Source organism: Sminthopsis crassicaudata, chromosome 2, assembly GCF_048593235.1.
Source record: "Sminthopsis crassicaudata isolate SCR6 chromosome 2, ASM4859323v1, whole genome shotgun sequence".
NCBI classification, from domain to species: Eukaryota; Metazoa; Chordata; class Mammalia; order Dasyuromorphia; family Dasyuridae; genus Sminthopsis; species Sminthopsis crassicaudata.
Genome location: NC_133618.1, coordinates 259,206,789 through 259,278,877, shown reverse-complemented (window position 1 = coordinate 259,278,877; position 72,089 = coordinate 259,206,789). Strand labels below are relative to the sequence as shown.

Below are 72,089 nucleotides of genomic sequence, written 5' to 3'. Positions count from 1 at the left end.
GAATCAAAGAATATAAATCTATAATAGACCAAAATGGAAGATAAATAATGAAGCAAGTGAAGGAAAGAAATAATTTTTAGCAAAAAGGTGCAGAAAATTAAATTTAAAGACCAACAAAGAAGAAAATTGAAAGGGAGGAAAGGAAGAAGGAGTCTACTTGAATAATTAACTGAGAAGGGGAAAAAGAGGGAAAGAATTAATTAACTAAATAAAAGCAAGAAAGAAAATGAAAATAATAAAACTAAAACTTAGGGAAAGGATAACATGAGAATGGGAGACTTAAGGGTGATGGGAAGAGAATCATTCAAAGATTGTCTTCAAATAGAATGTTTAAAAAGTGAAGAGACGTAGTCCAGTTTTACAACATTAGAGAAAAACATTGTAATTTGAGGAAAAAAAATCTAAATTAGAGATGATAAAAGAAAATATAAATCTAACTCTCATAATCTTAAATGTGACTAGAATAAGTAATCTAATAAAACAAAAAAAGTGATGGGTTGGATAAGAAAATACAATTACATAATCTACTACTTACAAAAAATGCATTTGAAAGACAAAGACATACCAAGAATAAAACTGAATAAAAATCATTTACTCTGCATTGAGTAAATTTTAAAAAAGCAGGAATTGCCAGCATGCTATCAGACAAAGCAAAAAGAAGGATCAAAAACATAAAAGCAATAAACAAAAACCCCCAACATTATACAGAAAAGAATAATGCATAACAAGCCAGTATCTATATTGAACTTAAATATTCATAAAGGAAACATTAACTGAGCTGCAAGAATATATGGGTAACACAATAGTGACAGGAAATTTCAATGTCATCTCAGTTTTGGATAAATCTAATGGAAAGATAAAAGAAAGGGAAATAGAGAACTGAACAAATTATTGGAGAAACTAGAGCTAAAATACTTTTGGTGTCTTTTAAATGGGACCACAAAATAATACACATATTTTTTAGCACCAAAACCTGATCATGTGTTAAGGTATTGTGTTACTGCAAGTATGCATAAAAGGATAGAAAGAGAAACCATATCTTTACATGCATTTTGAACTGAGGAATAGAACCATAGAAACTACACAGAATCATAAGAAAGGAATGGGAAACATTCACTAAGCAGGTATTATGGAAGGGATCTGCAGCAGTCAGTTTTGACTCAGCTCAAGGTGAATTCAACATACAATATCCCTCCCACCCCCAAAGCAATCTCTTGTAAAAATCAAGATGGACTATAAGAATACAAAGGCAGACAGCACTAGCCACTTCCTGGTTAGGAAAAATCAGCAGACAAGATTAAGTGAAAGAAATATGGAGGTCTTTATTTTGGAGAAAAGAAAACACTGGGGGAACCTGATAATTTTCTTCAGATATGTGAAAGGATATCAACTTACAGCATGGTTTTCCTTTATGGTCTGCCTTCAGACAAAGGCTAAAGGACAACTCCTCATATGTGTTGTAGTGATATGGGTGTCTGAGTGGGATTGCAGGTTGTTTTTGTTCAGTTTTAGTCCTGTCTAACTCTCCACAAACTCATTTGGGGTTTGTCAAAGATACTGGACTTTGGCCATTTCCTTCTCCAGTTTATTTTACTGATGAGAAACTGAGGCAAATAGGATTAAGTGATGTGTCCAGAATTACATAATTACTAAGGTGTGAGTCTTCCTGACTTTTAGGCCTAGCATTCTGTTCACTGAACCATCTACCTGCCTCCATTGTAGGTTAGTTATGGTTATGTTCTAACTCTGAAATTCTGTGATTCTGTATGTGTGGGAAAAGGGTGAAGAACTTACAGCACGTATTGATCAGAGACTGTTTCCTAAAGTAGATCAAGCCTATTAGTTTCAGTTTCAGCTTCTCCAGAATCATGTGATTTTAGATAAGGCCTAAACAACATTTCATTGTCCCACATGGCTGAAGAAGCTATATATCACCTTGTCTACTACATTCCACTGACCAATAGGGGTACAGTAGACTTATGTGACTAATCACAACATATAGAGGGAGGGATGTTGGAGGTTCTTTCTTTGAAATGTACAAAAGCTGTAAGCATTTTCAAGGCTCTGGCCCTATCCTGCTGTGAAATTTGGCTCACAGACTAGGATGGGGTCCGCTTCTCGAGATTCTAATAAATAATTCTTCTTTCTATGAGTGATCTCTGAGTAGTTAATTTGGGTAGGTCTTCTTGTCCCAAACATGTAATTTTGTGCATATTTTGTGCAGGGCCTAATCAATCCAAGTCAAATAGTAGGTGCTTAAGAAATGCTTGCTGATTGATTATGGTGGACAATTCATACACAAAGATAAAAACCAAATTGTCCCTATGCTCAAGAAACTTAACATTTAATTAAAAAGATGGAGGACTTAAGCAAGTACACAGATAGGAAAATATAAAGTATATTCATAATTATCCATAAGAAAATATAAAGTATATTAATAATTATTATCCCTTATAATTAATAAACAGGTTGGGGAATCAGGAAAAGTTCTGCTATAGAAAGTGGCCTTTGAGCATTACTTAGCAGTAAGCTTAGGAAATATAAATTAAGACAGTTTGAGCAAAGGCACATAAACAGAACAGAGAAATCTTACATATAGATAACATCCACTGAGAAATTTCAATTGAAATAGTGAGCAGGTAAATGAGAATGATATGAAGTAAGACTGAAAAAGAAGAGAGAGGATTCAGATTGCAAATGACTTTACATGACAGGCTTAGTAAAGTTTTTATTTTATCCTAAGGAACTATTGAGGGTTTTTGAGTTGGGGAGTGACATGATCAGACTTGTGTCTTAAGATCAGTTTGGTAGGTTCGTGGGGGTTGGGTTGTGGAGGGGAAAGATTGGAGTCCATTAATATATTAATCCAAAAAATAAGTAATGATGATATTATGGTAATTATATCAATAATAATAATAACAGCTAGCATTTATATAGCACTTTAATGATTGCATATATATATATAAACATATACAGAAATTATACAGATGTGTTAGTATATATATGTGTGATCTACAGTGATGGCTACATGAGTAGAGAAGAGGGGATAGATGGGAGAAGTTGTGTAGGTAAAATGAATAAAATTTGGAAAGTGTATGGCTATGAGGAGGTGTGGGACTGGAATGATAGAGAAGGAAGAGTCAAAGAAGACTTTGAGGTTTTGAACCTTTTTGTTCAATGGTTGTGCTATCAATAGAGATAAGGAAGTCTGGAAAACAGGTTTTAGTAAAAAGATGGTCAGACAGGCTGAAAACCAAGAGAGTCTGGTGTAATATTCTTCTCTAAAATATATTATTCTCTTGTTGGGGTTTCCTTGGGGCCTCTGTGAGCCGCCTTTCTTTCAGTTCAGTAATCCCCACAAGTGCAGCCAGGTTTGTTAAAGTCCAAATCCTTTATTGTCTCTTTCCAAATCTTGTCTCCTTTCCTGGGATCCAGTTAGCTTTCTTATAGGATTATCTCTCTCCTTGGTTCCGAGAGTTTAAGCTCCTGCTGCCAGTCCTTTGTCTTCTCTGCTTCTGCCAGCTTCTTGAGGTCCTCCTGAATGTGTCTTGGTTTCTGTGGGGGAGGCAGGAGGACTGCCACCACTACTCTGGTCTTCCCTACTTCTCATTCTGGGTGAGCTTGTCCGAGCTTATATCCTCTCTTATCATAGGTGTGAATCCTATGGAACTATAGTAAGTACTAAGTATATGTACTGAACTAGAGAACTGTTAAGCACTATGCTAAACAACCATTTTCTCTATCAATTCCACTGACTTAGCACCTTGTTTCAAGTTCTGGCCCATAGCAATCTGGAGAAAACCAAGGATCAGAAAATATCCCAGAGAAAGGAGTGGTTGATGGTGTCAAAAAGGGCATAATAAGTAAGTAGAATAGAACAGAAGCATATGATGGTGGGAGATGTGCTGAGAAGTGAAGTCAAGGACAATTCCTAAATTTCAACCCCTTGGAGAAAGGCTTTGATTTTCCTAAGTAGAGTGATTTCAGAGTCTACCCTTGTAGCAGAATGTAGAGGGCCAGGAGGTAAAAATCCATGCCAGGTCTTAAATCTTACCATCGCTTATCTCACCAACATCGCTTCTCTTTTATTAATCGCAGAGACATGCTTGGTAATACTATAAATTGGAATTCTAGTGACTAAAACAAAATACAAATACTATACAACAAATTAAAGCTAAATCTTTAAACTTAGGACAGGAAAGAATGACCACAAGGAGACTAAAAGTATTTGGGATAAAGATACTTGAGACAATGGTATGACAAACTTTACTCTGATCTGTATATCAACTATTTATATCTCTGTATAAGTAACCATGATCCCAGGCTTAAGGGATTTAATAATTTATATAATAGTAGATTTTGTTAGGCTATAAGAATTTTAAAAGAGTGTACTTTGAATCAAATCTATGAGCATTTGAGGTATATGTATATATATATATATATATATATATATATATATATATATATATATATATATATATATATATATATATATATATATATATATATAAGCCTCTTTGATCAATAAACTTTGAAGAGTCTGTAATCAGGACTTCTCCTCCTGGCCCCAGTATATAATCACATCCCTCATCTTGCTACAGGAGCTGGACTCCAACTGTGGTAGCTGAATTAGGGACGGAACATGGACAGAGTTGCTGTGGAAGGATGCCCACTTAGACATGTGTACAATTCAGGTAAGTGGGGAATTAAATAATGAAAAATGAGGATAAAGTGGGAAAAAAGGTGATCACCAACAGGCACTTTATCCCTGGAAATAACTTAGCATTAGAAATAGTTTATCAACAGACTGACATAAGGGAAAGATCTCAAATATCAAATAAACATAGAATATAAGATATCAGATATAATATGGGAATATATATAATAAGAAAATTTATAAGATTGGTTATTGTCCAGCTGATATTAATGTAGTACACTATACTGAATTTGGAATAAGACAAAATCAGTCAGATAGCAGGGACTGAGAATTGTATCTAAAACTATTAATTAAAAGGAAAAGGACTGGAAGATCTTCCAATTTCTGTATTCTCTATTTTGGTGTATTTCTCCAACCCTCAGAGACAGTTCCCTTAAATCCTTAAAGTAAATTGTTTTATGAGTACCTTGGAGGAAGACAGGAGGGCAGAGACTGTGAAGTATAAATGCTGGAACAGGGGAAGAAGTAGCACCGTTTCCTCTCCTCACCGTTTCCTATTCAGATCACTTTTATGGACACAGAAATAAAAAAAAGTCAAATTCTTATACCTAGGGAACTAGTTCAAGAAATACTTTAAAAGAGCTAAAAGAAAGAGAAAGGACTATTCCTTTTGAAAAACAAATAGTTTATAGCTCCTGATATAAATAATCTAATTTAAATTAAAATATGCTAGCCAGCTTTTTATCAGTAAAGGGAGGCAATTTAAAACTCCATTGAAACAACCTGCCTTTAAAAAAATGCTAATGCTAATTTAAAGGGAGCATTAGCTGGGAGAAAATCAAAATACCTTAATTCCATCTTTCAAGGGAATGCTTAAGAATCAGAAAAACTTACTATTAATTTTTTTTCAAATTCTCATAAGATACTTTAATTATGAACATGAAATATATTTTCTTCCCACTAGAGACCTACTCTAGTCCACTTCCTTCTGATATGCTAGGTCTTATTTTAGGATGCAGTTTGCAAACATTGCCAAGCTTTAAGGTTACTTTGAATTTTAAAGAAAATATGTCTTCTTTGCTATACTACTTCTCACCATGGTAATTTTTTAAAAAATACATAGAGAGAGAAAAATAGAACAATATTAATAATATCTCACAAAAAATAGGAAAACCACAAAAATAGAATTTTTAAAAATATGTCTATAAAAATAAAAAATTTGGGGTGGTGAAGGTTTTTGGAGCACAGAAAGGAGGTATTCTGGATGCAATATATCACTGATTTTAGACCAATTCTAAAATGGAAATTGGAGGGGATAATTTGGTTACTCTAAATGATCATCAGGAATTGGTGAGGGATATTAATTGGATAAAACTGTATTTGAAATTGGGAACACATGAATTGACAAAATTATTTCAAATTTTACAAAGATATCCTAATCTAAATTCTAAAAGAAATCTTAACAAATAACCTAGGATCAGTTGCAAGCAATGAGAGGAGAAATAAATTCTTGTTACTTGAACATCATGGGTGTATTTGGCTAACTAGTAGTCTCAGAAGGGCTTTTCTGTTTGCCATCAAAAGGTGGTGATATTGATTCAAAGAGCTTTAATGATTGGCAAGTTCTATTGAATAGCTACTAAGGTCCAATTGATAATATTTTTTAGCAACAACTTTTACAATTTGTGACTCAGCATCAGTGGATATTTCCATAACTGACTAACAAAAGTTAGCCTCTTTGTATGTGTATTCCATCTATCTGGATTGTAGAATGTGCCTTAAATCTCCTGGAAAGATGGGCTTGAGAAGTGAGGCTTGAAAAAAACCCTAAATTTAAGATGGCTCAGCAATACCAAACCTTTTTTGCTTACCTAAAAAGATCCTTGTCTCTTTTTCTGTAAAAACTCTCCTAAGCATAAAATTAGCAATGAAAATTTCATTCAAGATCTCTGTCTCCCTTCTCTTGTCTTTGAACACTATTACTAAATATGTTTTTTAATACTTTGCTTGAAAATACACCGTAAGTTACATGCAATTATTGCTACACTGTATACCACTCAAGATCTTCTTAATATTTTTCAGATAGCAAATTATCTGTTTTTTGAAACAGCTCAAGTCATGAATATTCTGCTGGGTAAAAGAAGATTTCTTAAAAGTAATTTGTGTGTGAGTGTGTAAAAAAATAGTTGATGCTTGCCCAGTTGATAATAACTGGATAAGATGTTTTTTATTTTTTAAGTTTATGGCATTATCAAAGTTGGGACAATTCTTTTCCATGTCATTTTTGTTTGTGTCTATGTTTTCTTCTGCGCATAATGTCCATATCATATGTGTGCATAATCTAAATTTTGGAAAGAATCATAGGCAACTAGCATAGTCTCTATGCTGTAGTTTGTATGCTGAAAAATTTCCTGAAAAAGGATCTAATTTTTTTTCTATGAATTTAAAACCTCTGGCCAAAGGTTGAAAAAATGCACAGAAAAAGTAAAATAAAATTAAAATAATGTCTTGCAGATTCTCAAAAGTTTTGTGAGCAAAACGCCCTAGTAAAGTCTCAAAATTTTGAGAAAATTGATTATGGAATTTGAAATTAGTCAAAAACAATAGTTAGGAAAGTAACAGTTTTTACTAACTTTTCTTTGAATCTTATCTTGTCTGGAGAAATCTCCCACTCCAGGTGGGAGTGAGATTCTAGAGGGATTGCTGATGGGATTGTTGTCATCCTTATCATTATTTCCTAATTTCTCTCATATGTTAAAGTAGTGTAGAAAAAGCCTTAATAGCAGTAGACTCAAAAATCTTGCAAAAAATTCCTGCCCAACCAAGCTTGGAAGAATGCAGATGGGGTGGGGGGGTCAAACTTCACCATTTTCAGAATCCTGTCTCAAGCTACCCCAGCTTCATCAGCTTCTGTCCAACAATTGCTCGAGAAGAATCTGGGTGCCCCTGGCAGCACATGGAGTATATAAGACACTCAACTTTTTTTTCCTTTGGTAAATTCACATTTCTTTATTTCAATTATAGAAATGGACTAGCTATGTAATCTATGGCAAATTAATTTATATCTGCCCAATTTTCTAATTTATAAAGATAACTAATTATTGTTTCTTAACAAAAAGCATGATATATGAATGTTAAATTGCTTCATATTTTGATAACTCTATGAGTTTTTAGATGTGACCAACATGCAATGGTAATGTTGAGAGATATAATTTTTTGGGATGTGTAAAGTATATTAAGCAAATTCAACTAGGCCTCGAAATATAGTGTATAGAATCTCTTTCTTTTTCCTTTGTCCTTCCCTGATGTGAAGAAGGGATAAGAGGGAGAGAAAGAAAATGTAATTTGTTATTTGAGATATGATGATAAAAGTGGTTTAAAGGAACTTTAATCAAAGCCCATTATAAGAATATATAAATTGTAATATATTTACACTAAATTTAGGAAAACAGAAAAGCAGTTCACAGCTAACTTAAAAACTGTCAAAAAATCAGCCTGCTTTTGAGTTATCTAGACTCAGACTTCTCAGGGCCCAGACACACAAAAAAAATTATATCTTAACTCTTTCCGGGCTCATGAAGGAAAAATGATTTGTGTAAAATTGGAAAATATTCAAAAAGGAAATTCAATTTGTCGCAGAACATTTGATTTGATATTTAGGAAATTTCATGAAGTAAAGTCATATATATCTCAAAAATCTGTTTTAGCTCACAAAAAATATATATGTAAACATATATATGTGTATGTGTGTGTACAACTGTGTATCTACTATCTATCTATCTATCTATCTATCTATTATCTATACATAAATTGCCTTGCCTTCTCTATAAACAACAAAGTAAAATTATTTAAGGCAGTGAAAATCATCTCTGAGAGCTTCTTATCTCAGCAGTTTAGAGACACAATAGACAACTATTAAGAAAGTGAAAAGTTTATTTAGCCTTGTTCATCCTATCTCAAATTATTTTGTAAATATAAATTAAGGAATTATATATGTTTCACTGTTGCTAGAAAATTAATAGAAACATTACACAACAAAAACTATTTGGTTATTCTCAGGGAAAAAATGTTAACTAAATTATTTAGAGCTATTATCATCATGTTAAATCTAAATCTGATAATTACTGTAAACAGCATAGCCCATCAAAACAAGATGAAGGGTGGAGGTTGGGCAACAAACAGCTCAGCTTCTTCCCTGGGACCCCTGCCCAACCTTTTAATTCTAAACTTGTCAGTTTTCTTAAACTTTCAGGGTAGATAAGGGCATCAGCCCTGAGAGAAGAGCCTGTTTAAGAGATAGAGTAACATATATAATAAGGAAATTATATACATAAATTCTGTATCCTTTCATCAATCCTTTACACTAGGATGAGTTTAACATATAAAACAAATTACTCTTTTATGTGTTTAAGTTTGGTAAACTTTTGGTGAACTTTGGTAAAAAAGATAGTTTATCTAGCCTTAAGTTGCAGTTAGTAGAATTTAATATGAGAGATGAAATCTCTTGGAACAGCAACTGATAAATTGCCAGATCATTAAGATAGTAAATTACCACTTGAGAGAAATTTCATAAGCTACTCAGAGAAATGTGACCCTGAACAAATAGGATAAGAGTTGGGAGCTTTTACTCAAAGTGAGATCCTTCTGATTCAGTCCCAATTCTGTTTCTGTGTTTCATACTTGATCATTCCTGAGTCTGATAAAATAAAACTATCAGAATTGGATATCAATCTAAACTAAGGAAGTTTTATTTTGTCATGTGTGTGCTTTCAGGCTGAGGCCTGAAGAATCAGTTTTGATGGTATTATCATACCTCCATGTTTTCCTTTTATGACAAATTCCTATGATTAGAGTAAATGGTCAACACAAATTCAAGTATATAATATTTTGTTAGTTTCAATATGAAAATATGTAATCAATATATCCTAAATAATTTGATGAATGAGCATTTGGCCTAGTCATCCATTTGTTATAGATATATAGATATTTGGTGAAATAAATTCTTTATAGGTTTCCAAAATAATGTAAGAACAATTAACATGATTGTCCATAAGAATGAACTGTTGTTTTTTTCTTCATTTGAAACTAAAACTGAAACATCTTTAAGACTGGCATATACTGTATGTCCTGTGATACCACTATACATCATTACTTGAAAATTGTTGCTCAATATACATTGGTCTTTGTACATTTTATAAAAGTCCTTATGGACTTGTCTTTTTATCTCAGATCATCCTAACCTCTATTTCTTAGAATTGTCTTATATTCTAGATTTCGTCCAGTTACAGCTACATTGACCAGCTTCAAGGAATTAAATCAACCTTTGGACACTTCAGTCAGCCTCAACTTGCCATTCCTTCCATAAAAAGATGGGACCCTGAAAGTGACTCAAATCTATGCCCATTCTCAGCAGAAAGCAATTTCAGAAAATGAGATCCCCTTGGCACCCAGAGGACTTTGAACCCCTTGTTTAAAGGAGGGAATTGGAACTGATTGGTGAATGGACCCCAAATTATCCAGTCTCTAGATGAGTCTCCTGATACAATGTATTTGGGACATTGAATGGCACAAATTTTCGCATTTCAGATATGGAATTCCATGATGTTTTTCAAATCCTTCAGAGATATACCATACAGCATATTTTAAAAATAAACCACAGATATTTCTAACTGCAGATATTGTTTTAAGGAATGGCACTAGAATCCAAATCATGAATGTTTTAGAAGGATATATTGTAAAATGTTACAATTGTATTTTATTGCAATGTATTACTATTCAAATGTTTGTCAAATTCCATATCTATGATTGTTATTATGGAACATCTGTCCTATGTGATAATGTCTAATAAGATTAATCATAATTGCTATAAGTCAGCAGGTAAACAGATTTAAGACAACATCAAGGAAAATTAGAAAATAGTAGTAGTAGAAGAAATTTGTGGGATTACTCACTGATAGAATTCTAGCAGATATATCAACTATTTCATCATGCTGTTTCCGCTACAGCTCTTATAAAAACTTCAGACTGCTCAATTTATGGATAAATCAGCAAAAATTATACCATAAGCTTTTTAGAACAAACTAATATAGATTATGAGTTAAAAAATAATTAAACTTAGTAGAACAATCATTAATATAGTTAGGGAATCATGTGAACAATTTGGAATCTCAATTACAGCTTTTTAGGAAAAAACATGACAAGATGCAATGTCCATGGAACTGATCCTAATAGTATAGCTACCCAAATATTTGAGTGATTAAAAAAAATAAATCATGTAAACAATTTGACCTCTATGCTTTTACATTTTGTTCCTCTCACATGTTTTATTTTGCTACTCATTGGTTTAGCCTCTTGTGCTTTTATGTAATATTCTGTGATTATTCTCATCTATGATAACTGAAGTCTATAGATTTCATCTTTTAAATAAGCAAATGGGATTTGTAGAGGGTCAGGAGGTAATAATCTATCCTAGGTCTTAAATCTCACCATAATTTGTCTCAACAACATCTCTTTTCTTTTATCAATAGCAGAATTCTAGTGACTAAAACAAAATGCAAACACTACTCAACTGATTGAAGCTAAATCTTTGAATTTAGGACAGGAAAGAATGTCCTCAGGGAGACAAAGGTATTTGGGAGAAAGATACCTGAAATAATGATATAACAAACTTTACTCTGATGTGTAGCTCAACTATTTACTCTCTAAGTAACTAAAATCTGGGCCATAAGGGGTTTAATCATTTACATCATAGTAGATTTTGTTAGGTTATAGGAATTTTAAAAGAATGTACTTTGTATCAAACCTATGGGCATTTGAGGTATACATATTTGCCTCTCTGATCAATAAACTTCAAAGAGTCCACAATCAGGACTTCTCTGTCTGGACCCTACATGTTGTCACATCCTTCCATAGGAGCTAGACTCCAATGTTAGAGAAAGGAAATTCCTTGAGTATTACAAACTTTGAGAATTGATGTTGGGTAACTCCAAGTTTAAGAGCTCCTAAGAGTAGAGTTTGGGCACTAGACCACTTACAAAAAGATTACCTCTTAAATCCTGCTCCTTAGAGAAGGGAAAATATAGTTTCCTTGGTTTCTCTGAAGCATCTTGCTTGATGAAAAAAAGACAAAAATGTTTTTTTGAGATATTATCTATGCCTTAAAACCAAAGTTCCATTATAGGTATATTTACGGTTATCAGAAATAAGGCACACTAGAAATATAATAGAAGACTTGTTTTTCCAGATTTCTTCTACTTATTTTAATAGATTATTTGTTCCTACTTCCTTAATTTTTTTTTTTTAAGGACACCATGTTCAGGTTTGTGAAACACACATGGATAGCTGGTGTCAAGCATCCAAACATAACAGGAGAACCAAGTCAACAACATTATCCTATTGTGAGTGAGTATCCCCTAGGTACCTCTTGTCTCTGGGCTTCAGTTGTACTTCATCTAGGCCCAAAGACAATCCTACTTTTGGAAAAGTTTGCTATTACATGATGTCTCTACTCAGAATTTCTTTTTCTTTTTTCTTTTTTTTTTTTTCTGAGGCTGGTTAAATGACTTGCCTAGGGTCTCTACTCAGAATTTCTGACCACACTGTAGTGATGGTATGTGCTTGTGTGCTTGTGGGGAGAGGGTCTGGGTGTGGATGTGTTTATTCAAGCTCTCCAAATCCCAGTGTACATGTACCATGTTTTAATTCCTCCTCTCTAAACTTTAGAAATAGTCAAAAATTAGAACATACAACTAGAATTTAATCATGTCAACAGATTTGTCTCATGAGAATTCAATTAAATTCAATGAACATCTGTTAAGCAACTAAAGTAAAAAATGAAACAATCATTATCCCGAACACTTAGATTCTACTGGGGGATGAGAAAGACAACATGGACACAGATAAGTAATTTTAAAGAAATTTCACAAGGAAGAGAACACAAACAACTAAGTAAAAGCTTGTGGAGGGAGGCTAGGTGGTACCATGCATATATACCACTGGTCCTAGAATAAGGGAGTTCAAACCAGTATCAGACACTTATTAGCTGTGTAATCCTGGATGAGTCACTTCCAACACTTCAAAAAATTTTGTAGAAGGAATATTCAGGCTACTTCTAAGAGGCAGAGGGAGAAGTGCATGCATTCCAGGCATGGCAGAAAATTTGTGATAATGCAGAAATACTAGATGGGATGTCATTCAGTAGGAACAGCAAGATCATTTAGACTAGAACTGATAGAAAAGGAAGGGGAGTAAGATAACATAATATCAGAAAGGGACATGGGAGTTTATAAATTATAATAAGACTTATTATAAAGGGCTTTAAATGGCAAGTAAGACTTTTTAATTTTTCTTTAAAATTATGAGAGTATTATAAGGCTCTTCTCTCTGTCCCCTACATAAAGTTGTCCCTTGTCTTGTCCCTTTGTCTTTGCAGTAGCCATTCCCCATGACTGGAATATACTATCTTCCTCATCTCTGACCATGGAATCCCTCCTTTCCTTTAAGATACAGCTTGAGGACTATCTTCTGTATGAAGCCTTTCCTGATTTTTCTTTGTATGTATCTTTATTAAATGTATATTTATGCTGCATTTATATAAATATATAACATATATAAATATTTATAAATACACACATATGTGTGCAAAATATGTACATGAATGTAACATGTATATAGTGCTTACTATATATCAGGCACTATAATATTATAAATATTATCTCATTTAATTCTCACCACATCCCTGTGAATTTACAATAGAAATGGAAGCATCTTGCCTAGGGTTACACAGCTAGTGTCTGAGGCCAAGTTTGAATGTTGGATCTCCTGTTTCCAGATCAAGCACTCTATGGAGTGCTTACTGTCCAAATATGTATACACAAATAAATCTCCCCGATTAGAATGTAAATTTATTGTGAATAAGCATTATTTCATTCACAGTACTTCTATTCCTGGTACTTTGCAAGTATTAGTGATCTTTTTACCATATCATCTTGTCTCACATAGATAACATGTTTGACCACTTTTCAGAGCCAAGGGACAGTTTTTAAAGATGAAAGAGACCTGGATATGTTTTAGTTAGTAAAGCAAAAGCTTATGGATGAGGGGAGATGGAAGAATATGAGAAAGAGAGATAATGATGAAGGGGGAAAGTTATGAGAGTAGATAATAGTGATATAATATAGTATTTGAGGTCCCCTGATTTGGGGGGAATTTTGTTCTGTTTTAACAATAAGTCAATAATCCTCGGGGACCTCCCACACTCTCAATCTAAGATCAATAATCTATCTGGTTCTGAATAGACCATTCCTCAGTTCATTGCTGACTGATAATCTAGTCAGTAAGAACCAAATTCTGGAAACCACTCCGTGGCCTTACTCTGGGCCACAGAATTAGCATGTCAATGACAAAAAGCTGGATAAATGTGTCTCTTTGCTTCTGTTTCTTTACTAATTTCTTTTGGAACTTAGCCTACTTGTGATGCAATTATAATTACCATAAACTTTGCCTCTTGACTTGTATGTGGGTTCTAGGCTGCAAATTCTTTTGAGACACCTCTTGACACCTGTCTATGACCCCAAACTTTTGGGATTCCCTTCCCAACCTCAACAGAAGTGCACATGATTTAGAGTTCAAATAGAAAGGTTATTGATTTTTGCAAGAATGACAAAGGAGTAGAAAATGAAAGATGACAATAAGGACATAGGATATTATGTTCCTAAAACTGAAAACATGGAGATGAACCCCAATATGGATAAAAAACAGTGAAAAAACTTAGATGTAGTCAGTCAAAGGGTCAACAAGCATAAATTAAAGATTCACTATGTAGCAGATACTCTCTAAGTCCCAGGGAAGCAAAAAAAGGCATTATTTTTGCCTTCAAGGCTCTCATATTCTAATGGGGGAAGACAATTTGTAAACAACTATGTTACCTACAAAATATATGCAAGGTAAATGAGAAGTAATTTCAGAGAGAAGGTATTAATAGTAGCAGGGAATAGGAAAGGTCTCTTAAAGAATTCAGGATGTGAACTGAGTCTTAAAGTTAAGGAAGCCAGGCAGCAGAAATAAGGAGGAAGAATGTTCTGAGCATGGAGGACATACAGTGAAAAGTCCTGGAGTTGGGAGATAGTGTCATATGCAAAGAGCAGTAGGAAGCCCGTATTAAAAGGGAGAAAATTTGCAGGGTGTCATTGTAAATTGGAAAGATTGCATAGATCCATCTGTAAAAGATGATGTCAACTAAAGGAAGGATTGCTTGACTCTAGCAATCCACAGGCCTTTCACTACTTGAGGGATGGAAGGGTGGAGGGGAGGGAGGGGAGGGATGGGTGGAGAGGAAGACAAGATGATACCGTTAGAACAATAAGACTATACAAAAAGCATTAGAAGTAATGCATGCAGTATAGCCTTAGGCTTTAGTGCTATTTTCCAATAATTTTCATGGGATCCAGGTTTGAGATTTTTATTTTTTTTTCAAATCCTGAAGCCTTTGAGAGTTCTGGAAACCTGTGAGAAATCTCTTAGGTTTCTGACTCAGCAACAGTCATATATACTGGAACAATACCTGCAAAATAGTATAGATGCTATTAGAAGGTGGGGGAATGAAAGGAGGGAGGGGAATGACTCTCCAAATCTATATTTTCTCTACTCTTTTCTTCTTTTTTGGAAAATAATACTACTGAAATAAAAAGGATTGTTAGATATCCTGTGGTTTTCTTGAAATACCTCCAGGTCAGAGTATCCTGACTTCTAGAGTAGGAATTAGATCCTTAAGTTACCTAATTTAAAGAATTTCTTCATCTAGCAGTTGTTGAGCATATTCCTTTCCACATATAAAATTTCCATTTTCACACTTCTTTCCCTATAGGGGTTCTAATACCTTAACAAGACCAAGCTTGCTTGGTTTTTGTTTTTTTTTTCAGACAGTGATTATATTATTATGCTACAATATCTCTTTCCTGACTCAGTTTCCCTAAATTGTCCTGCCTAGGTTTTCCTAATTGTTCTCCCTCAGTTTATACTTGTTCTGCTCAGTCCTGCAAAACCACCCCTCCCTTTTAATCAGAATATTTGATATGGATAAAAGATCTTATGTTTTAAAATATGAGAATGCCTCTCCCCATCCCAAGCTATCAAAATATCAGATACCATTTTATCAAGATTCCTCTCCCCATCTCTGGTGCCTCCCCCCATTATATCATCCTATCTCCTGTGGCTTGCCTCACCCTGTCAGAGTCCCATTCCCACTTTCAGTACCCTGACTCCATCCCTGCCTCAGTCTATCCCCTGAGTCTGAGCCATGTGTATATAGGTCATTGAGAACTCACATTGTTTGATGGATTCTTGGAGACAGTCTCATTCAGCCCTGAGACCAAACCATGGATCCATTTGGTCCTAGTAAATCTCTCCCTTTTAAATAAATTATTAAATACTCTTTAATCTCCATCGTTTTAATCCAGCGTTACATTTTGGAGGCTTCCCACTGAAATGTTAGAAAATGAGAGCAGGATTAGAGAATAGAGAAATTTGGGTCTCTGCCTTGGGCCTCAAGGTGCCTGGAGATCTGAGTTCTTGACCTGGAGAGATTGGCCCCCTTGATTTTTTTCCAGAGCCTCTGGGAAAGAGCAGTTTCCAGCACAACTGTGCCTGATGTTGGACACCTTCATTTGGCCATGGAAGAATCTGGTCTGAAACCCCTGCAGAGTAAGTTTTCTGTCTGCTCTGATTGCTAACAAATCTGGTCCCCAGAAAGAGTTGGGATGATGAGCCATACAACTCTGGGAAATGTCAGTAGGACAGTATGTGGCATTATCTGGTTCTGAGTACTTTTTGGATACCTGAGTACCTTTTGGTACTATCTGGTTCTGAGCATCTTTCAGTGCTATCTGGTTTTAATCTGGGCATTCTCTGTGAAGGCAGAGAAATGCACCAAACTGGAGCTTAAAAAAAGGCTCCATTTGGATTCTGGGAGGGAAGACTCTCCAGCTGACAACTTCCCTCAGGACTAGTCCAAGGTTTCCAGATAGCCCCTGGTCTGTATGTTAAATGTTTTGAATAAGCAATCTATGTCTGTGTGGTCTGTGTGACTTGTTTGTCTGTCCTGTTGGTTGGGAGCTCTGCTAAATTAAGAAATTTGGGAATTGATTATTTCAATGTTGCAACTGTACTTAATATAAAATTTGCTTGTGATTTTAAACTTTTAAAAACTGGTACTCGGGTTTTTCTTTGAAGTAGTTTAAAATTCAGGTGTGGCTTGGGTTGAGTTAGCCTAGATAAGGCCTCTGGAGAACAAAAGGAGTTTATGCTAATTGCTTTGAATTCAGGCTGAAGAAAACATTTGATTAGGAATTTTAGGATGATTCTGAAATTGTGGGGAATAATTTTACTATTGCCTTTGCATACCAGATTTGTTCTGAGTATTCTTTTGGGCAGTTTTAGAATTGTGGGAAATGATTTTACTGTTGTATATTCAGGCTAGATTTAGTTATCTTTGAATGTAAGATCTTAAAAATTTGTTGGAGTGAAATTCTGTTAATTTGCTTGAAAGGGGTTTAATTAGGTCAAAAAAAAAAAAAAAAAAAAAGGTCTGACTTTTCTAAAGGCTCTAACTCTGGCCAAAGTTGGAGCTTAGGAAAAGTCCATTGGGAATAATGGCCATGTGGGGCCAGAGAAAAGAAAAAAAATGATGTTTGGTGAAATTCATTATTTTAAATATGATAGGAAAAGCAGTTTTATATTATTGAAAATTTAAAGCTGTATTTGATTGGATTTTAAGTTAAAATATAGGTTATTAAAACAAAATGCCAGTAGCTTACCTTTGGAGTTGTGTTTGTATCTCCATATGTATCTCCCTACTTAGATGGTATGTTGTTTTTTAAAAGTATTTGGGTAATTTGTAACTATGAGTTATGCCTTAAAATTTGTCAGCTCTATTGGATATATGTATAAGTTTTATAAAATTTGGTTCAAAGTTATTTGCGAATCTTGACGTTTAAAGTATTAAAAAAAAAAGAGGGGATTTAAAGACAAGGGACAAGAAAGATTGATTTGCAAAAACAATTAATATTTTAAATGGAGTGGGGAAGGGCTCCCCCTCACTCATCCCACTGCTTTTTGCTATTTTAAAGGTTGGGTGGAGTAGGGATCTTTTGTCTTCAAAGGTCAAGATTAAACTCACCCCCACTGCTGTCTGCTACTTCAGCTCCAGAGCACCTATTTAGTCTGGGGTGTAGTTTAGCTTGCCTTCCCTCCCCCCTGCCTCTTGGGAGATGGAGTGGGGGAAGGGCAGCCATGTGGAATTCCCCCTCCCCCCTCCCCACCCCCCTGCAACTAAGTGTGTTCCAGCCGATTTCTGCAGAGGCTTGGCTTTGGCAAAATTATTTCAAGAGATAGGCCCTCTTTTAAGTTAATTGACTGACGTATAATTTGGTAGGGCTATATCTAAAAGTTTAAAGAATATTTTAAAGAATCTTTCAGATGGAAATAGGTATTCTGTATAAGTTTAATTGATTGTATCCTGAGGTTATACCCATCATTTAAAGGGCTTCTGAAAATAATAGTTTTTCCTTGTCCTGTGAAAGAACTTGTGAATTTATTGAATCAAATTTATTACTGTTATCAATATGAGGTTATGGTATTTCTAAAAGTTTAACAGTTTTAAGAACCTCTTGGATTCTTTATATGGTATTAGGATATTCTGAATAGGATATTCTAAATTTTAATTGATTGTATTGAGTCATCCTGAGGTCATTTAAAGAGCCTCTGAAAATAATATTTTTTTTGTCCTTTTGAAAATGTTTCTGTTATGGACAATATGTAATTTGGAATATTTGTCTATGTATTGGGTATTTTAAAGCAAAATGATTTGTATGTATGATGTTCACTTATGAAACTGTTTGCTTAGATATAAAAGAAGAGAGCTTATTGAGACAAATTCTTACTGTTATAAATATAAGGTTATGTAAATATTTGTTCATGATTTATCTGAAACTTTAGTTAATGGGATTTGTTATTGGAAATAAAATTTCTTGGGCTTATGGTTAAAGCTATTTGGGAGTTTTAAAGCTCCACCCTCTGACAGTTAGTGGGACAATTAACTGGAATAAAATGAATTAAAGCTATTTTATCCTGTTTTGCTGAAAGTTAAGTTTAAACTGCTTATGTTATAGTTATGTCCCAGCATTTTTTCCTCCTATAAATAATTTCTATAATCAGAGCAATGGTCAGTAAGAAATTGATTGTTAATGCAATTCAATTATGTCATACCTTGCTATTTCCAACTTGGTTATATGTAATCATTATATCCTAAATATTTGGGCAAATAAGTATTTAGTCTGATCTATTACTGGATATTATGTCTGGATATTCAAGTTTTTTTTTTAAGGTTCCTAACTAATGAAAGGACAACCTAGGCAGGACAATTTAGGGAAACTGAGTCGGAAAGAGATATTGTGGCATAATAATATAATCACTGTCTGAAAAAAAAACACAAAAAGCTTCTGGGACTTAGATCAGCTTTGATTGTCAGCACGCCAGGCCACACCACATGTATCCTCTGCATGGACGTACAGTCTCCCGCCAGTGCCCAGCCTGAAGCTTTGTCCCTTACTCCTGATGGACTGATATGGGGAATTTAGGAACCTTGATTGGATCATCTATTACTGTGTGTTTTAAAATTTGGGATGGATTTGTTAAAACTGTGTAACTATTGCTGTATGTTTGAGGGATTTTTAGGAAACTTACTGTACTAGTCTGTTATGTATATGAATTTTGATTCATGTTGGGATTTATATGTGGAATGGTTATTTGATAATTCCTTTATGTGAGAGAAAAGGGGAGGAAGAAACTGGTTTGGAAACTGGGAAAACTGATGCATTTTTCTTAGGTACTTCTGCCCCACCCCCTATCTCATTAGTTCAGATTGAGTTGGAAATTATTTAAACAGTTCTTTTTGTTTTTACTCCTTGCTTAAAATTTACTGGACTATGATTTGCTGGTTATGTTTTAACTTTGAAATCCCTTATTTTGTTGAAATTACCCTGGCAGACTCAGTTTTGGGGATTATTTTTTAGAAACAACCAGAAATCAGACACCTGTTTTGGGACTGGCAATCTTTCTGATCTGCTTATCCACTCCTGTTACCCCAGTTCCTTAATTAGTATTTCAGCATTTTAGTATCAGGCCTCTAATAGTTTGGGGTTGCCTGCCTTGTCTAACTGCATAATTTGCTCAGAAATCTGTTTCCTAGTAGTAGCTCCTGCTCTATCAGAGGGGACAGGTGGAACCACTCTAGGCCCCACTTTTCTTCTTTTTTAGAGTCCCTGACAGACTGGGGGTGCCCCTCTTAGGATGCACAGCAGGATTGTCTTGAGCACTGCTACTCCCTATATAAGCAGAAGCTGAGGTAAATGCACAAATGACCACAGACCTAACTCACAGTAAACTGTCCATCTCAAACTGGATTCTCTGGCTGAGATGCTCCCCAACTGCAGAGGACCTGACATGTTGCAATAGGGAGGCCTGTGTGCATCCCTAAATGAGGAATGCTGTTTTTATGCTAATAACTCTGGGGTTATCAGAGAGAGACTTGTCCTTGCCATAAGCCCTTGCATTTTTCTAGTTTTATTTTGGTTTATTTGCTTCACATAGGATTGGTCAAAATTATGGTGCTAAGACCTTCTAGAGGAAGATAATTCAATGATTTGAATATTCAGAAGAGAGAACATATGGAATGTTATGCCACAGTTCTCTTTGATTGTCCTGACTCAATTTCCCTAATTATCCTGATTCAGTTTCCCTAATTGTTCTGCCTTAGTTTATAATTGTTTTGTAATTTTGTCCTGCAAAACTATCCCTCCCTCTTAATCAGAATATTTGATAAAGATAAAAGATTATTTTAGAATATAAAAGATATTTTAGACTACCAGAATGCCTCTCCCCATCCCAAGCTATCAAAATATCAGATACCATTTTATCAAGATTCCTCTCCCCATCTCTGGGGTGCCACCCCCCATTATGCCATCCCATCTCCTGTGACTTGCCTCACTCTGTCAGAGTCCCATTCCCACTTTCAGTACCCTGACTCCATCCCTTCCTCAGTCTATCCCCTGAGTCTGAGCCATGTGCATATAGGTCATTGAGAACTCACATTGTTTGCTGGATTCCTGAAGATAATAGTCTCATTCAGCCCTGGCACCAAACCATGGATCCATTTGGTCCCAGTAAATCTTTCCCTTTTAAACAAATTATTATGTACTCTCTAATCTCTATTAAGTTTCTTACTCCTTTCTTCTTCTTTATCATATAGATATGACTCTTTTTGCCTTCAGATCTTTGCTCACTTTATCTATCTTACTGGCATTCCTTCCCTCCCATTTTGCTCCATGCCTATTTACTTCTTATTCATACTTAATGATCTCAATCAAATGCATTGCTTCCATTTATGATTATCTTAATCCAAGAAGAAGAAAAATAATAATTAGAATTTACATAGAGCTTTAAAGTTTGCAAACTTTAAATTTGCAAAATGCTTTACAGATATTATGACATTTTACAGATGAGAAACCTGACCCAGAGAGGAAGTAATTTGTCTGGGGTCACACAGCTAGTAAGTATCTGAGGCAGGATTGAAAATGAGGTCTTTTTTTCCCCTGACTTTAAGTCCAATATTCTATCCACTGTGCCACCCAAATATTTCCACCTCTGAACCTCAAACCTGAAAAACACCTACTATCAGAGATATAACTAAAATGGAACAATGAGATTCTTTCTGTTTCAGTTATGTTTCTTGTAAACAAGATATTCTTGGATTCTAATTTCTAATCCATTCTTCTATCCACTTCCATTTTATGGTGAACTCATCCCATTCACATTCACAGTTATGATCTCTCTCTCTGTCTTTGTCTCTACGTGTCTCTGTCTCTCTGTCTCTGTCTCTGTCTCTCTCTGTCTCTCTCTCTCTCTCTCTCTCTCTCTCTCTCTCTCTTTCTCTCTCTCTCTCTCTCTCTCTCTCTCACACACATACATTGTGTCCATCTTCAAAAGTTTTTCTTCTGACCACTTCCTCCTTTAATTTGTTCTCCTATTTATCATCCTCCTTTCCCTTTCTCTTAAATCCTTTTTCTTTCATTAATCAATTGGTCACCCAACTGAGTATGTGTGTACATATATGTATGTATTTATAAACATATGTATGTGTATATGCATATATCTTGACACATGCATATTAATATTTATGCATACATATGTGTATATATGTTTGTATAAAGATGTATGTATAGAGATGTATGTATATGTATATATATTCTCTTTGAAACAATTTCAGTGAGATTAAGGTTCAAACATTAGTCTCCCATTTCCCCCTTACTATTTAAACTTCCTTTCACACTTTATTATGTTAGATAATTTCCCCCATTCTATCTATTACTTCTCCCTTCTCCCAATTCATTTCTTTCTCAGTCCACTTTATTTTGAGATCATCCTAATACAATTGTCTCAAACATGTGTCCTCTGTCTAGATAGAATACTTCTAACTGTCCTAATAACAATAAAGTTCTTAGGAATTACGTGTACTTTCTCCTCATATATGAACAGTTTAACTTAATTGAGTCTCTTATGATTTCTTTTTCATGTTCACCTTTTTAAACTTAAGTCTTGTATTTGAATGTCAAATTTTTTATTCAGTTATTGTCTTTTCAACACTAATACTTGAAAGTTCTCTATTTCAATAAATATCTATTTCCTCACCATCCCCCTCTAAGGATCACACTCAATTTTACTGGGTAGGTTATTCTTGTTTGTAATACTAGTTAGACCTGTCAAATAAAAAGTAATTTAAACATTTGTGCTCCTTCACCTGGTGCCCCTGACTGAAAAGAGATTTCAGACTCTCAACACCCTTCCAAATTCCTGTGTCTTTGAGATAGGTCTGGGATGCTGTTCTTCCCATTTCTATTCACTGGAGTCCAGATCTATCTCCAGAGTCAAATAAATTGGCATGGTGAGGCAGTTGATATAGTCTCTCCCAAGAGTCAGAACAGAAAAACCAAGATGAGGGAAAAGTGGAGAAGGGAAGGTTGACACAAGTGTTCTGTGTGTCTGAAGACTTCTTAACAAGTAACACATTACATAGAGGAAAGGGGACAAAAAAATGAGGCAGGGACCACACTGAGAAATGAGAAAGGAAAGCAGCCAAGTTGGGGGGAGGGGTCTATCTTTCCATGAAGTACAATGCCCCCCCCCCCCCTTTATGATGCTAGTGGCAGGGCAGAACTCTCTCTTTTGCTACTGAAACACCAAGCTATGTCAACCATGTTCACAGTAAGTAGTTGTTGAGGATAGGATATGACTAATAGTAGTCTATCCAAAGTCATGAAATAGTTAATTCTGTCAAAAGGAGGAAACATGGTGTAATGTGAGGAGTCACTTCTTATTAATACCTCTATGACTTTGAAGAAGTTATTCAGCTTCTACAGGCCTTACTTTATTTATCTGTAAAGTGAAGGGATTGAACAAATGATCTCTCACATCCATCACAGTCTCTATTGAGAGGGTCACTCTATTTCTGGAAGTTCCTTTTCCTTTTCTGAAGTATTCTTCTATCCCTTTCCACTAATGTCTTCTTGTCCCATGAGACAGTTTCCTCCTTAGGTTCTCCCTCCCAAAAAGATAATAGTTGAAGATGATTGGACAAAAATTGGGGAACAGAGAAAAATGAAATAAGTGATGGGATGCTGGGTAATGCAGGGGCCCAGCCCTGATAATGCCCAAAGGTGGTGTGACCCATCTTTCTGTCCTGAAAAAGTGTTCATTTTCTGAAGTGAAAGGGATAGATGTCATCAAGTCCAAAACGTTAATCTGACAAATAAGGGTCTAAGATGCAGGAAAAGTCTCAGAATAGTTAAATGATTTTCCCATGTACTGCAGAGTTCTAATAGGATGATTTTTGAAAGAACCTCCTGAGCCAAGAGAAAACAAGGGTAGGAAGGTGGAAAGAAGGGATGATTACATTTCCCTTTCCAAGACATCGTTTCCTTCATCTGTTTCTACCCCTTTCCTGGGTAGGTTCCCTTTGGTGAGTGAGGCCATAATGGCCCTGGAGAGATTCCTCCTGCTGCTCCCTCTGCTGACAATATTAGTAACGAACATAGTCTCATCAGAAACCCCAGCAGAGAGGTTTGAGCGGCAACATGTGGACTCAGACCACCCAGACCTCAATGATAATAAGATCTACTGTAACTTGATGATGAGAAATAGGGGTATGACAAAGGGCAATTGCAAGCAATTCAATACCTTCATATTGGAGTCCATCTGGAAGATCCGGGCTATCTGTTGGAAAACAAAGGCCCCATGCAAGACTGAAAAATCTAACTGCTATAGCAGCAAAAAACCCATGCAAGTTATTGAGTGTCGACTAAAAGGCAATTCTAAGTTTCCCCGGTGCAAGTATCAGACTATGAAGACCAAGAAACATATCATCGTGGCATGCCATGGGTGGCCCCCTTTGCCCGTGCACCTTGATTACTCAAAGAAAGATAAAGGCCTGGAACAGTAGATAAATCCCACCACCCAACATTTACTCTTCTTAATTCACCTTCAAACTCTCAGTTTGGGGGTTCATACTCTGATTAGACACTGCTCTAAGTTTCACCTCTTCTTGGGGGAAGTTTGCTAATGGACTTGGAGAAATAGAAGCTCTGAGATCCATCCCTTCTCTACTGCTCTCAGTAAAACATACCTGCTTACAGGAGAGGTTTCTGAAGCTATGTTCATTTTGGCCTTATTGTTTTATTTGGTTTAATTTTCCAAAGGGCATGAAAATACACTCACTCAAGGTGAGTATATATGGTGACAAAATTTTAACTCTCCATCCATTTGGGGAGCTTATTTCCTAATAATGGCTTATTTTTTTTTTTCTCCTTGGTGATTTCAGATGACGTCAGAATAGCAATTCCTTATTCAATATATAAATATATGACAAATTCACAATGGCCATTCTTTTTGAGATTTATTTAGGGGAAATCTTGAGAGTTGAGAGAACATAGTTAGAAAGGAAAGGAATTTGGAAGAATCCCTTAAAGAAATATTCCATGAAGTCTGAATATGCTATTGACTGGAAGATTAGATCCATAGAGGACTTTAGTAGACTAAGTAGAGTTAGCTAGAATAAGGAGAAAAGTGCCATTAAAGGGAAAGCACTATGAGGGAGAGAAAGAGAGCACCTCATAGTGAGTTTAGTCCTGAAAAGAATTTTGCAAAGATCTTCATCATAAATAGATCTTTCAAGGGGGAAATATAGCTTTGGGGGTTACTCAGGAAAGTAAAGGAGGGACTCCGAGGGAGAAGAGATCCCGATGGAATGAACCTGGCAGATCAAGTCCCAGATCTGTCTAAAATTATGCTAATCATCATCTCAAAGTTTGTTTACAGATGCCCCGAGGTTTGAGGGATAGAAAAGAGTTCTATCCTTATAATCACTCTACACAAATAAAATAGTCTGGGAAATGGTCATATCTGATATGGGCTTTTTTTTTCTGACAGAGGAATAAAGTAAGTCACATTAATTTCCTCACCCTACCTATAATGGATCTTTGAATGTGGGTTATTCTACACAGGAAAGAAGGAAAGAAGGAAGTTTTCTAACTGACAAGTTCTAGTTTGTAGCCCAGCTCTATTCACTGACGTTCTTTGTCCTTTGTTCTTCAAGAGGACCAAGATATCAGCGAGGTGATGACATGGCATGCAAGTGAATTGGATTTAAATGAGGGAGGGCTGTGAAAGGTCACCTGCCTCACTTTCCCCTCCAGAAACATCTGGGCACAGTGGCCTGATAGATCAGGATGATTGGAGATGGCTCTGGATGAAATGGGAGACCGTGGCATTTTTAAGCTAAGCTCTTCAATAGGTCTCAGTTTGCCTGAGATCACATCCATTCAATGATTAAAGGTAGATAGCAATTGAAGGTAAAGAATGACCTCTTTCACGTTGTCCAATATATATATATATATATATATATATATATATATATATATATATATATATATATATATCGTGGGGGAGGGGAAGATCCTCAGGATTTCTGGTCAAAACAGAAGTAATTGCTATTTATATTCAATCTGAGTTAATCAGGACACACCAATGACTAACTGGGGCTTGAGTACTGTTGGTGGCCAATCAGTGGATTCTTTGCTTCAATTGCTACTTAGTGTTAATCACTGAATGGGTGCTATTTCAGTCAAACTGACACTTGTTGAAAATCTTAGTTTAAAAAGGCCAAGGTGTCCCACTGCATTCAAGGACATCTCCAGCTCTCCTGAACTAAATCTGGTCACTGGACCCAGATGGCTCTGGAAGGAAAAGTGAGGCAGGTGACCTTGCACAGCCCTCCCTCACTTAAGTCCAATTAACTTACATGTCATAGCATTACCTCCCTGATGTCATAGTCCTCTTTGGGAATGAAAGACAAACAATTTTACACAGGACAGCATCATAGAATGTAAGAGCTAGAGATTAACCTAGAGGTCACTGAGTCCAATTCCCACGTTTTACTAAGAAGGAAAATGAGTAGTAGAGTTGTAAAGTGACTTCTCCAGAGTCACACAAAACTAGCAGGTGAGAGAGTCAGGACTTTGCATACTATAAAGTACAATGCAAATATCAGTTGGGATTATCTCCATCCTGGTACTTTCTTTGGCATCACTACTGTGATTCCATCAGGATAGAAAAGATCTATCCTATGATGTCCCTAAGTATATATGTTTCTTCCTTCTTATGGGGTCACTGACATCTCTTATCCTTCCTTTCTCCCTGTCAAGAAATAACCCACATTTCATTCAGGAGACCAGCATCTTTCTTCACATCAATACTCTAATACCTTACCTCATGTAAACAAGGGAAATTCTGACAATATTACCTTGTATACTTGTTCATTTATTGGCTAATAACACTTGAGTATGGATTTTGTTACCTTTATTTCTTTTATTTTATGACACATTACTTGTGGTTTTAAATAGGATTTCCTATGTGCTACCTCAGCTAAATTTTGTGCTTCTAGCCTTCTCTTTCTAACTGGGAAATGAAAGTCTGTGTCCCTAGCTGAAGAAAGTTTCAGAAATCTGATAATATGATGGGGAGGGGAGAGATATTTGAGAGAATTTTGTTGATGTTATGAAGTCATTTCAGTCATGTCTGACTCTTCATGCTTCCATTTGGAGTTTTCTAGACAAAGATTCTGGAATGATTTGTCATTTCTTTCCCCAGCTCATTTTGAAAGTGAGGAAATTGAGGAAAACAATGATTTGAACTGTCAAATCCTGTTCTTATAGAATAACATAAAGTCAAAATGTATTGTTAATTCATCCATCCTGCCTCCAATCTAGTTAGCATCTTTAAAGACATTCATAACAACTTTTGAGACAACCTTGATGGAACTTAGCTTTCCCAGACTGTCTTATTACCAAAAGTTAAGACACTTGGTTGGCCAGATGCAGACCATCTAGTTTTCTGACTCTCCCTAGAGTTCTCTCCTTTGTACCTAGAAACCCCTAAAGCTACATTTCCCCTATAAAAGAAAGAAAAAAGAATGAATGGATTTTAAACTATTCTCAGGAAGCTTCTATTTTAGTGAGGACAAAGCCATCTAGTAAGTGAAAGAAAAGCCATCTAGTAAGAAGTAACACTTGAACTGAACTTTGCTGAGAACTAGGAATTCCAAGAGGTGGAGGTGAAAAGTAAAAGCATTCCAAGCATGGGGAAAAGTTATGCAAAGAATGAAGATGGGAAATGGTAAGACATGAACTGGGAATAGCAAGGAGGCCTATTTGGCTGTCATATAGACATCATAGTGGGAGAGGCTTCTATGTAGGGGGAAAGAAATTGTGGAATCAACATGGAAAGATAAATGGGAGAGATTGTGAAGGGTTTTTAATGCTACACAAAGGAGGTTTTTCTTTTTCTATTTCTAGAATCATTAAAGATGAACAAGAAGAAATGAGCAGTATTACTTAGAAAGAAGGAACTTGGAGAAAGAATTCTTAACTTTTTGTGTTGTGAACTCTAGCATTCTGGTGAAATTTATGGATTCCTTTTCATAACAATATTCTTAAATGCATAATATAAAATGCATGAGCATAACAAAGGAATTAAAAACATTAAAATATACATATAAAATATTAAAAAATAAAATCCTGCTTCCCAAGGGGGGGTCTAGAAAGAAACAAAATTATTACTTTTGAAAGGTTTATTTTAAGAATCCTAGCAAATCAATTAAAAAAAAAACTTATAGACCACATAGAATTCCCAATCCCTCTATTTTTGTCCACCTGCATTTTGGATTTCCTTCACAGGCTAATTGTACACTATTTCAAAGTCCGATTCTTTTTGTACATCAAAATAACTGTTTGGACATGTATACATATATTGTATTTAATTTATACTCTAACATATTTAACATGTATTGGTCAACCTGCCAATGAAGAGGGGGGAGGAGGGGAAGGGTTGGAGCAGGAGATTTGGCAAATGTCAGTGTTGTGAAATTACCCATGCCTACATCTGGTAAATAAAAACAATTAAAAAAAAAACTTATGGAAATAATTGACAACTTAATGAAAGTTGCAAAACATAGAATAAACTAACACAAATCATTAGTATTTTTGTACATTATCCACAAAATCTAGCTGAGATAGAGACATTCCATTTAAAATAATAACAGCAAATATAAAATACTTAGGAGTATACCTGCTAAGATACATAACAGCTATATGAACACAGTTACAAAACATTCTTTACACAAATAAACATAGATCTAAATAATGGAAGAAATATGTTGTTCATGGATAGACTGAGTCAAATAATAAAAATAGCAGTTCTACTTAAATCATATATTTACTGAGTGTAGTACTAATCAAACTAATAAATGCTTATTTCAGAAAGATTTGGAAAACGACAAAATTCATCCAGAGGAATCAAAAATCAGAAACATTAACAAAATTAAAATTTTAGAAGTGGGAAAGGGGGGGACCCAAAAATAACAGGTCTTAAACAATACTAGGAAGCTATAACTGTTAAAAACAAATAATGTTAACTGGTTAAGAAATAGAAAGCCCTATCAGTGGAGTATATTAAACAAACAAAATACAGATCAAATAGGTACAGAGGACTAATAATTGACAAACCCCAAAATCCCAGCTATTGGGAGATAATTATTTTGATATAGAAAAAGACATAGTTTCTGGGTAATTAATAACTTTATTAATTATGATAGTGGATAGTTCCCCTTCTGTGAGGATTGTGGGCAGTTACCTTGCTGTGTCCTGTCAGAAATTTCAGTCATGTTCCTGAAGATAAATTTTCACTATAAATCTGTTTATGGCACATGCCATTTTAGCTGCTTTCCTTTGGGTCAGTTCCCACAAAATTCTGTGGGAACTTACCTTTCCCCCATGCCATATGGTGTCTCTCCTAACCCTATTATGCCTTAAGGTGTCTCTTTTCTCAAACTCCTCTTCTACTTATGGTTAACTAACTCTTTTAAAGTGCTAAATCCTTTTTAGGATTTAGCCTGTCAGCTAAGGACATGCCCCAACCTCATGGGGTGTTTCTTTTCTACTATCTAATTGGGATTCCACTAGGGAACTTGTCTTTTCCATCATTAATTGTTAAAAACTCTTTCTTGCTAACTTTATGCTCTCCCATTCTTTAATATGGTGTTTCTTTATCTCTTCATTTAGTCTGTAACCTCTTCTAAATAAACCCACTTTGTCAAAAAGCGTGGCCATTGTAAATTCTTCACATGATCAAACCCCAGCATTTGCTAGTCTCCTAAAGTACATAATCTGGTGTCACATAATTAGCCTTCATCAGCCACATCATATTGATGAGGTGCAGGTTCTAGGGAAAATATAGCAGTAATCCGGAGATTCCTTACTCTGAAAGTGCTATTGTTCTAATAATCTATCTGTTAATGATTCTGAAGTCTCCTGGTCTTAGAAATACTATTGTATAGTCCTATAAACATTGCTGACTATCAGATAAGCAATCTGTTGGTCAGTGATAACCAAGTTCCTGAGACAATAGTAAATAGATGACCCCTCAAACCTACCTGTAAGCTATAAAATTAGCAAATCAGTAACATGAAGCTCTGGTCTCTCTAATTTTTTCTATAAATTTGTCTTCTTGCTCCTGATTCTTTGCTAAATCCTTTTGGAACTTAGCCCTCTTCAAGAGATATTACAATTATGGTGTCTTTCCCCTTCCCCCATGCCATGTGGTAGCCTCCCCTAACTCCACTGTGCTTTCTAACAGCTAACTAACTCTTTTACGATGCTAAGCCCCTTTCAGAATTTAGCCTGCCAGCTAATGGCATGTCCCAATATCATGGGTTGCTCCCTCTCTACTGGGTAATTGTGAGTTCCACTGAGGAACTTGTCTTTCATATACTCTCCCATTCTAGTTTACCATTCCTGGTGTTTATTGTATCCCTTCATTTTGTCTGTAACCTCTTCCCTAAATAAATCTACCTTTTGCCAAAGAGGTATGCACTATGAATTCTTCACATAACTAAACCCTAACTTTTAGTGCCTGCCATCACTTATTGCCAAACTGAAGGGGGAGTGAAACTGTGTTCCCTTTAAAATTAACACTCTGAAATTGTGTTCCCTTTTGATCTGTAAAATTCACATTCTGAAACTGTTCCCTTTTGATCTATAAAGAAGGGAGATTGGAGTCTCAGGCCCTCCTGGGAAAGCATATCTTCCCAAACAAGTTAAGTGGCGTCATCTGATTGGGCCATTTCTAGGACAAGTTGAATCTCTCTATGAAAATTCAGGCTGAAGAAGCCTTTAAAGGAATTTCATTTGGGAGATCCTTGTATTCATTTCTTTGCAGAAGGTCCAAAGCAGGAACCTGCCCCCTGAGAAGGCATTCTTTTCTCAGTACCAGATTCTATTTCCCTACTAGAACTTTGCCATAAAGAAGTCAGTCTCTTAGCATAAACTGGTTTCTTATCCAACAATAAACTTCCATTTTTGCCAATTAATATTTCGGGTTTCATGAATTCTTTCACGTTGAACTTTACACCAACCAAAAGGGATTTTAACAACTCTTTGACTGCCACTAACCTCATCAAAACCTTACATCATAGATCACATCATTATAGACCAATATCTGTCATGTTATACAAGATAAGCTTTAAGTAGGTACATGATTTAGACAAAAAAGATCAAATCACAAGCAAATTAGAAAATCATGGAAGAAATGTGAGATCTATAGATAAGGAAAGATCTCATGACCAAAAAAGAGATGGAAAGGTTGACAGGTGATAATATGGATAATTGTATTTAGATCAAATTAATTTTTTTTTTTTGCACAAACAAAATCAGTGCAGCTAAAATTTGAAAAGAACCAAAAAAATGTGGAGAAATATTTGTGACAAGTTTCTCTGATAAAAATCTCATCTCTAAGATACATAGGAAACCAATTCAAATTTATAAGAATAAGAGCTAATTTCCAATTAACAATTACTCAAAATATATGAACAAGTAATTTTCAGAGCGAGAAATGTAGACTACCAAAAGTCACATAAAATATTAATGTTATATATTAATATTATATTAATAAAATACTAGTCTATGCCCATAGACTAGTAAGGTCAATACAAAAAGAAAATAAGAAATCCTACAGGGGCAGAAAGGCACATTAATGTACTGTGGAGCTGTGAACTGGTCCAATCATTTTGGAAAGCAATTTGGAACTACACTCAAAAATGTATTCATTGATTAAGTGAAGAAAATTTAAAAATACAACATAAATGCAAAAGAATTTGGAGTGGATCCACTTTAGAGGGCTATTAGAAAAGACCATATCAAGAAAGAAGCACTAGAAATTTGAAAATTTAATAGTGAGGAAGGAGAGTATTCCAAGCTTGAAGACAACCTCTGCAAAGTCAGAGATTAATGCTTGGTTATTTAATTTTTAAAAAAAAAATCATCAGTTTGACAGTAACACAGAGTTCAAGAAGGAGATTAATACATAATAAACATAAAATAGTAGGTTGCAGCCAAATTGTGAAGGGCTTGTAATGCTAAACACCGAAGTTTAACAGGGAGCAAACAGGTAAGAACCAAGCAAGAAGATAGAAGGAAATGTGTTATTGAACCAAATCAATGATTTTAAAAGGGATTGGAGGGAATAATTTAGAGTTTTCAGGAAGAAGAGGGGCTGTGGGTGAATGGATAAGGTGTCAAAAGGAAGGATTAAAATGGGGAAAGAAAAGGAAAAAGTTCTTATGCCCAAAGGGGTAGCAAACTGTTCATACTTTTTGATCCAGCAGTGTCTGTACTGAGTCTGTATCCCAAAGAGATCATAAACAAGCAAAAGGAACCATATGTGCAAAAATGTTTGTAGCAGCCCTTTTTGTAATGGCAAGGAACTTGAAACTGAGTGCATGCCCATTGGCTCAATAAGTTATGGTTTATGAATGTAATGGAATATTATTGTTCTATAAGAAATGATCAGCAGGATGATTTCAGAAAGGCCTGGAGAGACTTAAATGAACTGTTGCTAAGTGAAGTGAGTAGAACCAAGAAAACATTGTAACAAGATTATGTGATGATCAACTGTGATGAACTTGGTTCTTTTCAATAATGAGGTGATTCAGGCCAATCCCAATAGACTTGTGTTGGAGTAATCTGCATCCAGAAAGAGGACCATGGGAACTGAATGTGGATCACAACATAGTATTTTCATCTTTTTTTGTTGTTTGCTTGTTGTTTTTTTTCTCATTCTTTTTCCTTTTTTATCTGATTTTGTGTGTGTGTGTGCGTGCAGCATGATAAATGTGGAAATATGTTTAGAAGAATTGCACATGTTTAAACTATATTAGATTAGTTGCTGTCTAGGGGAAGGACAGAGAGGAATGTAGGAGAAAATTTTGGAACACAAGATTTTGCAAGAGTGAATGTTGAGAGCTATCTTTGAATATATGAGAATAAAAAGCTATTATTAAAAAAAGAGGAGAAAGTTCTGTGATGGAAGGAGGTCCCCCTGAAGAATACCTCCATTATGAGAGAATATGTAATGGAAAATGAGAACCTTACAATGGGTAAAATCTATAGGAATTTCATAATTAAGAGACCATTACCTTTGATAGAATGCTTTATGTACAGGGGCAGCATCTTGTCTCAGAAGAAGGGAAAGTAGAACTTCTGAAGACAACTGACATGCAGAAAGGTGGGAGCAGGTGGAGCCAGAGAAGAGATTGAATGGCAAATGGAAAAGAAAAGGTTGGTGTAGAGGACAAGGAGACAAGAATGAACCTCACAGAAAAATTTCTATTCTCTTGAAAGAATGCATAGTCTTTGTGAATTATGATTCTTATGAATCATTAGGGTATGGTAATTTTTTTCTACTCTTCCCTTGGAATGTGGCCAGGAGATTCAAAGTTAACAAAATTTGTTCTTTAGGGAAGGGTTGGGTTGGGTCTATTTACAGCATAGATATTTTGAAAAGAAAAATTGTTTTATAAAAAAGGAAAGTCATGACTACCCTTCTATCTCAAATCCATCTTCATTCACAATATTGGAAATAGCTTTATGTTACTCTATTCTGCAAAGTCTTTAGCTTATATTAGACCATACTGTCCCCAAGAACAAGAAAAGTTCTCCCTTTTCCTTAAGGAAAAAGAAATGCACTTGAACAATGTAATTTACAGTTATAAATTTGGTGTTTTTCTTGTTATTACTTTGAGTGCTTTTGTATTAAATTATTTTCTGTCTGTATTTGTATGCAAAGTATGTCCTCTGTTTTGCTACTGACTAAAAACTACTTAAAAATAATACTTTGTAACCTTCTTCTGAGTGAAAAGAAGTTTAAAAAGGAATATTTTGAAGCAATTATATATGTATAAGAAAAAAAAATATATATATATTTTTATTTTTCTTTGCTGAGGCAATTGGAGTTAAATGACTTGCCCAGGGATACACAACTAGGAAGTATTAAGTGTCTGAAGCCACATTTGAACTCAGATCTTCCTGATTTCAGGGCTAGTACTCTATCCACTGCCCCACCTAGTTGCTTTTTCTACAGCAATTATTAGAAAAAGTTATGTAGTTCTTCTGAGGTATGGGGGGAAAATGGATCATGCAGTACCACCTAATCTAGTTATATGCTCTCTTTTTCATCCAGAATAAAAGTAATTTTTGACACACCCACAGAAAATAAGATGGACAAGCATAGATATTCTTAAGAATAAGGTCCAACAGAAAACAGCTGTGTGTATAGGTGGATGCGAGAACAAGTTCTATGAGAAAATAATATAAAAATTGTTTAAGCAAAACCAATGTAGCCAAGATTAGAAAGGAAGTAATAAACTGGGGGGTGGGGGTGGAAATTACATACAAGAATTTTGATAAAGGCCTCATTTCTAAAATATATAGAGTGCTGATTCAAATTTGTAAGAATACAAGCCATTCTCCAATTAATATTTAGTCAAAGGATATGAGCAGATATTTTTCAGATGAAGAAATTAAAGCCATTTGTAGTCATTTGAAAAATGCTTTAAATCACTATTGATCAGAGAAATGCAAATTAAGATAATTCTGAGATATCACTAAACACTTCTCAAATTGTCTAAAAAGACAGGAAAAGATAATAATAAATTTTGGAGGGGATGTGGGAGAATTGGAACTCTACTACATTGTTGGTGGAGCTGTGAACTGACCTAACCATTCTGGAGAGTAATTTGCAACTATGTCCAAAGGGCTATAAAAACTGTGCAAATTCTTTGATCCAGCAGAGTCTCTTGTATCTTAAAGAGATCCTAAAAAAGGGGAAAGGACCCACATGTGCAAAAATATTTGTAGTAGCCCTTCTTGTGGTGACAAGGAACTGGAAACTGGATGGATGCCTATTAGTTGAGAATGTTTCAATAAATAGAATAATAATATTCTATAAGAAACAAATAGCAGGATGATTTCAGAAGGGCCTGGAGAGACTTTCATGAACTGATGCTAAGTGAAGTAAGTAGAATCAAGAGAATATTGTACACAGAATCAACAACTTATGTGATGATTAACTGGGATGGACTTGGCTCTTTTCAACAATAAGGTGATTCAGGCCAATTCCAATAGACTTGTAATGGAAAAAGATATTTGTAATAGGCCAGAACTTGAAACAAGGTGCTAAGTCAGTGGAATTGATAGAAACAATGATTATTTAGCATGGTATTCTATAGTTCCACAAGATTCATATCTTTAAGAGAACATATATAAACTAGGAGCCTTAACCAGGATTCCGTCAGGGAGATTCAGAAGCCAGAGCTCAAGCTCTTGGAACTAAGAGTGCAGAGGGCCTCTAAGAAAGCTAACAGGGTCACAGAAAGAGACAATAAAAGATTTGGACTTTAATACCTGGCTGCATTTGGGGTGACTACTGAACTGAGAACTAAGGCTGCCTCCAGAGACCCCAAAGAAACCTCAACAGAGAATATTACATTTTAAAGAGAATATTACAGATATCTGCATCCAGAAAGAGGTCTATGGAAACTGTATGGATCATAACATAATATTTTCATCTTTTTTGTTATTGTTTGCTTGCTTTTTTCTCATTTTTTCTTTTTTTGATCTGATTTTTCTTGCATAGCATGGTAAATATGGAAATATGTTTAAAAGAATTTTGTATAATATCTTGTCCCTCTAGCTTCGGCCTTTCCAAGTGATTATACACTACTCTCTTTCTTGTGCTCTGTGTTCTAGCCAATCTGATCTACATGTTGTTTGCCATTTATAACATTCAATCTCCCCAACTTTGTGAAGGAAATAGATTACATTCTTAAATGTTTGCAATTCTCACATTTGTCTCTTGGAGACAAAAGAGTGCAGTTGTAATATCCTACAGTAGTCATTTTCTGATTTCTCCATCCCCTCCCAGTTAGTATTCTCTCTGCAACCACAAAAACCATTCTATATTGACTTTATGTGTTTTATATTCATTTATCTTTGTACATTTTGTTCCCTCTATGTAATCTAAGTTTCTTGAGGGCAGAGACTATTGTCATCTCTAGTTGTTTAGATCCCTAATATATGTAGGCCTGGCATATTGTAGACATTCAAAAATATTTGCTTAGTTGAATTTCTTCCTAATTCTTACTTCCCTTTATTTGGCACTACCATTCTTCCAGTCACCCAAGTTCCTAACCTTAGAGCAGTCTTTATCTCTTCAATTTCTCTCACCTTCATGTTCAATCTGTTGTAAAGTATGATCAATTCTGTCTCCCTGATATTTAGTCTCTGTCCCTTTTTCGTCTAACATTTTAAATCCTCATCATCATCCAATATTCTGACCCATTCTAAGAGCCTCCTAATCACCTTTTAGTATTCACTCTCTCCCTCTCCAATTCTATCTTCCATAGTTACTATCTAGCCACTAAATTGATTTTTCAATAGCATGAGTCTAATCATGTTACTCCCTATATTACAAAGCTCCAGTGGTTTCCTGTTACTTCTAGGATAAAAAAAGTACAAATGATCTTACTTGGCATTTGTAGCACTTCACAATTTGAGTTAAGTTTCTCTTTTTCAAGTTGATTTCACATAATTCTCACTAACATATTGCACATTTCAACAAAATTAACTGATTTTTCTATTCAAGACATTTCTCCTCCCTCTCTAGTGTCATAATTGAAATTAAGGTAAATTGAGGCACAGAGTTCTAAGTACATTAAATTTCTTGGGAAGGCTAATAGCTACCTTTTAGGATCTCTCTTTCCAAGAAGAGCAAAAGTCTTCAGATGAGGGTTGATTATTTTTACAGAAAAAAAGAGGAACATTCAAAAGCTGGAAGGCAGCAACATAGATGGGAAAAAATATGATTGGCTGGAAGCTTGGAATGCAAGGCTACTAACAAACCTTCCTTTCATTATGTTGTGATGGAAAGCTGATTGGTGGTCTCCACTTGCATGCCTAGTTAGTGTCACAGACTTTCTTGTAGGACAGTCAATGTTTTAGAGAAAAACAGATCCAGACTCCTTGGCATCCACTTGAACAGAACAGTCATTAACATGAAAAATGAAGTTCTAAACTTATTTAACTCAGAGAATGAAGTAGATTAACTGAGAGACAAAAAAAATGACTTAGGCCAATGTACAAAATGTCAGCAGTAATACATAATAGAATCAATGACAAAATGGAGACAATATCAATTTGATTTTTTCAGTATCCTTGCATAGACTTGCACAGATCCATTTCTCATTCCAGAAGTAGTTTTTTTTCCTTCTATTTTTTTAAATTTCTAGCTTTTAAGACTCATCTCAAGTGCTTCTTCCTAGAAAAGTCCTCTTCTGACTACTGTTGTTAACATCATTCTCTTTCTGTCTGATGATGAAATTACTCTGAATTTATTTGATACACACTTTGTATTTATCTGTGTACCTATTTATATTCAATAGAATTTAAGTTTCTTGCCAGGCCATTTTCATTTCCAGGGTGACTTTTCTTTTCAATAAAGTATGAGTGTTAACCAGGTAAGTAGAACTAAGAAAAGCAATAAAAGGCTGGTATGGAGGGAAGTATAGAAAAAATCTCCCTCTTAAAGTAGGTAATAAAGGGATCATAGCATTATGGAATTAGGTCTCTTCAGGAACCTCAAGTGACAGAATCCAATTTCTTGCCCAAAGCAGAAATTTCTTCTAAATTCTTCCAGACATGGTTTTCTACCTTCTTGATATAGTCCAAAAAGTAAATAATATAGTCTTATATTATGAAAATATTATTAGACTATTACTATTATTACTGTAATAGTGCTAGTTATGATTATATGCAATATGTTTGAAGATGAAAAATATTTAAGAAGAGAAGATTAATGGTGAAACTATGCTCTAAATGGGGTATTTTATAGATCTTAAAATAATCTGGTGAAAAGTGACATAAGTTTCATTACTCCCAGAAGTTCCCAGAATATAGGCCTACAACAGGTTTCCTGTCCCTCCAAATACTTCCCTACTTTCATCTTTGGCTTGATATTTCTTTTATGGTATGTAAAGTTTTTCATTCCCCAATTTCAAAAGGAGATAGACAGATGGAACTGGATACCTGGAGGAAGAGGGGGGAAACATTGCAAGAGAACAGAAAATGAAGACCAGGAAAGGGAAGGTAGTAAGTGAAGAAATGACACAAAGGATATAACATTCTAAAGCATCACATTTTTGCCTGGAATCAGTTCTTAGAGTGTGCTGACAGAGTATGCTTTCCAAAAGATTTTATCAGTTCCAATTCTACCATCAACCGATAAATACCACTTTGAAAATTATTAAAAAGTTATTTTTCTTTGGGGAAGATGAGCATATTTTCCAATAACTATTTCTCATTTATAAATTTTTTTTGTAAATTGCCTTTTCATAACCTATAACTGTTTGTCCCTTGGAAAATGAGTATCTCATTTAATATAATATCAATTACTTAGACATCAGTTATTATATCCATTTACTTAGACTTATATGAAAAGTTTGAAGCTATTATATTATATGCTGCAATTATGTATTTCCTTATTTTTAAATTTTATTCTATTGTTTCATGTGGTGCATCTTTTAAAAGTTATATATGAAATTACCATCCTCTATGACTCTTCCTGAGTCATATTCTATTAGATGGTGATTTATTTCCCTGGGATTGTTTTCAGTTCTAAAGATCATTAATGTATTCTCTGCAATTCTCAGATGAAGAAATTGAAACTATTTTTAGCCATATGAAAAGATGCTTCAAGTAATTATTAATCAGAGAAATGCAATTTAAGACAACTCTGAGATGCCACTATACACCTGTCAGATTGGCTAGAATAACAGGGAAAGATAATGCAGAATGTTGGAGGGGATGTGGGAACACTGGGACACTGATACATTGTTGGTGGAATTGTGAATACATCCAGTCATTCTGGAGAGCAATTGGGAACTATGCTCAAAAAGTTATCAAACTGTGCATACCCTTTTATCCAGGAGTGTTACTACTAAGCTTATATCCCAAAGAGATCTTAAAGAAGGGAAAAGGACTTGCATGTGCAAGGATGTTTGTGGCAGCCCCCTTTGTAGTGGCCAGAATTATTCAGAATTACTCTCTGCAATTACTCAAATTCTCCTAAGAACTTCTCTTTCTCTTCTTCCTCTTTCTGATATTTCCCTCATCAAGAGAAGTTCTCTCTTCTCAGGCTTTCTGTGCAACTACAAACCTCTTACTTTTTTCCCAAGACAGGACAGCCATAAATGCAACATAATGATTCATTGCCAGAGAGGGTGCAGAGGTTTAGAATCAGAGCCAGCAAGTGATATTATTAAAATTGATAAACTAAATCCAAAATTCTACCTCTGGATCCTAAAGAAATAGAAATGGCTAAAACTTCAAAGGGGTCTTCTCAAGAATTCACCTAGCAACAAGAACTTTCTTGAGGGAGGAAAGCCAGGAGCATTAGAATCTATCTGTCAAGATGAGGTGGAATTGACCAAGGAAGAGAACCTCTATGATACATAAACAATATTATATATATTGCTGTAGAGGGCCAGGAGGTAAGATTCCATCCCAGGTCTTAAATCTTACCATAACGTGGCTCACCAATATCTCTTTTCTTTTATTAATAGCAGAGACATGCTTGGTAATATTATAAATTGGAATTCTAGTGCCTGAAACAAAATGCAAACACTACTTGACAGATTAAAGCTAAATCTTTGAATTTAGGACAGGAAAGAATGTACAGAAGGAGAAGAAAGGTATTTGGGAGAAAGATACCTGAAATAATGGTATAATAAACTTAACTCTGCTATGTATCTCAACTATTTGCATCTCTGTCTAATTAACCAAGATTCAGGGCTTAATCATTTACATTTCAGTAGAGGTTGTTTGTTAGAGAAAATTATAAGAACTTCAAAGAGTGTACTTTGTATCAAGTCTAAGAGCTCTTAAACTTGGGTCAGTAAACGTTAAAAAATATATTCTGCTATATATATTTCAATATGATTTGGCTTTTGTAATCTTACATATTTAAGTATTTTTCTGAGAAGGAATCTATAGGTTTCATGAGACTGCTAAAGGGGTCCATCATACAAAAATGTTTAAAAATCTCTGCCAAGGATGAAAGAACAAAGAGTGAAAAGAAAAATCTTTTCTCCATTTTCTAGCCCTCTACAACTTCTCCATCCTAGAATCTTATAGTCTGAGGGAGGCTGTCTGTAAAAGTGACCAGACTGGTTTGGGAGTCATGTCCTACTCTTTTAGGTGCTCATATTATACCCTTGTTTACAGCCAGAGATTTAAATAAAATGAGCAGGTGGAGACAGCAGCCTTAGGTTTATTGCTCTGAACACTAATTCTCTTTAGAATTATGCAAAAGAGTCTAAGAACTAAAACAAGTCACAAGCAAGGAAATAATCATACTGAGGTATCAAAGGCTCAAGGAAAGAATTAGCACATAACTGGCAATAGAGGAAATCTAGGACATTACCTTCTTTCTTAGAAGAGATCATGGTAATTTTGGTGTGCTGCTCCCCTGAAGAAGGAAGAATGTCTGTTGAGCTAGAATTCTGACAAGGGACCCAAAGGAGGAAAAAGGAAGTTGTAGAATCATAAGCTCACAGATCCTTTATCTTGCAGGGTACTCCAGAGATCATACCATTCTAGACTCTGACTTTAACTGTAATGATCCCTTCCACAGTCCAAATGGAGGAATGGTGTACCCAGGCTACTGGATGGTAGGGCAGTCAACAATTGGCTTAAACTGGGAATAAAGAAATTCACAAGAACAAATTACAATCCACCCCACCTCTATCACCAAAAATCAAGTTTTCCATATGAGAGACAGTGCCATATGGTAGAAGTGGTATTGATGAGGTTTGATGCAGGGCAGGTAGTTGTGGGAACCCCCTTCTGGTCAGCACAGGTACTTCATAAATGAATGTACAAACTCGAAAAGTTAAACTGGCAAAAGAAATATATTATTAGAACTGAAAAGTTAGCTTTTGCAGGATGACTTCCTTAGTAGCAGGTCCCGACAGAGAAGTAAAAATCTAGCAGAGAGATCCTCTAGTAGAGAAAGTTTCTAGCAGAGAAATCCTGACAGAGAGGTGAATAGGGTCATGTTAAGGAAATAGGTAAGAGAGAGAGAGATAAAGAGAGAGTAATGCTGAAAAGAAAATGTCTTTTCAGCGGGCAAAGGGTACGAAAAGGAACGAAAGCAGTTCCTTAGCATGATTAGGTTCTCTGCAAGGAGTTGGGCTGGAGGAAGCTTGTTATATGGGTAGTTTTTGGTGAGGGCTGGGAGCAGTTTAAATTAAAATCAGAATAGAGAATCTTGGAATTGAATGAGTGTCCATGGACTAATTTCCAACTCAATAGAGCTGGATAGAAATCTGGATCTCCAGCTCGGGCTAAGTAGGAGTGGTTCTGGACTCAACTTGTCCCACCCAGATAACAGAATGAAACCACTTTATCTTGATTTCCTGAGGTAGGTCTCTCAGGGGAGAGCTTCTCTGAGGGAGTTTCCCAAGCTTTCCCCCCTCCCCCCCAAAGTTGGAGAGATAATGTGAGAGAATTTCAGGGTTTCCCTCATCAGTATCATCTTTGGAGATAGAAGACCTGTATTCAAATCTCACCTCTAAAACTTACAACTTACGTTACTTTGTCTTCCCCATTCTCCCTGTCTTCATCTATAGAACAATGATGTTTGATTAAATATCCTCTGAGGCTTTACATCCATGAGTCTATGATCACTAATCACAATTTGCAATGAAAGTTCAAATTTTCACTCCTAAAGGAAAGTAACTTTTTAAAAATCCCAAATTTACCAGCTGTGTGATCCTGGGCAAGTCATTTAACTCTGCCTCATCAAAAAAATTCAAAATGAATGGACATGGACACAGCTTTAGCAACTTTACCTGGGACCAGGTATGTTTTATTGAGGTTAGCAATGAAGGAGTATAACAACTGGGCTACTCATCATACTTTCCTCTATACACACATTCACACACACACACACACACACACACACACACACACACACACACACCATATTCCCAAACTGAAGGGGATGCTTGGAGCAATACCCACTCCCAATCTGAGCCCAGAAACTAAAAGCTTGAGGAAAGGTATGCATCAGTGGAAGTGCTGAGGGATGGTGGAAGAGAAAGATGCTATTTGAGGCACTTTATCAGGGAGAAGGAAGCAGTGAAGGCAATGATAGTTATGGAGGTATGGAGGGATATCCTTTTCTTCAGAATCAGGCCCCATCTTACACATAAGCATCAAAGTGCACAGGCACATAAACTTTCCCCTCACAGGCCACAATGATACGATTGTTAAGTTGGGAAGCCCGATACTGACAGTTGGGGTATTTGGAAGCTCCAGTCTGGCGGCAGTGGGTGAGAATCATAGGCTTGCTGCTCTGGTGACAGTTGGACTGCCCATTCTTGCAGGTGATGTTAGGCTCCTGGCAGACAGCATCGACTATTTCCTTAGGCTCGTGTATGAAAGTATTAACAGGCTTGCATCTCCCTTTTGTCATGTTCCGGGCTTTCATCATGTGGTTGCAGTAGTTGCGGTCAGTGAGAGACGAGTTCCCCGAATCCATGTGCTGCCGCTGAAACTTCTTTGCAGGGGATTCTTTGCCAGCTGATAGATGGACCAGTCCCACTAGAAACAACCCCAGCAGGACAAGTGCCATATGGGAATTCTTCACAGCCATAATGGCCTCACTTTTCAACAGGAGTCTACCCAGGAAAGAAAAGGAAATGAAGAAGAATTTTTTAGTTTGGAATGAAAATCCCAGTCCCATGTTCCAACTGTACACCAATTCTTCCTGGCTAACTGCTCTATCCTAACCTTCTTTTCTCTGAAGAACAACCCCTCTTCCAGGATAATCAGGCAAGAAGATTAGTTTCTTTATGTGTAAAATGAGGAGGTTGAGCTAGATAGATCTTTAATATGGTCTCTGACATCACCAGTCAGTAAACATATGAATTTCATTGCTTGAAAGACGATCCTTTTCATACCCTCTTTTCTCCTCCTACAACTTATTAAATCACTCAGACATAATTCCTTGGAATAGTAGAACCCAATTTAATAAATACATGCATACAAGTATATACACACATATAAAACATACATATTCAACAAGAATAAATTTAATTGTGAGACTATAAGATAAATAAAATGAAATAGTTGAATTAGATGAATTTTAAAGTCCCTTCCAGCTCTATGATCCTATGAATCCATTGTGTGAGTTTAAGTGTGTGTGTGTGTGTGTGTGTGTGTGTGTGCAATCTAAGAGTTCCTTGGTGTAGAGAAGAAATTCCCTCTACCAATTTGGGTTCAGTACCTGTTCTGTAGTTTAGGAGAGCTTCCTTGGGCACAGAGAGATAAAATTGTTTTTTTCAGGCTCCCTCAGCCAGTATGTGTCAGTGATAGAACTTGAAATCGTGTCCTGACTCTCAAACTGGCTCACTCTCCATTACATGATGCTAGTTCTTTTTTTGTATATACATGTATTACAGGTTAAATCATAGCCTCCATCTTGCAGCATCTAAATGCCATCAATGGGCCTGACATATCCCAGTTATTCAATGTATATCATAGAGACCAGTCCTGGTCATCAGTAGCACAAATCAATTCCACTATATTCCAAAGACAGATATGTCCCTTCTAAACCTGAGTGTTCCCTTCCCCACTCCTGAAGGTAGCATCTGCTCTTAATAGGCTTCTCCCTTTTCTTCTTTCTATCTCGTCTGCTCAGCATTAAGTTTTTTATTCAGTCCTCTCCTAGTACAGCCCATCTCTGATATTCCTTACTTCTGTGTCACCAGAGAGTCATCTGAGAATATTCAATGCCTTACTTACCCTTGGTTTTTGTTCAGTTTCAGAGTTGGAATGAATTTGTCTCAGTTCTGTTCCCTCTTACTATGGAAGGCAGGTCTTATATAAGATCTATCAAAAAAAAAAAAAAGAGGGGGGTTGGCACTTTAGAAAGGAGGAGAGGGAGGAGGCATGGCAGGCCCAAGTCCAAGGAGGAATTAATAGAACATTTCTCATTATTTCAGTCTTGACAGATCTGTCCCTTCACAGAAATCAGACCAGAGAGTAAAAGAGAGACTTTTGCTAACAAGGACTAAGAGTCTCCCCTATCCTGATTAGTTTCTTGATATAAGTTTGGCTTTTAGAATTCACAGTATTTCTTGGAAGAGGGATTAGGGGAGATAAATAAAGAAATTAGATCTGATAACTTTAAGAGAAAATTCTATTTCTCTTTTCTAACTTCTATACTCTCAGGATCAAACACATGATTCTTTGGGTGTTTGTTCATATATGGTCTTCTGGAAGGTGTTTTTGATTATTTCTTTGTTTCTATTTTATTTTTATTTACATTATTATTATTACTTACTTTTAAAAATTATCAATTTTTTATTTTTTAAAAATATAATCATGTCTCAGGAAGACATTGAGGACCATATGGGATGAGAGATTTAGAAATAGAGGGGATCTTTAAATTAATCTAATCTAATCTTGTCATTTGACAATTGAGGAAACTGAAAGACAGAGAGATTAACTGAATTGCTGAAGGAGTCTATGGCAGAGTTTGGATTTGAACTCATTCTCTCTGATTTCAAATCTAAAACACCTTCCACTATATGCCCCACTTGCCTGTGGTTGGTATTAAGTAAGCAGATATAACAAAGATCCTCTTTTGATATGGGCTTGTCAAAGTCAACTATAGGGAGACACCAAAGGGATTATAGCCTATGTTCTCACACTAGCAGTCAAGCACATTAAAACTTGAATTACATCAATACTTCAGAAGATTCATTATATCTTTGATTTAGATACACTTTCACTGACACAGATAACAATCCATGTAATTTAACCTTAGCACAGAATTGTACAAGTCACTTTGGTTGAAAAAATAATTGCCAACTTTAGGTTGTCCCCAGGGCCAAATGTTGCTCATTAGATGTTGCTCACTAGAGAGGGCAAAGATTTAAGAGGAAAGGAAGGAGACATTAGTGAATGGAATCCAAAAGATAATAAGCAGCCCTTCTGACCCATCCCTCATCTAAACAAAATCTCCCTCTCTCATTTGGCTGACTTTTTGGTGATGTCCTCTCAAAATTTAATAAGATAAATTTCAGACAACTCAATATACCATCTATCACTTTGATGTTTGTGATCTTGCCTACATTTCCACTTAGTGGAAGTTTTATAAAGGATAATTATGTGATGCATCATTAATTAGGTTAAAATTAATACCAAGTTTAGCCTTGAAAGAAGCAAAGAAATCACAAAAATATATGTGTTAGTGAAGGTAGGGTATGAGCTTAAAAAGGAAGCTTATCTTTCTGATTTAAGTGGAATCATATTAGTTATGTGAGTCATTATTATTATTTTAAACATGTACTGAATTTGGAGTTGTAAGTATGGTGTTCAAATCCTATGACTTATATCTAATACCCACTTAGACAGCTAGTTAACCTTTTTAGGTCTCACTTTCCTCATCTATAAAATAAAGACTAGAAGATCTTTCTGATTCCAACACTAAAATCTTATTCTCCTCCATTCTATTTAGCCCTCAGCTTGAAGTCTGAATCACTCCCTACAGTCTGATAGAAACAGAATGAGTCCTCCATACCCAAGGGGTGGGGGTAATTTCCTTAATTCTAAACTGGCATGCACTTCCCCAAAGTGGCAGCTGTGTGGGGGAGTTTGTGTGTATGTTTGTGTATGTGTATGAATGATCTATGAATAGATCTATGAAGTCAATGTCTTTTTTCTTTCTATACAAATGGGGGTTAAGCTTCAGAAAATCACCCAAATCAGTCTTGGTTGTAATGGGGAAAGGTGACTATAGTTCCCCAAAAAAGATGTGTGAAAAAAGGTGAGGAGCTAATATTTTCTGTGGCTTATTCAATTTTTATGTGTCTATGAGGATTGTAGTCCCGAAACTGTCATTCATGCATTCAGAAAATATACTATGTGTCAGGCACTGGGACAACAATGAAACAGCTTTTGCCTTTATGGAGCTTACATTCCATTGGGGGAAATAACATAAACTTATTTGAGTAAATGCAATATGGATACAAAGTATATACAATATGATTTGGAGAAAGGGAAGAGTAAGGGTATCCACAGAGAGGTACATCAGAACAGTACTCACATATAGAAGTAACATGAGCTGAGCTTTGAAAAAGCTGGGGATTCTTTTAGGAGGTAGAGGTAAGGAAGAAGATTCTAGAAATTGAACTGATCCCGGCAGTTATCTGCTGGTCTTCAGGGGTTCAGACTCTGCTATCACATACTTTCTGTAGTTATCTAATTAACTCTTTCCTAGAAACTTGTTGAAATAGTTTAATTCATATAGCCTAAGGCCATGACAGCCAAATTCAGCAAGACAGCCAGTCAAAATCAGCAGAAACCTTTGGGGTTGTTTAAACCTATTCTTCTGGCTGACTTTCCCTAGTTCTCACTCAGTCTCTGGAATGTTCCAATCTTTTGATTAGAAATAAGGAAAATGCCTCTTATCTCTGGTCAGATTCCTGATTGTCAGTCTGAATCCCCTCAAACTACTCCCAGGACTTCCTGGAGCTCATGTAATGCTTCTGGCTGCAAGGCAAACCAAGTTGGGGCAAGAACTAAGAAAGTTAGATGAAGCCAAAAGAGCTTTGCACTTAGACTTAGATTCTTATCATAAATTCCAGATCTTACCAATACCTTCCAGTGAGAAAATATCTAATTTTTTTTTACTCTTAACGACACACCTCAATGGGTGCCTCCACCAGTATAATAGAGAGAATTATGGGGAAATTACTTGGGATAAATGTGTTTTTTAAAAAATCATTTTTAAAGGTTAAGGAAAAGTTCAAAAGTCTTCACAAATTAAATTGGTACTCTCCCTTGATTCTAGACCACAAAATCTAAAATTTCAAGCTTTCAGTGCTTTCTCCCTTCCAGCCTCAAATACACACACACACACATACACACACACACACTACAGAAGTCACTTCAGGAGCTTTTGTCTTCGGACTTGGAGTGAGATGAGAGATGAGGCAAAGGAAGAGAAAGGAAAAGAACATAGAGAGGTAAAGGGAAACAAACTACAGAAAGAATTTGGGACAGGTGGGGAAATGGACTAAGATGAAGTATGAAGATTAATGTTTAAAACTTAATTATTTAAGTTAAAGAAAGGGAAAAGGAAGCCAGAAGATTATAAAAAGCATTACAACAAGTCAAATTCTTGTCTTTTATGTGTCCAATTTAATTCTTAGCTGCTTAGGCCCTTCCTTCACTCTAGTCCAAAACAAAGCTAATTAACTTAATCAATTAAAAGCAGGGTCCATTGGAAGGTCAAGAGATAGAGAGAGGCCCCTATCATAGGTTCACCATTATTTGATTTCAGTCACTAACAAGGACTCAGAACTTGGATATACAAAATGTCTCAGCACTTGAATATACAAAAGGTCATAGGTAGCTAGATCATAGGTAGAATGCTGGGCCTAGAGTCAGGAAGACAAATCTTACCTCACATACTTACAAGCTCTGTGACTCTGAGCATGTCACATAACTGTGTTTGCTTCAGTTTTTACATCTGTAAAATGAACTGGAGAAGGAAATGGCTAATCACTCCTGTATCTCTGCCAAGAAAACCCCAAATGGGTCTCAAGGAACTATGGATTAAGTGTATTTATATGTACTTGCCAGAGGAGCCTTTCCTTAAGCAAACTCATGACTTGCAAGTGAATTGTATTTAAATGAAGCAGGGTTGTTCAAAGTCTCAAGCCTCCCTCATTTCTCTAGAGTCGTTTGGGTCCAGTGACAAAATATTTATTGGCATGACTAGAGATGGCCCGGGATGCAGGAGGAGAACCCTAGCTTTTTTAAGTTAAAGTCTTTCCCCGTTTAGCTCAGTCATGACAAAATCAAGTAGAAAAGTCCACTAAACCCCATATGAGAATGAAGAGGGGATCCTGAAACTCTAAAAATCCTTAAAGGAGAAAATCTCCTTCCATTCTGCCTCAGTGAGGGACCCTGCCCTGAGGAACAAACAGTTTCATCTTTGTTACCTGGTTGGGATTGGCTCAGTCCTAAAACTCTTTGAATTCAATTCAAATTCCAACCTCAAGCTGAAACCCATCAATGAGCCAACTTGGGTCTCCAACCACGAGTCCCCTTTTAGCTTGTAGCCAAAGCTCCCATTATAAAAGAGCCAAACTAAAATCCTCTCTTTGCAGAGGTTCTAAACATGCCATGCTATGCCAAGGGGCCTCTGTCCACTGGAATACTCTTTCTAGTGTCATCCTTTCTTTACCCTCATCTATTTCCCTAACCAGACTTTATGCCTCTCTGTCAGGATTTCTAACCTTGCTTCTAATCCCCATAATAAACCCTTTTATCAATCTAGGTTTTAGGATCTATAAAGTCCTTTACAGAGAACCTGTGTGCCTCCAGAAGGGAGTCCCCAATACTCCCTATCTTTGGGTCAAATCCCAAGGGATTGAAGGGGAGCCAAAACTCTCCATTTGGTTCCCTGAATCCTGAACCTGCCACTAGACCTTATTTAACTTCCTGACCACCAGAAACCCTAATTTCATTTTGGTTCCCTACATCTAAACCTTATCAAGGATACCTGCTGATTTTAATGAGAGGTGAGAGTACCAAAGAATAGGTGAGGCAAGGATGGGTGAGGGTCAGTTGTCCAAGGCAAGAGTTTGTGGTTAAGGAATTTCGATAAACCCAAAGGCTATGGTAAAAAGCTTTATTGTTAAAGAGACACTAAGAGGAATTCTCTTGGTGGGCATATCATTCTCAAGAAAGAAGTGATCTACAAAGAGTCATTTTCTGAAGACCCATTTTATGCATGAGTCTAAGGGGAGTCTCTAATGGATGGGAAATCTTGCCTGAAGTCGTGACTTTTTCAAGAAGGCTTATCTTGTTCCAGAAGATGCAAGACCATTTGGGTTTGTAGATCAAAGGAGACATTTTGTTGGTGATTTTACATAATTTTACAGGGTTCACTCAGATCAAGCAGAGTTTTACTCTCATCAATTTTATCTTAGCTTAGAAAACCCCACATGAATATTACCTATCTTCTAAAATATTCCCCAATTACATTTTAGAGACAGTGGAGAGGCATGTTTCACATTTCTTTTAGTCTAATTCCTTTATTTCAGATAGTTGAGGAAAATGAAAATTAGAATGGATAAATGATTTAATTTAGGTCACACAAGTGAAGAGAAGCTTCAGACTCAGGTCTTGTGATTCCAAGGTTTCTCTCTGTACACTACAATATGCCCTCATAACTCCCTCAGGAAGCAGGATTTCAAGAGCTCAATAAAGTACAGACTTTTAGATTTGGACTCTAATAAATCTCCAGGCCTCAGATTAAGTGTCTACTTTTTTTGCAGGTGAAATTACACAGCAGGTGATGTCAACAAAGTGGGTTCCACAACCCTGACCTCTCCTTGATCCCAGCACCCCCTCATCACTTATCTACAAGAGAAGACTGGTCTTGACTTCCCGACATGAACCCTCAGCTAGCTAGACAAACAAACACTTAAACCTTTGCTGTTTGGGTCCTCAGGTGGTGTGAGATGTTTGTCCTCTGGGGCAAAGACCAGAAGGCCTGAATTTTTGGAGTCCACAATAGGAGAAAACTCAGCTGACCACTGTGTGGTGTCCTGGATTTATCAGGGTAGCAGGTAATACTCATGGGATTATGAGATCAAAAATTAATAGTTCAAAGGGACTTCCAAGACCATCTAGTCTGACTTTTTTCTTTTTAACCAGTACCTCTCATCATCCAAGGAGGTAACCCCCTTGCTCTGCCCATATATGATCCCCAATCTTTCCTGCCTTGTTAAATATTAACAAGGCTCTCAATGTGAAAGGAAACAGCTGAATCAAGGAGGGAGGCAGGGGGAATTCAGTATGCTGAGATAACTGGGAACTTGTTGCCATATCTAGATTAGACCCCTGTCTGAGGTACCATGGTAAGAGAAAATATGATAGACAGTTTGACTATTGTTCTTACTCATGGATCTGGGGCAGGGGATTAGAGACTTGGATTATTCTTTCATTATAAATGTTATATCCTTAATGTAGTAGAAAGAGCACTGGATTTGTATTCAGAGGAAATGGGTTCAAATCTTGCCTCTGCTATTTACCCGTATGATTCTGAGCTTGGTTTAGCTCCTTACCTAGGAGAACTATTCTAGGCTCAGCTTCCAATCCTCCTGCTCAGAACTGGGGAGATGGGGAAGAGTAGCCTTCCCACCACCATTTCAGACAATGTTTACTATTGTTTGTCCTTGGTTTTTGAAGAGGACCAATGATATCAGAGAGTCATGTCTTGACTTGCAGCAATAAATTGAATTTAAGTGAGTCAGAGTTGCACAAAGTCATCAACTTCACTTTCTCTTTTGGAGTTATTGAAGTCTAGGACAAAAGACAGAAGTCAGGATGACTGGTGATGGCCCAAAATGCAGGGCATGACTTTTGTGACTTTGATGTTTGACCAAGTCCTAAATGTTCCCGATATCTGCTTTAGTGGCCTTCATGACCATGGGAACAAATTGTTTTCACCCATTCTACCTTCACTTACTTGATATTGACATCCCCTTGACTCACCAACAGGACTTGAGCCTATCAGTTACCTATAACCTGATTTCATCTGACTGCCAAGAAGGTTTTATGGGAATATGACTGCTCTGCATGCTGTAGTTTCCATAGGTGAGAGTTGAGTGATTGGTTGAACACTAAAGGTAGAGAGCAGCTCTAAAAGATCCTTCCTTAATACCCTATGAACCCTTCTATGTTTATTATGATTAATATAGAGGGAATAACGAGTATATTCAGTGTTGCAATAGAGAGGTTTGGAGTCAGATAGAGGAGTTCAATTCTGGCCTGAGATATTAAACTGTGTAATCCTAGTCGAATCACTTAATCCTTTTCTGCCTCAATTTTCTCAACTATAACCTGGAGATAATAATAATACCTACCTTCCAAGGTTGAGGTAAGCAGAAGTAGCTTACAATAGCAATACTAAGTGAGATAGAACCAGATTAAAATGTAATTGGAAAGTATTTAATAGGATAAATAAAAATACAATAAAACATAGAAAATATGTGGGTTTTCTAAGTCAATATGCAGCACAGGGTTTAATATTCCTATATATATTTGATTTTTACACCACTGGTTGTGAAAATTGAATGAGATAATATTTGGAAAGTTTATCACAGTGCCTAGAACATAGTAGATGCTTTCAAATGTTTCATTCATTTGTTCCTTTCTTTATGTTGCAGCTTCTAGGGAAATCCTGAGAACAAATTTAGAAGACTAGAAGACATTAGTTACTTATACACACACACACACATACACACACACACACACACACACACACACACACACATTCTAGTACTAGTCTCAGAGCTTATTTGTCACATGTTCCAGACTTGGTAGATTTACCAACTTCATAGAAAGAAGGTCCTAGAATGTCAAAAAGCATGATCATGGAGAGAATGTGATACCCCAATTTGTTCCTTGTTGACAAGGGAGATGTTACTGATTTCCATCTTATTGGAAAGAATCCTAGACTAGAAATCAATAACTGGTAAGATATAGCCTATTAATGGTAAGATGTTTCCAATTCTGATTCAATATGATATTGGTGCATCTGAAAAACATTCATATCTTCATCTATTTTAGGTAAATGCAAGACTTGCTCATTTTTATGGTCAGCACCATCTTCCAAGAAGTGAGATATTGGTATTTCTGTGCTATTCCAATTTATCTAGTGGTATCAAAACACAAAGGAGGCTGTTTGTCCTATTCTGCTGCCCTCTAAGTTTACTTGATCACCAAAACTATGAGTAGGGCCAGCCTACTAAGCCTCTATACATACCAGTCTATTTGATTTGAGAGTTAAATGCAATCATTTTGCATTGCACAGACTCAATTAGTCCAATCAATGCTATTGTCAGAACCCAATTCATCAGCATTTCAGGTTTCCTACCAGTTTCACAGCTACCATGATGGTCTCAGGCATATAAATTCTTAATTATATATCACTGCCACTGGCATTCCCCTGCTTTGACATAGCCTGTGGCATGCATGGATAATGGTTTGAGCCTTGAAATAATTTTTTTTAATATTATTTTTAGTTGTGGCAGATTTGGAGATGGGGAGTTGGAGAGCAGAGTGAGTCTAAGAAATGTAAAACTGTATTAAGTCCTTATAATGCCAAAGCAGAGTTCTGGTGGGAAAGATTATGGTCTGACGTGCACAGGGACCTCTGGTTTCCCATCTTGAACCATTGTGTTTTTGCTTCTCTTAGAGGAGCTTTTATATTTCCTTTTGATTAATTTCCCTGGTACCTGGTGTAAGCAATGGATCTGTTTGAAAGATTGTTTACTCAGCTGGCACCTCTTCTTGTGGCAGTGGACACGGATGGGGATCTTACAAATCATGGCCCCTGCTCTGCCATGGAGAAAAGTATTCTTTGACTTGCATTGGTTAGTGATGGTGCCATTGCCATTCTTGATTATGATACTGCAGTATTGTTTCTCCCAATGAGGCACAGATTTCTTGGCATTAGCCACATGTTGCTGCCTGGACGGCTCTGACCCAAAATCTCCAATGGAGGACTGATCCAACCACAGTCCTAGTAGTCCAAGCAGTGGCAGCAGTAGCAGCAGCAGCAAAAAAGTTCTGTCTTGAGTCATGAGTTTCCACTAAGGAGGGGGGAGAAGGAAAGAGAGACAGAGACAGAGACAGACAGAGACAGAGTCAGAGACAAAGACAGACAAGGAGGGAGGGAGGGAGAGAGAGAGAGAGAGAGAGAGAGAGAGAGAGAGAGAGAGAGAGAGAGAGAGAGAGAGAGAGAAGGAGAAAGGGAGAAGGAGAGAGAAGGAGAAAGGGAGAAGGAGAGAAGAGAGAGAATAGAAGATAAGAGGTCGGGATCACCTTTGAAGTCCCTGGATGTTCCAGGGATAGCTATAGTCTCTCCATAATACCCATTCAATGAAAGGGCCCAACCAGCCTTTTTCTCCAAATGCCATGGTATTCATCACCATGACTCGTCATTCATCTTTCCTTTAATCCCTAAATCCTCCTTGTAAACTTTCAAACAATTGTTGTTGTTGTCTCCTTACTCTGCCTTTCATCAGCAATGTGGAAGCTTAACCTTCAAGTCCCATTACTGAGTATTTTTCTGTGGTTGGAAGCTAAGAAAGACAGGGCTTCCTTTCCCACACCCTTATCTATTCCCCCTCCCCCCCTTCCATCCGCTGTAAAGTAACATTCTTAGGCAGCTTAATGAGAACATTGATGCTGTTTTAGTACAGATAGCAGCACATTTTGAGGTTACAGGTTTTATATTATTAGAGAATTATAGATGAATAGAGTCTAGCCTTGTCCTCCATAGGTGAGGAGTCTTACTGAGTCTCCTTTAATGACTTCTGTCTAAAAACCTGAATTCAATTTATTGCTATTTCAGGGGTCTATTTAACCTGACTGCCTGGCAAGTCAATACATTATTTTTAGTTCTGCACTGTTTCTATCTTCAGTTTAGATTGAGTTTACCTCTCTTGCTCCCCACCAAAATTTTATTTCTTTTCTTATTTTTACCTTCTATTGAAATACTAACCGAAATTTTTTTTGGCCAACTGCCAATGCTGTAAGCATTTCAGTTTTCTTTTGATTTAACATATCTTGTACCTGAGGTATTTATCTCCTGGAAGAAACACAGAGGAATGAATCTCTTATATCTTAAAGTTACCATGATGTCTAATACACAAGAGATAGTTGGAGATAGTTGGATGGCAAGAAAGGGAAGAAGGAAAGGTGAGGCATAGAAAGCACCTCTATACCAATTATGATATAATGGATATCCCATTAGTTAAAACAGGCAACAACAGGTAGGCAATAAGTTAAATACTTATTTAGGTACTTGCTTTGTGCCTGATAACTGTGCTAAGCACTGGTGATCCAAATGTAAGCAAGCAAAAAGACAGTCCCAGTTCTCAGGAAACTTACATTCTATAGAAGAAAGACAATAGTGAAAAGAGCGCTGGAGGACGTGAGAGAGGGGAGAGGAATTGAAGAAGAGTAAAATAGTAAAGACTCAAAATCGGAAGCAAAGCCTGGAGGCAAATAAAGGGTGATTAGCCTGATGATTCACCTCCCCCCCCACCCCTCTGTGCCTTCCATATATATCAGATGGATACTGATAGTTCACGAATAGGGTTATAGAGCTGACTTTGCTACTAACTATATGACTTCCAGTAACTTCTTGGCCTCTCTGATTCCCAGTGTCTTTTTCTGTAAAATGGGGGACTCAAATGAGATGATCATAGACTCATAAGATTTAGAATAAGGAGGTTTAGAGGTCATTGAGTGAAACTTCCTCATTTTACAATGACAATATCTGAGGTCCAGAGTGGTTAACTGTTTGAGATCATGAGGCTAGTAAGGACTCTGTCTAAAGAATTGAACCTTGGTCTTTCAGACTTCATTGTAATAATAATGTCCTATCCAGTGCCCCATTTTGCTCTTCATTACCTCTAAAGTCTTCCCACTCTATACTCTTGGTTCACAATATGAGCCTATGACTTCATTCTTTCAATACTTCCCATTTCTAGCTATGAATCAGTCCTCCACCAGGGGGAAGAATTCAGTTTCCTGAAAATTCATTTTAGAGGACATCTTCAAGATCATCGTTGCAATCAACATTTCTTTAGGTACAACTCTGTAGCTGTCTTTTTGATTTATTTGAATATGAAAGAGGAAAAAAAACAGCAATTTGGATTGAAACCATTCCCCTATCCTATCTATTGCTCTTAGCCTAATTATATTGAGTAGTAGAGGAGAGTGGGCTCTCATCAATTTGAGAGAAAGGGACTCATGTTTTCACTATTCTCAGTCCCTAATTCCTTCAGATCAACTCTTGTCCCTCAGAAAATACTTTCTTATGATTAACTTAAATCTTAACTTTTCAAATTAAGTTTGTTTTCTTTGAATAATTTATGTGGAGAATAAAGATAAATTGACTATTATCCCAGGCAAAACTTCCTTATAGCAAGAGCTAACATTTATGTAAAGGCAGCTAGGGGACTTAGTGGATAGAAATCAGGAAAAATCATCTTTCTGAGTTCACTGGTCTCACACATGTAGTAGCTGTGTGACTCTGGGCAAGTCACTTAATCCTACTTATTCTCAATTTGTTCATCTGTAAAATGAGTTGGAGAAAGAAATGGCAAACTATTCCAGTATCTCTGCCAAGAAAACCCCAAATGGGATAATGGAGAATCCATCACAGATGAACAACATTTATATACAGCAATTTACTATTTTACTTGATACACACAACCTTCTCAGGTAGATGCTATTATTATTTCCCATTTTACAAATGAGGAAACTTGGATTGAGAGAGCATCAGTGGATTCAATTCCACTATTTTCTGATGCTAAAGTCCAACACTTGTCAAATAGTCCATGCTTCTTTTAAAATAATAGATAACATTTAAAAAATATTTGGCATTTACAAAGCACCTTACTAATATTAACACCTAATCAACAACCCAGGGACATAGATGCTGAAGTTGAGAAAGGTTAAGTGACTTGTCAGGATCTCAAAATTAATAAATATCTAAGGTAGGATTTGAACTCAGACTTCCTGACTCCAAGTTGAGAGCTCTATCTATTTTATGCCACTTACAAAATCTTTCTTTACTTCAGCCTAAATAATTCATATTCTTTTATCCCATTTTATCATCATTATCACCAACTTACCTCAGTCTTTTTGTTCTTCCATTCAGTAAGAAGTTCCCTGGCTATCTGGTTAATCCCTGGTTAATCTTCTGTAGCTCCAGCATCAACTTTTTATATGGATCCCAGACCTGGTGCAAATGAGGAGTGAGTAAGACAACACTTGGGAATGATATGTCAAGAGGGAAATGACCCACTGAACTTGAGAAAAATGGGAAAGATGATTCAAACCTGGAAAAATGAAGGAATTAGAGGATGTCCCCCTCATTAGTGGGACCTATGACCTCCTCTCAATTATACCTTCACATTCCTTTGTGGTGATGTGAATAGCTGACAAGGCCTTGTGATTTAGGACCTTGTGGAATTTGTACCTGGCAGAGCAATGACATAGACCAAGGCTTCTTAAACTTTTTCCACTTGCCACCCTTTTTTTGCCCAACAAATTTCTGAGACCTGGGTATATAAGTATATATATTTATATGCATGTATGTATATACACATACATATACAAAATATTTCCAAGTAATAAATCATAAAGAAATTTATTTTAAACAAATTCTTTGATATATGTATATAATTTTACCATTTATTGAAGAAGAAAGCAAATTTGCCTAGTAATTAGCTTTGTTTATTTTTACAAACAATTAAATCTCAGGGGAATATTTAATTCCTTTTACTATTGCCAATTTTTTTTTTTTTTTGGTGACCTATACATTCAGTTTCATGACCCACTATGGAATTGCAATCCACAATTTAAGAATTTTTGCTTATTCCTTGTGAGTTTTTGTCATTCTTTTTCCATTTTTAGAAAGAAGAAAGTAAGTAATAGTTATTAAGTGCCTACTATGTGCCAGGCAAAATGCTAAGTATTTTACAAATATTTCATTTGATCTTCACAATTACCTTAGAGATAATTGCTATTATTATCCTCTTTTTACAGCTGAGGAAACTGAAGCAGACAGAAGTTAAGTGATTTGCCCAGAGTTACAAAAGTAGTAAAATGTCTGAGGTCAGATTTGAACTCTAGTCTATATTCTGGGATATTACAATTCTAGGTATTCATAATAAGATGTCAAATTCATGTTACTTTAGATCATAGACAGCTAGATGGTACAGTGGACAGAGTGGGCAGATCTGGAATCAGGAAGATAGCTTCCTGAGTTAAAATCTGACCTCATGTATTTGCTTGCTGTGTAACTCGGGGTGAGTCACTTAACCCTGTTTACTTCAGTTTCCTCATCTGTAAAATGAGCTGGAAAGAAATGGCAAACCATTCCATTAATCTTTAAAAAAGATGAGGCCCCAAGGAGTCAGACTCAACTGAACAATAATGACTTTAAATCATATAATAAGTGGTACTATATAAAGTTTGAATATGAATGTAAATATCATATGTTGTATTATATGATCCTCACAGATCTGTTGGGATGGGCAATCAATATGTTATTATCCTCATTTCATAGAGAAGAAAACTGGGCTTCTTGGAAGTTAAATTTCTTAGCTAAGTTTATAGACTCAGGAAACCTAATTCTCTTTTACCACACTATATCATAGTGTAATATGATATTACTCACAATGAAGAAACCTTAGTTCTAATCAAAGCTGATCAAGAATTGGAAAGGTGAAAGTAAAGGTAGGAAGGAGAGAATATTAGTACAAGAGAACAGAAGTTTGATTAGGTTAGATGACTATAATAATTTAAAGGAAAACAGCTTGAAAGACAACAGAATCTGGGCTCAATGCAGTGACCAATCCTGGCTTAAGAATACTTGATAAAACATGTTATTAACCTCTTTACTAAAAGGTTATGTTCTAGAATGGAAGAATGAGACATATAAGTTTAGACATAGCTAAGATACAGATTTGTTTTGCTTGACTGTTCTCATTTGTAATGGTGATATATGCAGTCCGTAGGAATGATATAATAATTACCCCTAGACTACCTGGCCTTGGGAATGTTGTACAGTACATAACTTACGCTATCTTGACTTAGGAATGATGTATTTCTTCCCTTTGGCCATCTTGCCTTAGTTTACAGCCAGGAAGCAGAGTCTAAAAGACTGTTAAGTAACTGTCTTCTGGACTGTAATAATGGGATACTTTGAGCTAATTAGCATCAGTAATGCACTAATCAAACTCTTCAATCAAACTAATTATAGTTTTGTACTAAATGCTTGCCACTTGACCTAGTGAGGTTTCAGACCTAAAAACACACTCCCAGAAGATTTCCTGAATTGATCTCTGCCCAACAAATTATGAATAGAGTGCCTGTACACAAAGTAAGAACCAGACCACTTCTCAACTCCATCTCTAAACCATAAAATTAGCCTATCAGTGACATGAAGCAACTGATTTCTCTCAATTTTTTTCCTGTAAAAATATCTGTTTTCCACCTGCTTAATTTACTATCTTTCTCTTTGGAATTTATCCCTTTTGGAATTGGTGTTACAATTATAATAAACTTTGCCCCTTGATTTGGATATAAGTCTGAGCCTGCAAATACTTTTGAGATGCTTCATGACACCAATCTGGAAGCCCAACATTTTTGCGCCCCTTGACCTCAACATATTTGGTCTCACCCCAACAATGGGATTGGTAGAAAAAAGAGGGAGGTGGGTGGTATAAGTACAATAGTAATGACAAAGATAGGAAAAATAAAAGAAAGGTCATCAATTAAATATTTCAAATCGATGCAGAAGAAAACAAAAACTTTTCAAAGTATACATAAACAGGATTGATAATTATTAAATTCCTAATTTAAAAAGAATTTTAAAAAACTTGAACAGAAAGAATGTTATAGAGAAGTTGGAGGCAGGAATAGAGTTCTGGTACCTGTAATTTTAAGGGAATCTTGGGGCATCCTCTATGACTTCAAATGGTAATTAGGAACTAGGAAACCAGAGAGTTTTGTTCCTCCTTTGGAAGTCGTAGGATTTTAGACAAGGCCTAGGCTTATGGAAATAGAATAAAGTTTAAAGGTGAATGGAGATTTTTTCAGAGATTTAGAAAGAGAAGATACTCGGGACTAAGATAAACTTGTCTTTGATATGGGAATATTGGCCTTCTGACTTCAAGATACTTATGGAAAATATTTCACAAGTTGGACAAAGTTGAACTCTAATTTTTTTGGGGGGGTTCTTTCAGGAGGTGACTGGTAGATTCTTTCAATGACTATTTTACTCTATGGTTCTAGGATATCAGGGCAGTTTTTTTTGATAATTTTTTGAAAGATATTGACCAAGCTCTTTTTTTCATCATGGTTTTCAGGTAGTCTAATAATTCTTAGATTATCTATCCTGAATCTATTTTCTAGGTCAATTGTTTTTCCAATGAGGTATTTTACACTTTCTTCTATTTTTTCTTTTTCTTTTTTCTTTGTTTTGTTTGACTGATTCTTGATATCTCATTAATTCATTCACTTCCATTTGTTCAATTCTAATTTTTAGTGAATTATTTTCTTCAATTAGTTCTTTTTACCTCCTTTTGCCTTTGACCAATTGAACTTTTAAATTAGTTGTTTTGTTCATTGGATTTTTTTCCCATTTCACTAATTCTATTTTTAAGTTGTTTTCTTTATCTATTTCACTGATTCTATTTTTCTTTTTCCATTTTTCATTTCACTAAATCTATTTGATTTTCTTCACTATGTTTTTCCCATTTCACCAATTGTATTTTTTAAGGAGTTGTTTTCTTTAGACAATTTCTGGGTTTCCTTTTATAAAGCTCTCATTTTCTTTCCCCATTTTTCTTCTCTCTTTTAGTATCTTTTTTTTTTTTTTTTTTTTTTTTTTTTTTTTTTGCTGAGGCAATTAGGATTGAGTGACTTGCCCAGGGTCACACAGCTAGAAGTGTCTGGGGTCAGATTTGAACTCAGGTACTCTTGACTTCAGGGCTAGTGCTCTATCCACTGTATCACCTAGCTGCCCCTTAAGATCCTGTTTGAATTCTTCCCAGAGAGCCTTTTGAGTTGGATACCAACTCATATCACCCTTTGTGGCTTCATCTGGAGGCATTTTGCATTTAGTGTTCTCAGGATTTGAGATCTGTTCTTTTCTGCCTCCATAATGGATATCTATGGTCAGAATTCTTTTTGCTTTTTTGCTTATTTTTAAAGGTTGAAGGTTTAAAGGGCTAGGAGAAGATGTAGCTTCCTCTACAGGACTTCAGGAGTTTTATGCTACCCTGGGGCTAGTGGTACTGCCAGCTTCCTTCCCAGCTGGGTGGGCCTGGCCAAGTTCTGATTGTTATGCTGGGTTCAGGGGCTCACTATTTGTCTTCTGTAGTTGCATCAGCTAATCTGCTGGTCCACTGGCTTCTGAACCAGGACAGAGTAGTCAATGCTGATGTATTTTGGCTAAGAGTCTCCCACTAGATTCCCCTTGTGGGGCCTTTCTGTCTTGAGCTTCCCTGTACTTTTGCACTGGGTCGCATTCCCCTCTTTTCCCCCCTCACCCCTCCCCCTGCCCAATTGAGACAGACCTTTTCTGAAGTCCTTCCAAGAAATCATCTGCTGGAAATTTGCCATACTCCAAATATTTGTAAATTTTGTCACTCCAAAATATGTTCAGAGGCTTGATCTGGTGTTGATTCTGAGGAAAGCTAGGAAAAACTCAGGCAAAGACCTATGTACTCTCCACCATCTTGGCTCTGCCCCCAGAGTTGGACTTTATGTATACATAAAGTACATATTGTACTTTGCATTCTTATATATCCTCTCACCTGTGGCAACAGTGCCTTTTGCAAGATGAATAGCTCAACAATGAATAATAGCTTTACTAGATTATAAACTTCCTGAGGGCAACACCCTTTTCATGTTTATTGTTTATTGTATATTAATTTTTATGGATCAGAACAGTGATTTCTTTGATATAGAGAATGTACTTGTGGTGATAAAAAAAAGTTTAAGAGACATAACTTATTGCTAAGTAGTCATTTTATTAATACTACTACCATTTTATTAACAAAAGAGGTCAATGGCACTCTCCAATGCCAAAGACCCCTCATGGCAGTGGACTTAGTTTATATGTCTTTGGAAGAGTGGGTATTCCTGAAGGTTTCAATCAACTCTGGTTAACAATTAATGAGAGAATGACTATTGCAACTATTAATGCACTATTCCAATTATTAATTAGCCTCTCCAAGGAGAGGCTAAGAGAATAACATCATGTAACATCATGTCACTCTTGGACAAAAAGATTATTTCTATACTCAGACCACTTCTACTTTTGAGAATCTAATAAAAGAATTTATCCCTATCCAAATCTGAATAGAACACAATGGCCTTATCCACCTTAGATTAAATCACTTGTAAGGCTAGGTGGGATCTGAGTAAAACTGAGGAAAGTTAATTCAATCTTATTATCAGTAATATACTTCGAGATTGAACTTTGAAATGAGGACTATATAAATGGGAAGAATTCTGGATTTCCCCCAAATCATTAGTTATTAATAATCATTTCTCTTATACTTTGCCAAAGCATATCAGAACTTGATCTGATACTTAAAGTCTTAGAGAATTACCTATGGCACAAAGAAGGCAAATGAGTGATCAAAGATCCCCCAGTGTCAGAGAAAGCAGTTGAATGAATACAAGGTTTTTCTATCACTATATGATACTATGATAGAAACTTTGCACATGATAAAAGTTTAATATCTATTTTCTGAGGAAATGCAATTCTACTGAAAAGAAAATACATGATCAAGGTCTTAGTAAAAATACTCTTGTGGTAGCTGTGATAGTTGGAGAAAAAAAAGATCTGAAACTGAATTTTCACATCCTCATTTCAAGTAGAGGCAGTCTATGACATTTGTTCTGAGGAATTGCTTTCAAGTGTCCTAAGGACTCAGGGAGAGAGCAAAGTTTTGAAGAAAGAGTAATAATGGTGTGATAGGAGCAATAGTCTAAGTATTCCTCCATGCAAGTTGGGCTAGTTTTTTTTTTTTTTTTTTCCTTAAAAAGTATTGTGACTATTCTTGAAATTTGATTGGCTCAGAGGACTATGAGCTCAGACAGTACATATAACTTTCAGGTCACCTGGACAGTGACCTGAAGAAAAAAAAAAAAAAAAAAAAACAACGTATGGGAGCTTCAGCTGATGGAAAAGAATGGGCAACTCAGAGCCAGGGGAATTTCATTCAGGGGAATCAACTTACTACATATCCTTATAGAATGAAAAATTTTCCCCTGCTACAACTAAACAAATCTCTTTTTGTTAATTGTTGAACATCCTACAAATGACTCTACTTTGCTACAATATCAAAACTAAACTACCAAGAGCCTGGCTAGAGTCAAGGCAATCCAGAACAGATGGGAAAATTTTTTATCTCTTTATCTGTTTGGCTTTCATTTGTCCATTGTTATTGGACTGATTCTTTGCATGTTGTTTGAAACACATAATTCTCTGACTGACTGGATAGAAAAACTTTTATCAGCTAGTCATTGGACAGTTCTTTAAGGCTCACTTGCAAAGCTGCAAATTATGAAATATAAAATATCAATATGGATTTATTTATAATAATTAACTGAGGACAAGTTCTGACAATTGTCTAAAATGAAGTTTAATATCTATTTTCTGAGGAAATGCAATTCTACTGAAGGGAAAATACATGACCAAGACCTTAGAAAAAAAATAAACTTTTTTTATATTTACATAGCTAAATGGCACAAGGATTGAGTACTGGATCCAGAGTGAGTGAGATTGAGTTCAAATATGAATTCAAATATCTACTAGCCATATGACACTGGGAAAGTTATTTGATTTCTGTCTGCCTCATTTTCCTCCCCTGTAAAATGAAAATGATGATAATACTTCCCTCCCTATGTTATTGTAAGGACAAAATGAAATAATATTTACAAAGCATTTTGCAAATCTTTAACAACTATATAAATCCAAACTCTTATTATGAACTATTATAATTAATCCTTATGACAATCTTATGAATCCCATAGATCTATTCCTGAAATAAATTTTTATATGCATAAAGCATACATAGGATTACAAAAGAAACCAATTATATAAAAATACTTATCAACATATGTATTTAAAATAAGTTTACAGACCTCAGGTTAAGAACCCCAAATCTGAAGGGATATGAGGAAAGCTCCAGGAAAATATTAGGATATAATACTGTTTCACACAAAACAATGCTAGATAAATTCTTCAATAGGGCTTTTAGATCATCTAACTTGGTAGTGTTTGTTGGGAACAAGTCAACCAGTCAGTAATTTTTCATTGGTTAGTTCCAGTGTCTAGAGCTCTGTACTGGAGCTTATTGATATTAAGAGTAGTTATGCCTTCAGGGAGCTTCTACACTAACAGGAGAGGTAGAGAGTAAGCAGCTGTTCTCATAAGAGGAGGACGACTTCATTGAGATTTGAAACATGCAACAAAGTGACCTAGCATTACTCATCAGTGATTGGGACATCATAGACTCTTGAGAAGTAATTTGAATTGAAGCAGAAATAAGGAAAACACATGATGGCATTAATATTGCTGAGGAGTCACCACTTGAAGCTCCATACAATGGAATGAATTTGTCATAGAAGAGATAGGTGCCAAGATAACTCATAAGTTAACATGCTTTATAAACAAGGCAGAAGCAGGCGTGATTCCTGGATATGCATTGGGATAAGAGGCAAATTAGAATAGACAGGTTATTCAAGTTTCAACTTGTGCAATTGCCAACAAAAGCCTGATTCACTGAGATACCAGGTTGGAGAAAGAAGAGAAAAAGAAGATAGAGAATAAAAAGAAGAAAGATGGGAGCAGCTTCTTTCCTAATAAAACAATCTACATCTTTGGCTTGTGAATAGGATAAAGATGTTTTCTTGAAAAGAGATTTTATTCAGTATCATGAATGAAATTGAATGTTGAAACAGCAACTAGGGGTTTAGTGTTTGAGATCATGAGATTAAATATGGAAACAAATCAGGAGACTATTAAGTGATGTGAGAAAGGAGATGAATAGTTTCTGATTTTGTGAGACAATGGGGTTTAAGTGACTTGCCCAGGGTCTCACAGTTAATTAAGTGTTAGGTATCTGAGGCCATATTTGAACTCAGGTCCTCCTTATGCCAGAGAAGGTGCTCTATCCACTGTGCTATCTAGTTGCCCCCAGGTTTCTTAGTCCCTCTATATAAATGCAACATGATTAGCTGCTTCTAAGGAGAAAGTTCAAAGGATCATTGAATTTGGAGATGGAGCCTCTTATAAAACATTAGTTACACCTATGGTTTACTATAGCTGAAGAGACTGCCCCCAGGGAGTCTAAAGTCGTACAATGAATGAATAGAGGAATAAGAATTTGAAACCAGGAATTTGGGCTATAAATGAAATGTGATTTCCACTGTTATACTCCCTAACAGGCAACAAAAATAGAATTTATTCTCAAGGAATCCAAGTCCTGGAGTGATGGGAGTGAAGGTAGCTGAGTTTGTATATGTAATATTAAAAAAGATAAGAAATGGTCTGGTCTTCAGGATAATTCTCTCTCTCCTCCCCCCCACTCCCCCCTGAGGCTGGGGTTACACAGCTAGGAAGTATTAAGTGTCTGAGATCAGATTTGAACTTGGGCCTCCTGAATTCAGGGCTGGTGCTCTATCCAGTGCACCACCCATTCACCTAGCTGCCCCTATTCAGGATAATTCTCAATACTGCTGGGATGTCTTTTATTTTGGGAGAAAACCAAGTCAGTAGCATTAAGCTATAATCCTATTGATTTAGCCATGATATCTGTTTCATCTTGTTCTAAATAGCTACATTTCCCAAGTCTTGGCTTACAGGTATCTCCTTCAAGTTTCTAAATGTCACTTACTCCTTTTTCCTTTCTGGCATTACCCAAACTCCAAGAACCCTACACAGAGTACAAACACAACGGTTTAATTCACCTCCCCCTTCCTCCAACTATTGTACCCAAACCTCTTATGTAATTTAAATTGCTATGTTAAATTAATTTAATTTATTGTGAAACACTAAAGGGTCAATATATTGGAGGTTGGGATTGAATGTAGAAATGTATTACACTAAAAAAAGAAAACTTTAACAATTTGACAGCTTACCAAGAGTTTAAGATTTATCCTGGTTTTTAATACCACCCAGAAAACATTCATTTAATTCGATATTTCCTGTTTAATTTCCTTCTGCCAATCTTGTTCTTAGAATCTATCGATCCAGTTCTGGTTCAAATGTCATACTTTTGCTGAAATGGAGACATTGTTCTCAACTCTGCATTAGGTAATTATCTAGTGAATTAGGATAAGTTTGGCTACATAAGTCTGTTCCATGTAAAATCTTTTAACATCATTTTTTCTGGGATATTTTACAGTAATCCCTTTGATAAAGCCTTGGAACATGTTTCCTTCCCCCTTTCCTTAAACTCTTAGAAAATTTTATTGCCATTTGATTTGCATAAGTTGGGTAAAAATAGTGCTTATCTTCAAGAATCTTACATTCTGATGGAGAGACAATATGAAAATAATTATGTACATAGGAGAAACAAATAGGGTAGATGATTTGGGCATGTCCTCAACCCTTATCTATAAGCCTACATACTATGAACCCTGTAAGCACCTTACTCTAGTCTATGGTATTATTCTACCCCAGGCCTGACTCTTCCCTTGAGACAAATTATTTTTCAACAATTTCATCCTAGATAATCACCATAACTTTTTGGCTCAACCTGCACTAGGTCCTTTTTAGTCTGGACCAGGACATCTTAACTTTCTAAAGTAGCCAACAATGGAATTGTTAGACAAAGAATATGATCATTGTTAACTTTTTTGCAAAGAGTACTACCTATTCAAAGATTCTTTTTTTAAAATTTTATAAAAGATCTCATTTAATTGCTTTAGCTTACTCCAAACACCAGTGTAGTTTAGTATAGTGTTATACATTTTCAAATGGCCAGCATGTCTTTAAAAAGTTTTGTGGTGAGGTTTTTATGGGGGGAGACAATAACTATGGGTTTTGGCAGTGACATTTCACAGTCTGGACTTAAACTAAATGATGATTTCTCATTCTTGAAGTGCTCTCACAAAGACAAAACTAACTTTGATAAAAGGCCACATATTTGAATATACTTGTAATTGCTTTTAAACACAAAGTAATATACATAGAAATTTATTTTCCAGTTGAAATAAGAGAGCTTTGAAGATTTTGGCACTTTGATCATAACTTACACTGGGGTTTCCAGATATTATCAACATGTTAATAATGTTAGGCTCTTTATACAAATTACCTACAGCCCCGTAATGAGGTGAGGTAGCTCAAACCAGTCCTATTTACACGCAATCCATTGTGACCTAACATCCCAGTCTCACAGATCTGTAGTGCTATTACAAAGGTCTGAGTTTATCTTTCACTCATGGGAGAGTAAAGTTTTAGTAGCTTTTCCCCCTGCCACCCAAAAAGCACTTTGGCAGGAGCTGCCAAGTAACAGCTAAGAGAACCTGTGAAGAAAAATAGCAGACTTGCATGTCTGACTTCCTTTTTGCCCTTTCCCACATACCCTACTCTGAAACAAAACCAATTTCTGAGCCTTCAGCTACTGGAACCGACTATTCTTTTAAAATCCCTTCAATTAGAGGGAATAACATTACTTTCTTTACTAATTAGTTTCTCCAGCCCAGAAGAATGTAAATTCCCTACAGCTCCCAGAAGACCAAATGCTTGCTAAAATCCTAACAGTTTCACAGAGCAGTAGTCCTTGCACCAACAAAGGCAGATTTTTTTGTTCCCTCTAATAATATCTAGAGGTGAGCTCCAGTGGACAAACTATTGCACAGCAAGTAAACTCCCACTTAAAATAGATGAAAATTTAGAGTATCAAAACTCTTCCTAATCTATTCCCTTCAGGCAAGAGTTGGGATCCTTCACCCATAGGGCGAAGCCACCTTTAATAATGCATTTTATATTAGAAATAAGTGAGGCTTCTATTGTCAAAAACAGTTAGAAGCCCTAGGGAATATCCATTTATCTTTCTTAGCACCCAGCAAGAATCTAGGTCTTTCCCAAACCTCTTTTTTTTCAGATGGGAAAAAAATGAGGAAAGGGGCTACCCCAAACCCAGGGACTTAGACTCAGTGCACAAATGATCAAAACTCTCACATCAAAGTTTTACCAACCATTGTGTCTTTCAACCTGGGAAATCTCAGAGATCCAGGGGAGGAGGAGAGGAAGGATAAAACCTGGAGGAAGATGAATGAATGATGAAGGGGCTTGCCTAGGCCATATCATCATCATTAGAACCATTGAGCTCAATGAGAAGATACCACTTTAGGAAGAGGTAGGGCTTTGACCTTGACATCCACAGGCCAAAGTCAGAGCTGTTGGCTGATGTACACATGGCACAGATGTTTAAGGGATGGGGGGGGGGGGAGTACTCTAATTGCTTTAAGAAAGCAAAAAGGGCTTTGATTTTTTTCAGCCAGCAGGATTGACCTCAAACTTCCTAGGCAGCTGGATTCTCTGGGAACTAGCTACCATGATGCACCAACAGCTCTACCATGTCAGGTTGGTAGCAGAGGACAGCGATGTGTAGAGCAGTGTAGTAAGTGACAGGATCTTAAAGCTGAGGGCAACAGGGTGTTAGCTGCATGTGTCAGCCTCTGCCATCTTCAGCAAGGAATAGCTCTACTTGCTGCCTAGTTGCCCCCAGCAAGCAATAACTTATCAGGGAAAAAAGTTAGTTTTTCATTGAAGATGAAGTTTTCTGGGACTCCATTACTATTTTCCTAGATTACCTAGCTCTGGAGCTGCAGCTCCATACAGCATTTCCCAAGAAACCCCTGCCACTGACCATATTCCAGTCTTGACTCTCTATTGTTTTGTAAGCCTTAGCAAAAACATTTCCACATTCCTTTTCCTCTTTCCTCCCAATGAAAAAGAGACATCATAGGGAAACAAATGTCAGGATATTTCTCTAACTTGCCTCCCTCTCTGTCCACACTTGAACTCTATTTTCTTCTTATCCAAAAATATGAAGATAGCAACAGATCTGCAACAGGTAGCAGAGTGGAAGTTTGTGGGTTCCAGTTGTCCATTTCAAAATTAATTTGTTGCTACAGAAAGTAAATTCTTGTTCTATAAATACATATGAACATAGAAAATGGATTTATTCTTTAAAAAGATGTTTGGAGGCAAAACAATTAAAATCAAACTTCATTTTAGTGTCTAATTCACATATGATGGTCATCAAGGGAGCCACCTCCTTCTTTTTAAAGAAAATAAATGAGAATAAATGGATAAAGGGAGAATTCTGATGGAAACATAGGGAGTAGCTGAAAATTGAGAATATTTTGCTGAAATTTATTTAAAGGTAAATAGTGCAAAGCTAGTTGAGTTGGTTTTATGTTTATTTTATAATGAATAATTTAACATTTAATTATAAAAATTGGACATATTTTTTTCCTTGTTCTCATCTATTCCCACTTCAGGAGGATGAGTTGGCCTTATTTGTGTCATATCCAGAAGAGGTAGATTCTAAGGCCACACCTTTATTTTGTTTTGTTTCATAATAATAGCAAACAACAATACCTGAACCTATTTTATAATCAAAACAGTCTCAGGAATTGGGCAAAGTAATTTTACCACAGATTCTGATAAGTCTTTTGATCCAGGATTTCTTTATTAAAAAAAAAAGTTATTTAGTACTATCCTGGGTAGAAAACCTAAAAAAAAAGTCTTTTGATCCAGATCTATTATTTTATCTGTGTAAGAGACTGCATGGTTACATAGTTATTTCAATTGTAAAAGAAGATACCAAGCAGGGAAATGATGCACCACTGGCATTTGGGGAGATAATTTAGGATCTCTGGTCATACAGTGCCTACTTTATGGCCATCTCAGGCCTATTTCTTTTGCCCTCTTATCCTATCCCCATCCCACCCAGCACATATATACACCTTTGGTTTGCATTGCTGGATTTTATTCAGATGAAGAAAAACATCTAGCTCAAACATCAGGAAGTCCAGTTTCTTTCTTTCTTTCTTTCTTTTTTTAATTTAATGTTTTATTTTCTTCCAATTACATATAAAAACAATTTTTAACATTTGTTTCTAAAATAATATATTCAATATATTTTGAAATCCCCACTATCTTTTCTTGTCCTACCTCCCACTTATTGAGAAGACTAGTAATTTTATATGTTAAATATGAGCAGTCATGGAAAAAATATTTTCTTTTTAGTCATGTTGTGACGTAAGACACAGACCAAAAAGAAAGAAAGAATAAAGAAAAGAAAAGAAGAGTATGCTTTAATTTGCATTTAGACTCCAACAATTCTTTCTCTGGAGATGGATTGCATTTTTTTTTCATCTCAGCTCTTTTAACACTGTCTTGCATCATTGTATTGCTAAGAATAGCTGAATCATTCACAGTTGTCATCATACAATATTGCTATTACTCTATATACAATGTTCTCCTGGATTTGCTCATTTCACTGTGCATCAAAGGTTTTTCCAGATTTTTCTGAGACCATCTTGCTTCTCATTTCTTACAGCACAACAATATTCCATCAAAATCATATACAACAAGTTGTTCAGCCATTCCCCAATTGATGAATGTCCTTCAATTTCCAATTTTTTGCCATCTCTATAAGAGCTGTGATATTTTTGTCCATATAGGTCCTTTTTCTTTTTTATCTCTTTGGGATATAGATCTAGTAGTGGGATTGTTTGTTAAAGCGTATGCATAGTTTTATAAACCTTTAGGTAATTCCAAATTATTCTATAGAATAGTTGAGTCAGTATATGCTTCATCAACAATGTATTAGTTTCCCAATTTTCTTATATCTTTTCCAACATTTGTCATCTTCCCTTTTCTGTCATGTTAAACAATCTTCTAGGTGTGGGGTGGTATCTCAGAATTATTTTAATTTTCATTTTTCTAATCAATAGTGATTTAGAGCATTTTTATATAATTATAGCTTTGATTACTTTGAAAATGCCTATTCATATCCTGTGACCAGTTATTGAGAAGTGGCTCTTATTACTATGAATTTGACTCAGTTCTCTATATATTTGAGAAATGAGGTCTTAGAGAAACTTGCTGTAATTTTTTCACAGTTATAATTACTATATATTTCTTTCCATCTTCTCTTTTTATCTTTCTCTTCTTTTATTCTGTTCTCAAAAGTGTTTTGCTTCTGACTTTTCCTCCCCTAATTTTCTCTCCCTTCTATAACCCCAGGAGCCTTCTCTTATCCCCTTTCCTTCCTATTTTCTATAACCAATTGATTGTGGTTATTCCCTCATTAAGCCAATTCCTTTGAAATTAAGGTTCACTTGCTCACCTCTACATCCCCTATTTTTCTCTCTCTTGTAAAAGCTCTTTTGCACCTCTTTTATATCTGATAATTTATACCATTCTACCACTTTCTTTCCCCTTCTCCCAGTGCCCCTCTTTTTCTCACCCCTTAACTTTATATTTTGGATAATTATTCCATCATATTTAGTGCACATTTGTGCTTTCTGTCCAACTGTCTTATATTCTTTCTTTTGCACAAATAATGAGAAAGTTTTAAAGAGTTACAAATATTATCTTCCCATGTAGGAATGGAAACAGTCTAACTTTATTGAATACTTTTGATTTTTCTTTCATATTTATTTTTTTTTTTTTTTTGCTTCTCGAGTCTTATGCTTGAAAGTCAAGTTTTCTGTTCAGCTCTAGTCTTTCCATCAGGAATGCTTGAAGAGCTTCAACTTCATTGAATATGTATAACCTATCCCCCCCCACCCTGAAGAATTATATTCAGTTTTGTTGGGTAAGTGATTCTTGATTATAATCCTAACTGTTTTTCCTTCTGGAATATCACATTTCAAGCCCTTCAATCCTTTAATGTAGAAGCTACAAAATTTTGTGCTATTCTGACTGTGGGTTTTTTCTTTTTGGTTGCTTGCTGCTTGCAATATTTTTTCATATCCCTATGAGTGCTAGAATTGAGCGTCCTGAAAATTTTTATTTAGGGATCTCTTTCAGAAGGTGATGAGTGAATTCTTTCATTTTCTATTTTGCCCTCTAGTTCTAGGAGATCAGAATAGCTTCCAGACAGTTCAATAATTCTTAAATTGTCTCTCTTGATCTATTTTGCTGGCCAGTTGTTTTTCCAATGAGATATTTCATATTTTTATTCTATTTTGTAGTTCTGTTGATTTGATTTTATTGTTTCTAGATGTCTCAAAGTCATTAGCTTCCACTTGCCCAATTCTAATTTTTAATGAATTATTTTCTTCAAGAGCTTTTGTATCTCTTGTTCCATTTGGCCAATTCTGCTTTTTAAAGAGTTCTCTTCAGTGAATTTTTCTATATCCTTTTCTATTTTGACCAATTGTGCTTTCTCAAGGTATTCTTCTCTTCATTGGATTTTTGTGCCTCTTTTACCATTTTTGCTCAATATTGTGTGTGTGTGTGTGCCTTTTTTTTTTTTTTTTTTTTTTTTTTTTACCAAGCTGTTGACACTCTTTTCATGATTTTCTTGCATCATGCCTCTCAATTTTTCCTTGGCATCTCTTATTTGCTTTTAAAAAATACTTTTTGAGTTTTTCCTGATCTGAGACCAATTCATATTTTTCCTTGAAACTTTGACTTTGTTGTCTTCTGAGTCTTCTGTTTTGATCTTCCTGTTCCCCATAGTAAATTTCTATAGTTAGGATCTTTTCCTGTTGTTTGCTCATTTTTTCTAGCCTATTTCTTGACTTTTAACTCTATGCTAAAGAGAGACTGTGCTTCCAGAGTAGAAGGAGAACTGTCCCAAGTTTAACTATTTTTGCAGCCATTTTCTTTCTTCTTCTTCTTCTTCTTCTTCTTCTTCTTCTTCTTCTTCTTCTTCTTCTTCTTCTTCTTCTTCTTCTTCTTCTTCTTCTTCTTCTTCTTCTTCTTCTTCTTCTTCTTCTTCTTCTTCTTCTTCTTCTTCTTCTTCTTCTTCTTCTTCTTCTTCTTCTTCTTCTTCTTCTTCTTCTTCTTTTCCTGAGGCTGGGGTTAAGTGACTTGCCCAGGGTCACACAGCTAGGAAGTATTAAGTGTCTGAGACCAGATTTGAAATCGGGTCCTCCTGAATTCAGGGCTGGTGCTCTATCCCCTGAGCCACCTAGCTGCCCCCTGCAGTTATTTTCAAAGATAATTCTAAGAACCTGAAAGTTTTTGATTCTAGGGACAAATGTGATTTAAGGAGAGCTGTGTTTACTACTCTCCTAGCCTGTGTTCTGGTCCATAAGTGACCCTCAGCACTTTTTCCCACTCTGGAACTGTGACCAGGATCCAAATCTTTTGTGGCCACAAGTTCTGATATTCTAGTGGACCTCCTCATCTTGGGACTATGACCCAGCTTTAAGCATGGGAAATGCAACAGAGTTCTGTCCCTGATGCCAGCAAAGGGATTCCTGTAATTTCTTTTTGACCAGTGTTCTGATCCCTCTTTACTAACCAGGCTGAATAGTCTGGAAACTACCAGTGATGTTACTAATTCAGTCACCTTCAGAGCCTGCTCCAGGTTTGCTGGAGTTTGACTTACACTGGTGCTCCACTCCCACCTAGTGCAACAAATCTTTCCTGCTCAGTGTTTATTATACTGAACCAGAAAATCATTTCACCCTATCCTTTAATGGGTTCTGTCACTCCATAATTTATTTTGAGGCATAGTTTAAAAGTTGTTTGTAGGGGTTGGAGGAAA

The 72,089-nt window shown here is 35.9% G+C and overlaps 1 protein-coding gene across 3 annotated transcripts; it reads right to left on the bottom strand.

Annotated features, from left to right (window-relative positions):
* Positions 1-41,544: 41,544 nt before the first annotated feature.
* On the bottom strand, positions 41,545-60,032 carry LOC141555871 (ribonuclease pancreatic-like). 3 transcript variants are annotated; one of them, XM_074289156.1, is made up of 5 exons: positions 59,904-60,017; positions 55,449-55,555; positions 47,198-47,263; positions 43,516-43,602; positions 41,545-42,389 (listed from the first exon to the last, which is right to left on the bottom strand). In XM_074289156.1, exon 5 carries the CDS (start codon positions 42,362-42,364, stop codon positions 41,912-41,914), a length of 453 nt encoding a protein of 150 aa, XP_074145257.1. In that variant the 5' UTR covers positions 42,365-42,389; positions 43,516-43,602; positions 47,198-47,263; positions 55,449-55,555; positions 59,904-60,017; the 3' UTR covers positions 41,545-41,911. The 3 variants fall into 3 exon arrangements, with proteins under 3 accessions (XP_074145257.1, XP_074145256.1, XP_074145258.1); XM_074289155.1 differs by lacking the exon at positions 47,198-47,263 and having other exon boundaries at positions 59,904-60,032; XM_074289157.1 differs by lacking the exons at positions 55,449-55,555; positions 59,904-60,017 and having other exon boundaries at positions 47,185-47,203.
* Between the last annotated feature and the right edge of the window lie 12,057 nt (positions 60,033-72,089).

Excerpts from the sequence above, each read along its gene's own strand:
- LOC141555871 (XM_074289155.1), bottom strand. The coding sequence starts at position 42,364 with ATGGCTGTGAAGAATTCCCATATGGCACTTGTCCTGCTGGGGTTGTTT.